This window comes from Bombina bombina, chromosome 3 (genome assembly GCF_027579735.1).
Source record: "Bombina bombina isolate aBomBom1 chromosome 3, aBomBom1.pri, whole genome shotgun sequence".
Lineage (NCBI taxonomy): Eukaryota > Metazoa > Chordata > Amphibia > Anura > Bombinatoridae > Bombina > Bombina bombina.
In genome coordinates, this window is record NC_069501.1 from 1,244,061,319 (window position 1) to 1,244,133,407 (window position 72,089).

A 72,089-nucleotide genomic window follows, 5' to 3' on the forward strand; every position below is an offset into this window, starting at 1 on the left:
TAAATCTTGTTTTATTTGTGTTGTCAATGTTCCCCCTCCTTTGGGTATGCCTGAGTCCTCCCGAAAAACCTCTGTGGATGTTTTATCTTTTGGTTTTGCTCCTTGTTCAGTGATACAAAGTGTTGTGCCCCCTGCTTGAATGTTTTCATTTAAATTAGTATTAATATCAGTTGTTACTTCTAAATTAGAGCTCAACTCAAATGGTGTATTATCCCAATCGGATGCTGAACTACCCTCTGAATTTGAAAAGTCTGTCCCTGAGGCAGAGCCCTCTTCATCAGTGAAATTACAATTATCTGTGTTGAATCTTACTCTTTTCTTCCAATGCCTATTTTTTTTGTGTGTAAGTGTGCCCTCACTAGCTATATCCTCCTTTATGTGACTCATACTCTTGTCTTGTGTCTGTATGGAGTTTTTTAGGTTAGTTTGTATAGCCCTTCTAAACTTCCTTCGCCACACATAGACTGTTTTGTTGGCGTAATCCTTACTATCTCTCTGATATTTTATATATTTGGTGTTCATTATATTGCGTTTGGTAGCTTCGATTGTCTCTTGTAGTATGGTATCAAACTTTACATATTTATCATCATGTTTAAATTTACTGAGCTCCTTTTGTAATACACAAATTTCTTCTTTGTATTTAGATATCAAAGCAGTCTTATGTTTAATTAAAAGTCCCATCAATCTAATGGAGCACTCCGTTAGAATGTCATTCCACTCTGATATAAAGTCCTGGTCATCTGTCTCGAATGTAGGAAACTTTTGTAATCTTAACCCACGGGGTATCATTCCTTTAGCAATATATTTAGTAAATGTCCAATTATCCATGCGGAGTCTAAGTTCTTTTAATTTATAATCCTCAAGCATAGAAAACAAATCACCCAGTCCAGCATTTTTAATGCAAACTTTAGATAAATCATCCAATTCTATGTCATCCAGATCCCAGTCATCATCAGTGCATAAAGAGTAATATTGTTTATCAGCAGCTAACTCCATTTTAAAGCCAGTATGGGTTTTGTATAAAGGCTGTTAAGTAGAAAGTATATATGTATATGATGTAACTTTCTTTTGTCTTTAACTTTATCTACAATCGGCTGAGCATATATTTTATCAGAAAAAGTGCACATACATTGTAAATTACTGATGTGTGGCCTAAAAGTAACATCCACACTGAGCGTTAAATGAGGAGAAATTCAAAATATAAAACAAAGTTAGTATAACGCTGCCAAGTGGGTAAAATACTTTTTAAGCATCAAAATAGTGTATTTCCGGATACTTATTCAGAACCCAGGTGAGATTAGTGCAGTATAGTAATATAGCAAACACTTGACACGGCGGTCTCGTCAAACACTTCACCCGCACACCCGCATTTACCTTAGCCCTTCTTTACCTTTCCATGAAGGCGGAAGTCTCCTGCTTCTTTCGGGTAGGTTCACCTCTGTGTGGACGAGGGGGTAGCCACGCTAAAAAGCGCGACCGTCACTCTCTCTCTCCAGCTCCGGTTCAACTGCAATCCTATCAAAGGATACTCAGGTATTATAACCTGAGCTTCGGGGTTGGTGCTGTGTATTACAGAGAATACATTTACTGGACTAGAGGAGAGTGAACACTCACCTCAGTAAGAATACACAAATAGCACTCCTGAGTTCTATCACATAAATGTTACCCAAAGGTATAATTAATCACATTAATTCCCTTGGTGAGGGGCCCAGTGAGCTCCTGTGTTTTAGGAAGCGCTTAGAGGGGAACGACCAGCGTGTCCCAGCAGTTAATACTCCGCATAGCACCGTTACATTTTCAACAGTTTGACTATATCAGTGAACTTATAACTTAGTTATCTAGCGTGCAGCACACTTATACATATCGTGTCACATTGAGGTAACGATAATATACAGCACCTTCACTATAGATATTACAGATAAAGCCAGTTTACATTACTGTTTTTGATCCATAGTATTCTTTGAATCATTAACCCCCATGATGCATTAAGCAGCGTGCTGACTGCAGACACTGTGAGCAAATTCAGTTCACTTGTGATGTGATAATCTTTACCGGTATTTAAATCGTAAAACCTTATTAACTCAGCAATGGTGCTACCTTTCATTTAGTATGTTAATTAAATACCAGTATACACATACAGTGTTTATGTACAACCACTAATAACGGTGATAACAATTTAGCTACAAAGTGAACCAGAGACACACAGTTGCAGCGTACATATGTGAATTACAAACATAATAAAGGATCTATCCTAACCACTTCCACTAAGCTAGCATTCAAATTAATCATACGGTTATTACAAATGGTAAGCTAGCATTCCCATTACCCCACTCAAAGCAATCATAAGCTACTTTAATTGTACGGAGGCTTTTACATTGTGCAGCAGGCTGACTGCAGAATCTGCACTAAGAACCGGCTTCAATCACAATTTGTGACTATTGCAGACTATGCAGCACACTGACTGCAAATACTATTAGTAGACTGAGTACACAAATTGTAGGTGTGATATTTGCTGATATTAGAACCATTAACCTCCAATATTTAACCTATGTGGCTGCTATTGATTTAGTGGGATAAAGTACACATATTCACATATAGTGATTATTGGCAACTAAATTTAAGCTGGTAACAATTGTGGCTATATAACCTATTATAGACACTGAGTGGCAAGGTATGAATGTGAATTGCTAATACTAAAGGGCTTGAACAGACCATTCTTATCCAACTGATATTTGGTGTACAATCAATCATAGACACCGAGTGGCAGTGTATGAATGTGAATTACCAATATTAAAGGGCTTGAACAGACCACTCTTATCCAACTGATATTTGGTGTAACTTTAATAATAGTCTGTGCAGTCAGACATTATACCCGCCGAATCTAGTACTACCATACAACCGCTTATAAATAATGTAATTAACATAATTACTCATCCTATTCTATCGCAAGGATAGTTTGTATTAGTACTAGTTTGTCCCGATGCAATAATCATTTGTACACCAATATCTGTATATTTTGGTGACTAGCTGGAATCAGTTACCAATTCTATTTACTTATATATATCCTCCAACCCTTATATATTTAGTAATACTAAATCATTAATCTTGTGCTCACCAATGTCCTAATTTCACTCTGAGCTGTTGAATCACACTGATATTTATTTAGGAGTAATAACTGTTTAGCAGCATATATAGCAGCATCCTTAAGGAATATCTCGGATAAGATCTGGATATTTAGCTTGCTATATTACCTGTACTATGTACTTTTACTACTATTAGTTATCTAGCTGACACGCTGATCTATATCCCCCCTACTCATAGTTTTAAGTGTGTGTTTTGTATATGTTTATGTACATTTTAATGCAGTATGAATAAAAGTTAAATTTTAATGTACATTTTTCCACTTCTATCTTGACCCATTTGCTAGTAAAAGCTACCTCAGTGGACAGTAGTTTAATGTGATTAATTATACCTTTGGGTAACATTTATGTGATAGAACTCAGGAGTGCTATTTGTGTATTCTTACTGAGGTGGATGTTCACTCTCCTCTAGTCCAGTAAATTAATTGTATCTTAGGTTAGGATTTATTTTACAGGTAATTTTGTAATTATTTTAACTAGGTAGCTATTAAATAGTTATTAACTATTTAATAGCTATTGTACCTAGTTTAAAATAAATACAAAGTTGCCTGTAAAATAAATATAAATCCTAAAATAGCTACAATATAATTATTAGTTATATTGTAGCTATATTAGGGTTTATTTCACAGGTAAGTATTTAGTTTTAAATAGGAATAATTTATTTAATAAGAGTTCATTTATTTCGTAAGATAACATTTTTATTTAATTTAGGGGGGTGTTAGTGTTAGGGTTAGACTTAGCTTTAGGGGTTAATACATTTATTATAGTGGTGGCGAGGTCCGGTCGGCAGATTAGGGGTTAATAAGTGTAGGTAAGGTAGCAGCGACATTGGGGGGGGCAGATTAGGGGTTAATAAATATTATGCAGGTGTCGGCGATGTTAGGGGCAGCAGATTAGGGGTACATAGGGATAATGTAGGTGGAAGCAGTGTGCGGTCAGCAGGTTAGGGGTTAAAAAAATTTATTAGAGTGGCGGCAATGTGGAGGGACCTCGGTTTAGAGGTACATAGGTAGTTTATGGGTGTTAGTGTACTTTAGAGCACAGTAGTTAAGAGCTTTATGAACCAGCGTTAGCCCAGAAAGCTCTTAACTCCTGACTTTTTTCTGCGGCTGGAGTTTTGTCGTTAGAGTTCTAACGCTCACATCAGCCAAGACTCTAAATACTGGCGTTAGGAAGATCCCATTGAAAAGATAGGATACGCAATTGGCGTAAGGGGATCTGCGGTATGGAAAAGTCACAGCTGGAAAGTGAGCGTTAGACCCTTTCCTGACTGACTCTAAATACCAGCGGGCGGCCAAAAGCAGCGTTAGGAGCCCTTAACGCTGGTTTTGATGGCTAACGCAGAACTCTAAATCTAGGCATATGTTTCCTCAGTATTTCGAAGTCTCTCAAAGAAATTGCTCTATAAAAAATAAAAAATAAGATTTTGTGTGATTTATTTCCAGCGAGTTTTTGATCACTGAGCCCTTGGAGTCTGAAAATATCAAAAAGGGAAAGTCAGTTAAAGTGGAGAATAACAATGATGACGTATACCTATCAGCTGAGAGCAGTGTGTGGTCAGCTAGCTCCCACCACGCAATGCAAGCGTTTTATTGAAATGTCCAGTGTTGATAGTGGAAAGTGACCAGGTCCTATGAGTTTTCCCTACCTCAAGTTAGGACCGGTAAGGATCATATGCCACCGCTATATGCACACGTATAAGGTTATAGGTGCAAACACCTTAGATAACTAATACATATATTTAAAGATGCCAACAGTCCACACTCCATACCTGTGTACTACTGGAACCTGAGCGACAGCCCGTTTCGGCAATGTATCCGGTTTCTTTGCTGTGTATGGACTGTCTCATTCACTTGGTATCCAGCTCCTGTGTGAGCTCCGGTGGCTGCAGTGGATGACTCCTCCTTTCGTTAACGTCCCAGGTGTTGGGCATATAGATGCGGTCAGGACAATGGTGCAATACTTGGCTGCTGTGCTACACTAAAGGCCAGGCTAGTGCAAACAAAATAGAAAAAAGGAGCACGAGCAGCAAATCTATGCACAAAGAATTTATTTACTTGCAAACAGTAAACATAGCGCACATTGGCGCTCTGAGTGAAGAAAAACAAACACGTTTGTCAAACAATATACAAAACGGTGAGAGGGGAGAAACAACCCCCCGGGGTAAATACTGACAAAACAAGGAGACTAGCTAGTAGGAAAACAGGTATACGCGTTTCAGCTTACAGCCTTACTCATTCAATGAATGAGTAAGGCTGTAAGCTGAAACGCGTATACCTGTTTTCCTACTAGCTAGTCTCCTTGTTTTGTCAGTATTTACCCCGGGGGGTTGTTTCTCCCCTCTCACCGTTTTGTATATTGTTTGACAAACGTGTTTGTTTTTCTTCACTCAGAGCGCCAATGTGCGCTATGTTTACTGTTTGCAAGTAAATAAATTCTTTGTGCATAGATTTGCTGCTCGTGCTCCTTTTTTCTATTTTGTTTGCCCTTGGAGTCTGCTACATATAATACTTTGTCCCATTGGGGAAATAATAGTTGACAATTTTGTAAAACTACTCCTATTGGAATTATATTTTTCCCACATAGAAAATTGTACGTACAATTGTGATTCCTCACAATGTATTATATCTGGATGTCTCTCTTAAACTAAATACCTTTTTATAAATTTAAACTAAAAACATACCTGAGAAAATTGTGGATTCCAATGAATGGCACTTTCATTAATAAAAAAGCGAGTACCGCTGGCATCTTGGTTAAAGTTTCCAACTAAAAGTTTTCTCATAGTTTTATTTGGCAACCAAAAAAGATTTATAACATCAAATCTTCCTGGAGCGTTTCCCTTGTCATCAAAGAACATCTCCTCTCCACCGGGAATTTTAAAATGCACTTTCTTTAAATATTTGTTGAGCTAGAAAACAAAGAAAATATTTTTAAAACCTATTTTCTGGTGTTTAATCTGATTATCTGACCATAGAGGGCAATATTATCTCTGATTCAAAAGACACAACTGTTGGAGGTTTACAGCAATGCTAAATGCTCGAATCATTAATGTTATCTAAGCAGATTCCTAAAGTATGACAATCCATTAACGTCGCAAAGCGGTATCAATGATTTGAAGCTTTTTTTGGTGATCCACAATATTACAAGCTGGGGATTATTGCTGGCCTAGTAGACACTACTACTAAGGATTCAGTGGCAGTGGCAGTGTGTTCATATAGGGCAGATTCACAGTACCTGCAAGCAAGCTGGATGTGGGGAGGTTATTTGAACCTCTCAATCTCATTTTCCATAGCAGTTATAGACACTAAAGACTCCTTATTTGAAAACTACCTGCTCTTTCAAATGATGGTCTTGAAAGGCACCAAGCCCCACCCCACCCCCACTTTTTATTTTTTTTTAATACACAAAATTGGAATTTTACTGGGAAGTGGATATTTAAGGATGCAAAATATATACGTAAAATGTGTAGACCCCCAATATAGTTTATTTTATAGCATACAAGTGCCTTTAAAAAAAATACATATATATATATGTTAATTTTATCTGAACAGCTAGGCAATCACTCTGTAGTGACAGTAAATACCTAGCAGAAACAAATGACACAAAGGGAACCCATACATTTTTATTATAAGCCCTAAAAGCTTATATGGGCTGCTCTGTCAAATGCATATATTCTTCTTGATAAGAGTTTAGTACCTTGATCAATTCACAGTAGCAACAGTTTTCACTTAGCTATGTTCAATGTTTTTCACTGTTTTAACAAATATATATAATAACACAGTCTGTAGGATTTGCACTCTCACCTTTCACAGCATGAGCCAGGGTGTCAGGAACTAATAATAAATCCCAAATCTGCACTCACTGGACTTATAAGTGAAAACAAATCTTTATTCAGGTGATGTTTCAGAGCTCACTAGCCCCTTCCTCAGACCAACAGCAAACAAGTGGGTGAGCAAACAATATATAGCAGTAACCCCACCCCCACCATTCAAAACATGTGCCAAAATTAGTAGTCAAGGTGATTTTAAAAACAAATGTTGTGTTGCTCTCGAAATAGCTGCAGTAAGAGATCCATTATAGTATTACTAATAATATAGTGCATTCATATGATCAACGCTTAATTGTGTATATAAATCATACTCATAACCCTATTAGACGCATAACAAATGTAATCCCATAACATATAGGTGCCGCCCGAATGGCCCTTGTTCCCTTTGTTTCCTCTGAGGCTGCGGACATCAATCCGCCTGATACTATAAGATCGGGCTGATTGACACCCCTTCTAGTCGCTGGTTTGGTGCAAATCTGCAGGGGGCGGCATTGCACAAGCAGTTCTGGTGAACTGCTTGTACAATGATAAATGCCGACAGTGTATGCTGTCGGCATTCAGCGATGTCTGTCGGACATGATATGCTACAGCGTATCATGTCGGACAGACATTGGTAAATCTACCCCATAGAGTCTAGTACGTATTCATAATCAGTTTGAGCTAGCAGTCCATATATCTTATTCCTATAAAAAGACATACTATATCTGTAATTCTAATTAACAAGTGCTAACTGTTATATACACATCAGGGATGATGTCAGAATCCACCCCCCGAAAAAAACAGAAATTATCATATCGCTCTTTTTAGGTCTGGATTTATGTTGCTGGAACATACTCTGCATAAGAAATGATCAATATATCCCCTTATCATATGGTACACCAGTGTGAAAATGCTGAAATAAGTAACAATCTATACTATCCTGTGTGATCCCATTTGTGTATCAAAGATAATCACTAGGAATGGTCACCCATCAAATCAACAGTGTGCAATCCATAAGCGAGCCATCTCAGTAACGTGATGATGTCGGCAAACGGCTACACATTGATCGTTGCTAGGCAATCAGTGTACACAACACATGCTAGTATGATAACACATAGAAAATGCTAATTAAACAATTGTCATGAGCACAATCACATGTCGATACCAGGTGATGTGTAGGGAAAAACTACAGTGAAGAGACACTGAACAAGCACTATTTGGTTAGCGTATACCCCATGTCAGTCTGCCCTACTCTGAAACAAATCTAAGCCTAACTATATACATTGCAGGGACTACTATAATAGGAGTGCTAATGAAGATAACATAGTCTAAGGAATACTATCCCCATCAGGGGATGTGTGCTACTAGCTATATCAATAAAAATAGACAAATACATCACTTCTATAGGGTGAAACATATATAGGCGCTCCTTATGAACGTCCCTACAAACACAGATAGAGTTACAAAAAGGCAGCAGGTAGCGTGGAGAAGCTCAAAACTATCAAACAATCTATGGCATTGACTCAGAGAAAGAATATATGTCTATCCAAGTTAGAAGGTGCTAACAACTTCAATGACAATGATCACCCTTATCCCTGTATGTGTTCTAGAGGGTGGGCTCTGGGATCTAGCGCTATTGAGGCTATCAAAATACTGACCAAATCAGAACCCCTAAAGATTCAAACCCATAGCTCTATACTCTATGGTGAGCCTCCTCCTAATCGCAATGGGCTAGAGTATAATCACTCAATTACATCTTCATCCGGCATCTTGGAGATTAAGCATACATAACCCACAGTCCAAACAGCAGAATATCAGGTTATGACGCATAACTTTCTTCAAATTTTATTAGAGGAAACAATACCAATCAATGCTAATGTTTAAACCATTAGGACATTCATCCCAGGACATACTTGAAAATGAGAGAAATCTCAATGTATCCTTCCTGGTAAAATATTTTATAAATAAAATAAATAAATAAATTAGGATACACAGTATTCAGCTGATAAATCCATCGGGCCTCACATTGTAGTAATTGCCTTGCTCTGTCACCACCACGGAAGGGTTGAGTACAAGATGCTTATAGGCTGGTGTGGTGTGATGTTCTGCCACTCACAGGTCCACTCAATTGCAGCGGTAGAGACTGCCTTCCACATCCACAAGATATGAGCGACGAGCAACCCTATGAACACAGGTACCCAGTCTCCAGCGACCAGTCCTGTCACCAGGGAGCGGCTTCATATGGATTGTCTCTCCAATGCTTAGTTTAGTTAAGTCTTTGGCAGACACATTGTATGTCAGTTTGGAGATCTGTTTCCTCTGTCACAGTTTCTCCAGTACACTTGTTACCACACAAGGATTTAAGTAATTTATTTGCCACTGTCAATGAAGTCTTCAGTCTCCTTGACATCAAGCACTGTGCAGTACCACTGTCCATGCCTTCGTTTGGGGTGTTCCTCCATTGTAGAATTGCTTTCCACAGGTCATTACCTTCATACGTGTCCTTCTTGCAAACATTCTTCAGTATCTATACAGCTGATTCCGCTTTACTATTAGCTTGGGGTGCCATGGGGAAGAGGTAAGATGCTCAAACCCCCAATCTGTTGAGAACCATCTAAATTTCTCACATGCAAATTAAGGTCCATTATTCGAGATCACCCTGTCAAGCTGTCCATGACGTGTGAACTGTGCTTTACAGCGCTTGATTGTAGTTTCAGCAGACAGGTCGCGAAGGAGCTCAATCTCCAAAAGATCAGAATAGTGATCAATGATTAGTAGAAAATCTTACCCAGCATAATTAATTAAATCCATGCTTACAATTTGCCAAGGCCAGGTGGACAGCACATGCAACATCATGGGTTCTTTCTGTTGTGCCTGTGCATATGCATTGAATGCTGAACAACGGCTAACAAAGTCTCTAATCTCATTCTGCATGTTGGGCCAACATAGGGTATCTCGTGCTTGCCTATAGCATGCCTCTCCACCAATGTGACTGGCATAAATGCATGTCAGCATCTTCGATCTTAATGATTTAGGAATGATGACCCTTGGCCTCTTGTACAGTACTCCATCCTGAATGTTGATTTCGTCTTGGAAAGTCCAGTATTCTCTCACAATTAATGATACCTCTGCCTTTGTATCTGAACACTACAAAGGATTGGAGGTGGTGCCTATGGTGATCTGGTTAATGTCATATAAAACAAATATAAAGATATATATCTGATAAAAACACTTCCAAATAAGTACCTTAAAATATAAAATTGCATTTAAGATCTATTGACAGTCTAAAACAAACAGTCATATGACACCGGTGTCAGTCACATATCATAAAATATCTTCAAATATCTGCAAATATCTTAAAAATAAAAAATACATTTGAAGTTTTTTAAAGATATTTGCAGATATTTGACGATTTTTTATGATGTGTGACTGACACCGGTGTCATGAACCGTCAATAGATATAAAATGCAATTTTATATTTCAAGGTACTTATTTGGAAGTGTTTTTGTCAGATATATATATATATATATATATATATATTTATATTTGTTTTGTCTGACATTAACCAAATCACCAAAGGCGCCAGCTCCAATCTTTTGTACTTTGCTATTTCAATTAGCTGCATAAGAGTGAGAAGTGCAGCAAGTAAGGTTAGCAGTTATCTGGGAATAAGCCCTTGATTCAATAGAACTTTTATATTTAACTTTGAATCAGGACAACCTTTCAGAACAACAGACTTTAGTGCTTGCAAACTCTCGATTTCTGTGTGCTGTTTTGTCTGAAGCAGTCGTTGGTCTGTGATGTTTAAATAGTCTGGATGGTTAATCTGCGACAGCACATCCAGGTCCTGTTGAACATTGCAAACTGTGTGTTGTGCACACTTGCTGCGGTAGCTCTGCTAAGAGTGTCACTAATGTACATTTCAGGTCCAGGTTTATAGACAACATTTAGGCAATAATTTTTTAACCTGAACAACATGCTCTGTAGGCGTTTGGTGCACAAAAAAAAGTGTTTTTTTTTTTTTTTAAATAGATAACAGAGGCTTATGTAGGGTTGCCACCCGTCCCTTAAATTACAGAACACTTATAATTTACACCTGCTGCAGGGTGTGCAGGGAGGAATATAATGGCTGAGGTGGCAACCCTAGGCTTATGGTCAGTTTTTGAGGTGATCTTGTAGAGGTAGTGATGAAAGTGCTGGCAGGCAAACACAATACTCAGGCATTCCTTTTCAATTTGTGCTTAGTTTTGCTCAGTAAGTGTCAGTGCCCTTGAAGTAAAAGTGATAAGCTTGTCAGCTTGCAATAGGCAATACCTGAGTCCACTTTTGCTTGCATCACAGGTTTTGTAACCTCATAGTACTTCAGGACAGGTGTATCAGTGACCAAACGTTTGATGTCCTGCACCGCATTATCATGCTTAGTAAGCCAATGCCAAACTGCATCCTTGTCCAGAAGCCTTCTCAACAGATCTCAAACCTCTGAGAGGTGCAGTAGGAATTTTGCTAGGTAGGTAACACATCCTATGAAGTGCTGCAGGGATTTCACATTCTCCGGCTGTGGCATATACAGCATGGCTCTGATTTTTTCTGGGTCAGCCTTCAAACCCTCAAAGGATAGTATGTGTCCATGGAAGCGGACCTCTTTAACATTGAATTGCAGTTTTTCATGCCAAGGGGAATAAATATCAAGCCATCAACCGCAAATACGCCGGAATTCCGCAGTGTCCTAGTTATCCAATCAGCCAATAGGACTAGAGCTCAATCCTATTGGCTGATTGGAACAGCCAATAGGATGAGAACTGCTCAAATCCTATTGGCTGATTGGAACAGCCAATAGGATTTTAGCAGCTCTAATCCTATTGGCTGATTGGAAACTTTCAGCCAATTGGAATGCAAGGGACGCCATCTTGGATGACATCACTTGCACTGAAGTTGAAGACCGTATGAAGAGGAGCTCCGTGCCGTATGTCTTTAGGATGGACATGCTCCATGCTGGATGGGTGAAGATAGAAGATGCCGTCTGGATGAAGACTTCTTGCCGCCTGGATGAGGACTTTGCCGGCTGGATGAAGATGGAAGAAGTAGCCAGATGAAGACTTCTTGCCGGCTGGATGGATCCTTCAAGCGGGACTTCAATAACTGTAAGTGGATCGTCGGGGGTTAGTGTTAGGTTTATTTAAGGGTTTTTTGGGTGGGTTTTATTTTTAGATTAGGGTCTAGGCAGGTAAAAGAGCTAAATGCCCTAAATGGCAATGCCTATACAAATGCCCTTTTAAGGGCAATGGGGAGCTTAGGTTATTTTAAATAGACTTTTTATTTGGGGGGTTGGTTTTTTGGGTGGTGGGTTTTACTGTTGGAGGGTGTTTTTATTTATTTTTTTACAGGTAAAAGAGCTGATTTCTTTGGGTCAATGTCCCACAAAAGGCCATTTTAAGGGCCATTGGTACTTTATTGTAGGCTAGGGTTTTTATGCTGGAGGGGCTTTTTTATTTTGATAGGGCTATTAGATTAGGTGTAATTATTTTTTATTTTTGATAATGTGGTTTGTTTTTTGTAATTTAGTGTTTTTTATATTTTGTAAATTAGCGTTTATTTTTTTGGTAATTTAGTAATTTTTAAATAATGTTTAATAGTAGATTTAGATCATTTGAGTAGGGTTAGGATTTTTTAATATGTAATTTAGTTAATTTAATTGGTAGTTTAATTTAATTGTAGTATAATAGTTAGGGTAGGTTAATTAATAGTTTAAAAATAGTTTATTTTAATTCTACAGGTAAATTTAAATTTATTTTAAGATAGGGATGTTGTAATTTTAATTTAAATTTAGCGGCTTGTTATGTTTAGGGGTTAATAGCTTAATTTAGTTTATGTCGATGTGAGGGGCTGGCAGTTTAGGGGTTATTAGGTTTAGTTAGTGGTAGTGATGTGGGAGGCCAGAGGTTTAGGGGTTAAAACATTTAGGTTGCGTCAGAGTCCGGGAGTGGCGGGATAGGGGTTAATAACTTTATATAGGTTGTGGCGGGGTCCTGGAGCAGCAGGATAGGGGTTAATTACTTTATTTAGGTTGCGGCGGGGTCTGGGAGTGGCAGGAGAGGGGTTAATCATTTTATTTAGGTTGCGGCGGGGGCCGGGAGCAGCAGGATAGGGGTTAAACATTTTAGTATAGTGGCGGCGTTTAGTGACAGGGTATAAATAAAGTTGGTAAAAAGCTGAATAGACGTGAGATTGATGACTGCTAGTTAACAACAGTCCGATGCTCATCACCCCGTACTTGGTGCGCATCTTTTTGCTTGCTTTTTTTATAAATATGGAGATCATATTCAGGTCCACGGCTGCAATGTTAGGCAAGTGTATTGGTGCCGGCGAATGCAGCATAGTTGAGGCTTTGATAAATATCTCCCCAAGTCTTAGTTTCACCTGCCTACAAGGATTCATCAGTTCCAGCAGTTTGCCATCATGATCTTGCTCTGCTTCCTTATCTGTATCCCCACAGCCAACCACAAGGATGCCATCAGCTATTGGTTAAATACCACTGAGTCCAGCCAATAGTTCATGTTGTTTATGTTGATACACCTCTGGTGCAACTGATACTCCAAAAGGCAACTTGAGCCGCTTTTTCTGCCCCAGGACGTCCTGAAGGTTGTCATGTAGCTACTTGCATTATCGAACTTACATTGCATCCCGGGCATCAACAAGCATGAACAGACGTGCCTTAGGCAGCTTGTAAAAAACATCCTTGAGAGTTGTCATGATATAGTGAGATCTCCTCAGTGCCCCTATGCATATTCTTAGCTTGCCATGCTTCTTTACAGTCACCATGTTTCTTATCCAAATTAGTTGGTTCAGTCCCTGGTGCTAAATGTCCATCGGCCTCATACTGGTTGAGCTGCTCCTTAACTGCCTGTATTATGGCCACTGGCATATTGCGTGGTGCACATTGTACTGGAGGGATACTAACATCAGGGTCAAAATTAACTTCCCCTGGTACAGATTCTACTGGAATCAATAAAGATGCGGTTAGCTCCTCAATTAAATAAAAAGTTCAAATGTATTGACAAGTTTAAAATACAAATGGAAGCTTGCAAAACACAATTAATGGTACAGCGCAGCACTATGGCTTATGCATTTCGGCTGACAAGCCGTAATCATAACCTGATCAGGCTATGATTACGGCTTGTCAGATGAAACACGTCCATTGTCTGTATTCTGTGGAATTTGCGGGACCCCTCAGGGCCACTGAAGTCTAGGAGAACAGTACGGAACAGGAAGAAAGGCACGCAGGACGGTAAGCAAAGACCTTTGGGCCTATACTTGGCTAGAAGTTTATACAGAGCATTGGAAGAAGGGGAGTGGAGTATGTTTTGAGCATGGGGTACATTTGCTTCACACTATTGATAGTATTGACAGTTTGGGACTGACACACTCACATTTGCAACAGATTCTACTGGCCCAGTAAAAACATCACTAAATTCTTTAAATAGCAAAAGTTTTTTCAAGGCCCTTTGAATTGATTGTCCATCATGTTGCAGTGACGTGTGGTAATAGGAGGCAGGGGAGGCAGTGCCTCCCCTGTCCAAACAGAAAAAATGATTTTTTTTATTATGATAAATAAAAATTAAAAAAGTTGTGTTTTTGGTTTTAATTTGTTTGGTTTTAATTTTGGTTTAAATATTTTTTTTACCACGCCTCCCCTACAACCCCCCCATTACAACCCCCCCCCCACCACCAGATGTGAATCCCATCTTTCATCATCCATTTTGCGCAATTAAGAGGCAGTGAGCCATTCTGCTGCCCTCCATTGATTGCGCAACATGGGTGCTGATACTGTTTCCTAGCTCACTATGGGATAGCGCCACCCAGTGGTGTCTTACCGGGCCTATACCACGCTCCAATAGAGGCGGTTCTCAAAACCGCCTCTATGATGGAGCTCTAAATTCCAAGTCAATCAGCATCAACGCTGCTGGAGAGGCGTGCCTGTGTCATTGACGGGAGCCGGGAACACAGTAGAAGCCGGAGGGAGCTGCTGCAACGTCAAGTGCCTGCCGATGTAAGTCCCACATGTGTTTATGTTAGTCAGTAGCAGTGTCTGTAGTAGGAAGTAGCTATTGACTGTTCGTCCTGTCAATGTCACCTGTCAGTGCTAATGAGTGAGGGAGAGGAACCGGTGCTAGTCAGAGTCAGACAGTTGCTGCCAGACTGGTGAGCCTAATTGTATATATTTATATTCCCTCTGTTTGAAGTTGTCACTAACACTCCAATCACCATCTGCAGCACAGTCAGGTAGGTTTGTATTTCATTTTGCCTCCCCCCTTGTTCCCCACCGATGACCTTGCCCCCTTAAAAACTCTGCATATGCCTTCAATCATGACGATCGTAACATTTGGCTTCACAGGCATTTGCTGTCACCATGCTACACACCTACAGTTACCTTGTGACCCCCATGCCGTACCCTCCCAAACTGTACTTGCTCAGTGTGTCTCCTCTGGGTGTCTGGTCAGCAGAGCACCATTTGTGAGCGGCAGATAGAGAGAGATAACATTGACAGCTAGAGGTGGCAGGGCCATCCTTCTTCCATCTCTTCTCTCAGTCCCCTCCCTCTCTCTACAGTCTCTCCCTGTCACTGGAGCAGTCAGCACAGACAATCCTATTTACACCTAGAATAGCCCCTTAATTAATACCCTCACTGTTGGGTTAGGTCTAATGTGGCTGTCTCTCCAAACACCCAGTGACCACATGAAAATTAGCACAGCCGTGTCTTTCCCTCCTGCCTGGCATCAGGTGTTTGGAGACACAGCCACATTAGACCTAAACCAACAGTGAGGGTATTAATTAAGGGGCTATTCTAGGTGTAAATAGGATTGTCTGTGCTGACTGCTCCAGTGACAGGACAAGTGATGGGGCAGTGCTGGTTAACAGCATTATCAGCAATAAGCACATTAAGCATTTGCTTATATCCCACAAAGAATACCCTGAGCAATCAGCAAGGAACATTAGCTTAATACTGTTTATAGAGATTTATTTTTTTCTTGAGGGGGTCAACATTTTACATTTTAAAATGTATTTTACACTTAAAATAAAATAATGTGTGTGTGTACATATATATATATATATATATATATATATACCAGGTATGGCTAGATATATATTATAAATCAAGAAAAAAATTGAAGATATCATTACATAACAGCTTTATATGTTTTTCTCATTTAGAGAATATAAAATAATTTGCTTTATTACTTTTTTCTGATACAAAAGCGAATTCAACTTTAGTGCTTCCCATTACACAATAGGATAGAAATTATTATAGAAAGGTGTTCAGGGCTCTACAAAGTTAAAGCAAACTAATGGAACAGTACTGGTATAATGAGATAAATATTCACAGTGTGAATACAACTATTTAAGACAAGTGGGACCAGTTTTTGCATAATGAAGAGTTATGCTAAGTAAGAAAAGTGTTTTGGGTCAGGATGTAAGTTTTGTAAGCAAATGTGACAGTAATGCCACAGAAGGGAAAATTGTATCCACTAATTCTAACTAGTTCAGAAATGTGTCATGTACAGAGCACATGGGACAAGTATAAAGTGCTGTATATGGTTTTATTATTTTCTTTCTAGGTTTGTTTGTAGATGCAGTTTTTGGATGTCCAGTATAACATCATTATATTACACATCATGTATTTTAAAGAGGTGGGATGGGGTGGATACCAAAATGTATCATTAGCTGTAAAGCCCTGTGTATAACCCTTACATTTCCCAACTTTGGTGCATTTCAAACATAGGTTCACAAATATCAATAATGATGCCATACACTGCACTTCTTTTGGACACAATTTCAACCAGAATGTCTGTTTTTGCACTGTGTAAAATAGTGTGTCTACTGCCTATATGAGCAATACATGTTATAGCTCATATAGGCAGTAGGCATCCAGTACCCATAGCCTGAAACGCTTTGTTAATAATACTGATTGCATTGCAATCATTGCTAGGTTTCCTTTGTTGTTGTCTAGGCCTAGGGTCTAAGTTAATTATTGGTGTTTTTTTTACACTACACCACCAGGGTTGGGCTATGTGGGGCAGCTGGCAGTGCAAAATCTGCAAATACTGTACATGCTGCTCTGTGCAAACGGCAAGACTTAAGTTAACCCAGCATCTGCATTCTGCTACTGAGAAAAGAAAGGCCAGAGCAATGTGTGCACGCCTGCCAACCTGTGCAAATATATATATATAGTCTCCAAATAAGTGCACTCTCACTGGCCAACCCAAACACAGACCAGAGTGCTTAACAAAATATTCAATCTTTGCAAGGATAAGCACTCGCTGGATTTCAACACAACAAATTATTTATTCGGCAGTGACGTTTCGGGGCATTCACCCCTTCCTCAGACAACCCAAAATGTGATACAAACAATGTTAAATAATAAATCAAACCCCTCCCCCATCAAATTACAGCCAATCATCATACATCAAATCAAACCAAACCAATAGGAGATGTATGTTAACAAACACTTCTTCATCTGTATCATATCAGCAAAATATACAGTATTAGTAAACAACAATAGTGTACTATCTATTGTGAGATCTGTGAATAAGTGACAATAAATATATTATAAAGTGGATATAGAGCATGATAAAAATAAGCATGTAATTAGATCTGCCCTTTGCAGCAAACAATGTTATCACCCTAATAGGCAAAGTATTAACATAATAGAATAGGGAGATTCAACTTACTTATTTACCAAAGGAAATCTTTGCAAATCATCACGCAGACTAAAACATCCGCCATTCACTACCACGCTAAACACAGCGTGGTCTAAGGGGGCGTGGTTACATCCGGGGTATCATCAAACCTATTCACTGTGCGTGGTGTCCCAGTCAAAGTTATACGTTGCCATGGCAACATGCCATGACGTAACGGCAACCACCAAAACGAGGTTATCATGTGCAAACCAGCACCATGTCGCCATGGCAACCCTATAAGCAATCTCACGGAGTAATATACAGAAATCAAATGGGACAGCTTAGCGGGAGATATAATCTAAATAAAGCTCTGATGATAGCTAAGCATATTGCGTACATTCTGAGTAAATAACTATCTACAAGCTAACACAATTGCCAGATGCCAAGTGGCGGTGAATATATAGAGTAAAGCTGAGTGGTCAATAATATAGCACGCAGGGAACCTCAAGGACCATAATAAATACATGTAATAGAATCTGTTGGGGATCTGTATAAAAACACACATAATGTTAGCTGCATGTAATCAAATCGCGGTCTAACAAGAAATCATGTTATAATAAGATGTCAATTCCTGGTATCCCACACATTAAGATTATCTAATTACTAGGTCAAATACATTGTACTACTGACATCAATAGATAATTCCTTAGTACTTCTCAACTATCAGTGGGACACCACAGAATACTATGGAGATGATTGTGGCTAAATAATAGCTAAGAGGAATCTCAACAAGTACATTAAATGAGATGTCGGGATTAAGGTAATACTGGCCAACTTTGTCATATATACAAGATCTCATCACTGATAAACTACGGCTCTAAGACCCTACCAATTATTGGTTACTCAGTTAAAGAGTTAGGCTTTTTGTCACCTAAAGTATGGTTTAACATGATAGATGGAATATACATGGACTCTCACTCTGTCCATAGGGGTATCATAGAATGTATATGGACTCTCATTAATGATGCGTATATTTGAAGCCATCATAGTAATTCTATCCTAGGGGAGGGTACTATAAGAAACAATGCCAGTCCACATTTGCATTCAGTCCACCAGCTTGCATCATTCCCAATCTGTGGATCCACTTGGCTTCAATTTGTAGGAGTTTCTTCTTTCTGTTACCTCCTCTTGTCAATATTGGCACATGATCAATGAGTATGAAACGTAAGTGGTTGTTCCGATGTACCATCCTTGAGTGCAGTCCTAATGGCACTTAGATGGTTAGCCATGCTTTTTTTGATGTCGTCATCCGTCTTACCGACATAATATTTCCCACATGTGCAGTTCAGAAGGTAGACCACAAATGGAGTGGAGCAAGTCAGATGGTGTTGGATCTTAAAACTTTTGCTGGTATGTGGGTGGTGGAAGGTTTTGCTCTGTATCATTGAATTGCACGTTGTGCATCCAAGGCACTTAAAGTATCCCTGTTTCTTAGATTTTAACCATGTGTCCTTAATGTAGGCATGTTTTGGGTCAGTGATCATCAACATGTCTTGGAAATTGCATCCTCTCTTATATCCCATCCTTGGTGGGGAAAATTCTTTAAATGGTAATTGTTGGTCTGTGGTCAGTAGATCCCAGTGGACCCTCACCAATCTTGCTATAATACCAATATTGGGTGAATATGTCATAGTGCAAGTCATCCGTTTTTCAACAGGTTTTTCCCCTCTTGTTTTGAGTAGGATACATCTTTCGGTAGCCTTAGCTATCCTATGGGCTTTTTGGATAGTTGCATAGGAATAACCCCTCTGTAGAAATTTGGTGGACATCTCTTCTAGTTGTATCTCAGTGTTTTTTTGTATAGAGTTATTTCTCACTACTCTGTAGAGTTGTGCCATTGGAATGGCTCTAATGAGAGATCTCGGATGACTACTGCTTGCCAACAGAAGTGAGTTCCTGTCTGTGGGTTTTTGGTACATGGTGGTTTCTAATTGTCCATTCTCCTTCAGTATTCTCAAATCCAGAAAGTCAATGGATTCTTTACTGGCAACCATCTTAAATTTCACCGGATGTGGTAGATCATTTAGGTCTTGTATCCACTTATAAAGATGTTCTTCTGTACCCCTCCATACCAACAGAACATCATCAATGTATCTCATGTACTTGATGATTTCAGGGACCTCATAGACCTTCATTATGTTTGATTCGTACTCCTCCATAAATAAGTTTGCATAAGACGGGGCCATATTTGACCCCATGGCGGTCCCCGTGATTTGCTGATAGTATTTCAGTTCAAATCGGAAAAAATTGAGTGTCAAACATAATTCAAGGATCTTAACGATGTAGGTACTGCTAGGCCCGACATAAGGGTATCTGGAGAGAGCATGTGTAACTGCCAATATCCCATCCTGGTGTGGGATGATGGTATATAAGCTTGTAACGTCCATGGATACTAAGTAATCATCTGCAGAAAGGTCTTGGACCTGTGACAGATGGCCCAATACATCAGTGGAATCCCTCACGTACGATTTCATGTGTCTCACCAACGGTTGGAGAAATTAATCAATCCACTTTGCCAAGGGACTCAATAGGGATCCTCTCGCTGACACAATCGGGCATCCAGGGGGTTTCTCCAAGCCCTTGTGCACCTTAGGCAAGGTGTATAGAATAGGGCAAATCGGGTATGTCACCCGCAGCCAATCATATGTATCCTTGTTGACCCAACCTTCCACTACGCCTTCAAGCAGTAAATTATCAATGCGCTCCTGAAATTGGTTAGTAGGATCCTTCATGAGAGGTAGGTATACCCGGTCATCATTCAATTGTGAGAGTATCTCATCTTTGTAGTCCTTATAGTTCAGGACCACAATGGCCCCACCTTTGCCCGCCTTGCGGATCACTATATTGGGGTCACGGGCCAGACTCTCAATCGCCACATGTTCCTCTTTGGAGATGTTATGTCTGAATATCTCTTTCGGCATAGTTACGGCATCTTGTAAGACCAGTCTGGTGTAAGTTTGTATGCTGGCAGCTGTGTGTTGGAGGTCAAACGTGCCTTTATTTCTAAAGGTGGTTCCCATTTCTTGCTGTTCCATCATTTTAAAATGATCTTTAAGCTTAAGATTTCTTTTAAACTTTTGGATGTCTAACCAAGTGTCAAAGTCATCTGGTCTTTGGGTGGGAACAAATGTTAACGCTCTGTTCAGGAGTGTCCGTTCCGCTTCAGTAAGCATGCGATCAGAAAAATTCAGCACTATATTCTCCTGATTCGTCCACGTCGTGGAGGTCTTAAAGTGAGTCCCACTCCTTCTTGGATGTGGTCTTCTTCCTTTTTTCGGTGGCTTGATCTTGTAGTCACCCCTAAAAAATGCGACTGTGAAGTTGAGGGGCTTGCATATTCATGTGCTCCTGGAATGTCTGTGTCAGAGCCTGAGCTTGTATCCACAGTGTTAAGTTGTCTCCTGGTGTACACCCTCTGGCGGCGTGGTCGCCTAGGCCTATAATTTTGCCTCTCTTGAGGGCTTAGGAGCCATTTATAAACCTGTCTCTCCCTGTAGTCCTCAATCACTTGTTGTAGTTTCTTATTTTTGAAAGCTATCAGGGAGTCCTTATACTCCTTAACTTGTTGTGTAAGTTTATTCAGCCAATTTTCACATTGATCATGTAGTACAGTGGGAACCTTCGTGGTATCAAATATCACTATTTCTTCCTTGGCTTTATTCAGTAGGGCTCTAACTTCTTCAACCACCAACAGTAGTAGATCCAGAGAACACTTATTTAACACTGCACACCATTTTTTACAGAATTCACTGTTGTTCCTCCCAATTGTGGGTACACTATGTATCCGAAAGCCTTTAGGGATCATTTTCTTCTTATAATATTCTGATAAGTAGACCCCATGTAGATGTAAATCCACTTCTCTTTTCTTTAATTTTAATAAATTCAAATAAAGGGTTTGAATGGATTCAGTATCTGTTGTAATTTCCTCATGTTCAAATAGAATTCTTGCTGCGTCCACCTCAGTCAGGGAGAGTGTATCTGCTCCCTATACGTTTGATGGTGCTGTTACAGGCAGGCCTTGTGAGGCACTAATCACTGCAGGTGTATCCATAATCCACCTAAAAGTGCAGGTGTCACCCAAGTGAATCCCAATGTGATGATGGCTGAAGATAGGGAGGGTAGCAAGGCAGTGGGTGCTACGCAGTATAACACAGTCTCCAAATAAGTGCACTCTCACTGGCCAACCCAAACACAGACCAGGGTGCTTAACAAAATATTCAATCTTTGCAAGAATAAGCACCCGCTGGATTTCAACACAACAAATTATTTATTCAGCAGTGACGTTTCGGGGCATTCACCCCTTCCTCAGACAACCCAAAATGTGATACAAACAATGTTAAATAATAAATCAAACCCCTCCCCCATCAAATTACAGCCAATCATCATACATAAAATCAAACCAATAGGAGATGTATGTTAGCAAACACTTCTTCATCTGTATCATATCAGCAAAATATACAGTATTAGTAAACAACAATAGTGTACTATCTATTGTGAGATCTGTGAATAAGTGACAATAAATATATTATAAAGTGGATATAGAGCATGATAAAAATAAGCATGTAATTAGATCTGCCCTTTGCAGCACACAATGTTATCACCCTAATAGGCAAAGTATTAACATAATAGAATAGGGAGATTCAACTTACTTATTTACCAAAGGAAATCTTTGCAAATCATCACGCAGACTAAAACATCCGCCATTCACTACCACGCTAAACACAGCGTGGTCTAAGGGGGCGTGGTTACATTTGGGTATCATCAAACCTATTCACTGAGCGTGATGTCCCAGTCAAAGTTATACGTTGCCATGGCAAGATGCCATGACGTAACTGCAACCACCAAAACGAGGTTATCATGTGCAAACCAGCACCATGTCGCCATGGCAACCCTATAAGCAATCTCACGGAGTAATATACAGAAATCAAATGGGACAGCTTAGCGGGAGATATAATCTAAATAAAGCTCTGATGATAGCTAAGCATATTGCGTACATTCTGAGCAAATAACTATCTACAAGCTAACACAATTGCCAGATGCCAAGTGGCGGTGAATATATAGAGTAAAGCTGAGTGGTCAATAATATAGCACGCAGGGAACCTCAAGGACCATAATAAATACATGTAATAGAATCTGTTGGGGATCTGTATAAAAACACACATAATGTTAGCTGCATGTAATCAAATCACGGTCTAACAAGAAATCATGTTATAATAAGATGTCAATTCCTGGTATCCCACACATTAAGATTATCTAATTACTAGGTCAAATACATTGTACTACTGACATCAATAGATAATTCCCTAGCACTTCTCAACAATCAGTGGGACACCACAGAATACTATGGAGATGATTGTGGCTAAATAATAGCTAAGAGGAATCTCAACAAGTACATTAAATGAGATGTCGGGATTAAGGCAATACTGGCCAACTTTGTCATATATACAAGATCCCATCACTGATGAACTACGGCTCTAAGACCCTACCAATTATTGGTTACTCAGTTAAAGAGTTAGGCTTTTTGTCACCTAAAGTATGGTTTAACATGATAGATGGCATATACATGGACTCTCACTCTGTCCATTGGGGTATCATAGAATGTATATGGACTCTCATTAATGATGCGTATATTTGAAGCCATCATAGTAATTCTATCCTAGGGGAGGGTACTATATGAAACAATGCCAGTCCACATTTGCATTCAGTCCACCAGGTTGCATCGTTCCCAATCTGTGGATCCACTTGGCTTCAATTTGTAGGAGTTTCTTCTTTCTGTTACCTCCTCTTGTCAATATTGGCACATGATCAATGAGTATGAAATGTAAGTCCTTGACAGTGTGATTCATCTGTAAAAATTGGCGTGCCACCGGTTGTTCCGATGTACCATCCTTGAGTGCAGTCCTAATGGCACTCCGATGGTTAGCCATCCTCTTTTTGATGTCGTCATCCGTCTTACCGACATAATATTTCCCACATGTGCAGTTCAGAAGGTAGACCACAAATGGAGTGGAGTAAGTCAGATGCTGTTGGATCTTAAAACTTTTGGTGGTATGTGGGTGGTGGAAGGTTTTGCTCTGTATCATTGAATTGCACGTTGTGCATCCAAGGCACTTAAAGCATCCCTGTTTCTTAGATTTTAACCATGTGTCCTTAATGTAGGCATGTTTTGGGTCAGTGATCATCAACATGTCTTGGAGGTTGCATCCTCCCTTATATCCCATCCTTGGTGGGGAAAATTCTTTAAATGGTAATTGTTGGTCTGTGGTCAGTAGATCCCAGTGGTCCCTCACCGATCTTGCTATAATACCAATATTGGGTGAATATGTCATAGTGCAAGTCATCCGTTTTTCAACAGGTTTTTCCCCTCTTGTTTTGAGTAGGGTACATCTTTCGGTAGCCTTAGCTATCCTATGGGCTTTTTGGATAGTTGCATAGGAATAACCCCTCTGTAGAAATTTGGTGGATATCTCTTCTAGTTGTATCTCAGTGTTTTTTCGTATAGAGTTATTTCTCACTACTCTGTAGAGTTGTGCCATTGGAATGGCTCTAATGAGAGATCTCGGATGACTACTGCTTGCCAACAGAAGTGAGTTCCTGTCTGTGGGTTTTTTGTACATGGTGGTTTCTAATTGTCCATTCTCCTTCAGTATTCTCAAATCCAGAAAGTCAATGGATTCTTTACTGGCAACCATCTTAAATTTCACCGGATGTGGTAGATCATTTAGGTCTTGTATCCACTTATAAAGATGTTCTTCTGTACCCCTCCATAACAACAGAACATCATCAATGTATCTCATGTACTTGATGATTTCAGGGACCTCATAGACCTTCATTATGTTTGATTCGTACTCCTCCATAAATAAGTTTGCATAAGACGGGGCCATACTATCAGCAAATCACGGGGACCCCCATGTTGTCAAATATGGCCCCGTCTTATGCGAACTTATTTATGGAGGAGTATGAATCAAACATAATGAAGGTCCACACAACAAATTGAAGCCAAGTGGATCCACAGATTAGGAACGATGCAACCTGGTGGACTGAATGCAAATGTGGACTGGCATTGTTTCATATAGTACCCTCCCCTAGGATAGAATTACTATGATGGCTTCAAATATACGCATCATTAATGAGAGTCCATATACATTCTATGATACCCCTATGGACAGAGTGAGAGTCCATGTATATTCCATCTATCATGTTAAACCATACTTTAGGTGACATTAGGTTGCATTTTATTTGCACCTGACACAATCTTTTTGTACACTATTATATATTTGATTTTTCACAGGTTGGCAGGCATGCACACTTTGCTCTGGCCTTTATTTTCTCAGTAGCAGATGGGTTAACTTAAGCTTTGCAGTTAGCACAGTGCAGTGCAAGATCCTTTATTTAGTGAGTAATATAATGCAGGAGGTTAATATATTTGAGCTGGTATTGGAGCTGAATTTGAGATATATTTATTCATTTACTACAAGGTTTTATCTGTTGGTATTGAAGCTGAATTTTAGATATATGCATTACTTTTACTTCATGCTATTATCTGTTGGTATTGGGTTAGGCACCTTTTAAACTTTATATAGCAATCCCTTGTTAGGCTAAAAGTTAGGCAAGGGCAGTTTGTGTATGTCCATTGAATAGGGCTGCATGCAATGTCTTTTTCAGCTTCTTACACTCATAATAGGAAACTAGGAGTGGATTTGTGGCATATTTTTCTTTTTACAACACAGTAGTGAGTATAGAAGAGATTGTGTATCATTCTAATTGCTTAGTAACTTGCACCATGCCACAGAGTGTGTGTGTCAGTGAGTAGAGTATGTGTACTTTATTCTCCAGGTAATCAACACATTTCAGATGAGCTGGTGCTTGCTCTCATCCATCAGCTGATTATTTCACCTGTGCACTGGTTTAGCTACAATTAAAACCTGCCCTGTTGGGGGTACTTGTGGCCTGTGGTATATGTGTTTCTCCAGCGTATCATATCTAGTGCCTCACCAGACCGATCATACTCGATCGGGTTGATTTCTGGCGATGTCTGTCCGCCTGCTCAGAGCAAGCGGACAGGTTATGGAGCAGCTGTCTTTGTGACCGCTGCTTCATAACTGCTGTTTCTGGCGAGCCTGCAGGCTCGCCAGAAACACAGGGCATCAAACTTCATTCGGAGCTTGATAAATATGCCCCAGTGTCTCTAACTTATATATCCAGAGCATCTCTCTAGTTTTTAACAGGTGTTCTCTGTTGCCCCCTCTCCTGGGTCTATCAACCTGTTCTATGATTTGAAACCTAAGTTGGCTGATATTGTGACCCATAGAGAGGAAGTGAGAGGATACTGGAGCTTCTTTATTTTTACATCTGATGTTTGATTTATGTTCAATTATCCTCTCCCTTACCTCTCTACAGGTCTTGCCGATATAAATTAGGCCACCCAGTTATTTGATAAGATAAACACAGTGAGTTGCCCTGCAGGTTAAATATTTATTTATTTTTAAAATGTTCCCATTGATAGGATGGTACAAAATCTCAGCTTTTATCATAGAGCTACAGTTGCTGCACCCCAGACAGGGATAGCACTCACTTTTTTTCGGACCTATAGTCCTCTGATGGTTTTGTTTGCTGCCACCTATGTCGGAGTGGACCAAAATATCTTTGATGCTCTGATTCCATTTATAAGCTACCATGGGATTTATTTTAAATTCAGGAACCTCAGGATTGCACTCCTTCAAAATATACCAATATTTCTTTAAGATGCCAGTAATTTTAGTACTGAGTCCATTAAATTGTGATACAAAAATCATACGGTTTGTCTCTTGTTCTTAGTTTTTTCTAGTTACTATTGTATCATTCATGATTACATTAAATTGTTCAGCAATGGGGGCGGAGCCAACTACGGAGCTAGCGAGTCGCACAGAGCTGGAGCTCTCCTTCTATCCAAGCCAAAACTAAATTTAAAAGTATTCAAAAGAACCCCTAAAAAAACCCTGATTGATGGCAATATCCCCTGCACTCCCCATTCTCTGTTATCCTGCCGTTTATCTTGTTTTTAGCTAGTATGGTTCCATTTATTTTTCTTCCCTTCCCCTCTCCTGCTGCATCATCATCCTGCACTGCCTGTAATACCACCACGGAATATAAGAGATCAAACCCGCTCCCATCCTCACTTACCGTTAACCTCCACGTCCTACCGAGACCCTCCAGTGACAAATTGGTCACTCTAGAGGTACCGGCACCGCTATCTTTCCACACAGCGGAGATCCTGAAAAGCCTGCGAACGGTGGCCATCTTGGTTCTGCATCTCAGGCTAAGGAGCGTTATACAAGTCCCCTGTGACACGTCTACTTGGTGTCAAGCAGCTTGCTCCCTCCGGCAGCAAAAGTCAGAACCACTGCAGCGGTCTGATCCGCACCTGCTCCTATCCATCCAGGAACCACTCCGGACACGATCCCCAGCTACTCCCTCCACACAGGGCGCCCACAACATGGACTCTCAGAGGGCCCTCCAGGCAACGTTACCCCTCCTACCCTGAGTGAGTACAATAGCATAAATCACCAGTAAGAGACTTGGAAATAAGGCTGTCGATCTTGCCCCATGTAACCTGTGCCTTATATCCCATACCCACAGCCTGCTCTTGAACGCTTAGAAGGGGAAACAGTTGCAGGCCTGAAGCATCCCTATATATATCTAATACCATAGGGCATAGCTTCAGTAACCAGATCCCTCTATAACAAACGCATTTCTCATAAACCTACCTCTGGGCCTAACTCAGTAGGATAACACAGTGTAAGTCACATCCAAAGCTCAAAGATAACATTTGACACTACCTGTGCCCTATTGAACATTAACTAGCAACTCCAGTACTCTGACCTCTACTCTAGCCCTAGAAACAATTCAAAAATCTAGCACTTCAATCCTTGATAGGGTGCATACTACAATAGGATTACTGCAAAAATCCTCAAAGTAATATAGAACAGAAGTAGCAGACGCACCACAGAGTCCTTATTCAGAGGTTCTTTTTATTGCCACATACTTGGAGCCAGTAAAACAGAACAACGTTTTGGGCTATAAACCCTTATTCATGTTCATGAATAAAGGTTTATAGCCCGAAATGTTGTTCTGTTTTCCTGGCTCCCAGTATGTGGCAATAAAAAGAACCTCTGAATAAGGACTCTGTGGTGCGTCTGCTACTTCTGTTTTACTCTACTCTAGCCCTGTTAGGATTCAACTGATGAAATACAGTTGTTTGGATCAGCAACTGCGAAACTGTTATAAAATTTCTCAATGGAGCTGAGATTTATCTTATCAGGAAGACAACCAGCTAGCTCACAGTGAATTTTTGGTAAGATACAGTTGAGGTATATTCAGGTATGAACCTGGTTATGATCTCATAAATAAATTAGAAGAATGCCTCTCTCTATGAGGAAGAGCTATATATATAATTAAGCAGGCAGTCCTGATTAACTGAACAGTGTCTCTTGTTATCATATACCAGGTGAGTAACGAATTGCAGTGATGAGAAACTTCACATATATACATATATACAAATTAGAACATGTTCATGCTTATCACAACCTCAGGTCACTTTGCTTGTAGTTATTTTCAGTGAGAGGAGAGTTTCTGATCTGCAGCTGACAGGCAACAGTGAAGCAATGCAATCAGGTAAGAGACAGAGTGGTTGTATGGAAACTGGAACTCAATTAAAGGTTGTTATTCCTTAGAGCCTTTAATGTAATTAGTCAGCGGCAGACTTAGTTAAAGTGACTGTGACAAACAAAAGTGCAGAGGTTTGGTATTGTAGCACAACTGTTTCCTTTAAAAGGAGATGATTGCTGCAGCTTGTGGGAGTCAGCATGAAATGGGAATCAGTCTCCCAGTTTGTAAAGATCCTGTGCTGCAGGCAGTTTAATGATCGGAAAGTTTCCTATTATTTAGGATGCCTGAAATATCTCAGTAGATAAAGGAGATTAGAACAATAATTTGTAATTCAAAATAGCTTAGGATAAAGCAGAGAGAGCAACTATGTTACTCCTATAACACTCAATGACTAAGCACTTGTCTAAGGTTAGAAGACAGGTGATATAGAGTAGGTAGGTTGGTCTAATGAATAAAGGTGGTATTGGAAGTTATTCACACAAGTCAGTTTAAGGTGGAATACCTGACAGAATCCCCCCTTCAAGCAAACCACACCACGGTTTGTGGCCGAGGTCTATGAGGATTGCGTCTATGGAATTGAGCAACAAGCCTAGGGGCGGTTATATGAGACTCCGGTTCCCAAGTGTCCTCATCGGGGCAGTAGCCCTTCCAACGAACCAAGTATTGTAGTTCACCATTATGAATCCTGGAGTCAGTGATCTCCTTCACTTCATATTCCTCAGAGTCCAATAGTGGTGTTGTTGGTGGCATCACCTGAGTCTTGATGATTTTAGCTGGTTTCAACAGGGAGATGTGGAAGGTCGGATGGATGGTTAAGGTAGAGGGCAACTGAAGGGTGACTGCATTCTCGTTGATTACACGAATGATCTGAAATGGTCCTATGAATAGACTGGCTAATTTTTTACTGGGAACTTGAAGTCGTAGATTTTTTGTTAACAACCATACCCAATCCCCTGTAGTATATGTCGGTGGTGTTCTTCGCCTTAGATCGTAATATTTTTTCTGCACTACCTGTGCAGTCTCCATATTTTTGCGAAGTAGTTGGAAATTCTCAGTTATTTTATCAGCCAATTCTTCAATGGAAGGATTCGATGTGACTTGTTTTGAATTTACGGAGATATTGGGATGGTATGCAAAATTAGCAAAAAATGGGGATAACTTAGTAGAGGAATTGGTAGAGTTATTGTACGAAAATTCAGCTAAAGATAAGTATATTTTCCATTCATCTTGATGATATGCACAATAACATCGTAGGTAGGATTCAAGCCACTGATTAAGGCGTTCAGCCTGTCCGTTGGTCTGCGGATGATATGCAATGGTGTATCTGTGTTTAATTTGGAGTTTCTGGCAGAAGTTTCTCCAGAAGCGAGAGGTAAACTGAGTCCCTCTGTCCGTGGTTAGTATAGATGGTAAGCCATGTAATCTAACAACGTTATCGATGAAGAGCTGAGCGGTTTCAGAGGAACTGGGAAGTTTGTGAAATGGTATGAAATGAGCTTGTTTCGTAAACAGATCTATAACGACTAAAATGGTATTCATACCTGATGATACTGGTAGTTCAATGATAAAATCCATGCCCAAATGGGACCATGGTCTATCTGGTATCTGAATTGGCATGAGTAAGCCATAAGGAGCTTTATTTTCAGACTTAGAAGATGTGCAGACGATGCAGTTATGCACATATTCCGTTATGTCTTGTATCATCTTAGGCCACCAGTAACTCCTAGAGATTATTTAATTTGTTCTTGTAATGCCTGGATAACCACAGAGAGGAGGATCGTGGTGGTCCTTAATTAACCCATTGCATAGGGAGATAGGAATGTATAATTTATCCTTTTTGTACCATAAACCATCTGAGGCTTTCTGTAGATCGTCTGGAATATGGGTTTCCAAATGAAGAGCCTTGTGGTACTTAGTCTTGTCACAGTAAGTTAAGCCAATGAATTTCTCATGAGAGATGATTTCTGTTGGATTGTCATTATTTACAGGTATAGGATCTCTTCTGGATAGAGCATCTGCCTTGCCATTTTTTGAGGCAGGTCTGTAGACTATCTGGAAATTAATTCTACTAAAAAAAAGACTCCAGCGTACCTGACGTGCTGAAAGTGTCTTATTCCGCTGTAAGTACTCCAAGTTCTTGTGATCGGTATACACCAAGATGGGAAGTAATGTGCCCTCTAGGAGATGTCTCCAGTACTCAAACGATCTCTTGATGGAAAGCAACTCTTTTTCCCTTATAGGGTAATTCCTTTCAGGAGGAGATAACAACTTCAAATAAAAAACTATGGGATGTAAAGGGTGTGTGATATCTTGTCTTTGTGAAAGTACTGCTCCAAGAGCATACTCCAAGGAATCAACCTCTAAAACAAACTGTAATTCAGGGTTTGGATGACATAAAATTGGAGCAGAAGTAAAAGAGGTTTTTAGGAATGTAAATGCTTCTTCAGCCTTTGGGTTCCATTGAAATACGGTTGATGATCCAGTTAAAGCTGTCAGAGGTTTAGCTATTGTGGAATAGCCCTTGATAAACTTTCGGTAGTAGTTGCTAAACCCTAAGAACCTCTGAAGTTCCTTTCGTTTTTTTGGGGTAGGCCACTTTTCAACAGCTTCCACTTTGTTCAGTTGCATTTCAATTCCTTCTGGGGATATAGAGTATCCCAGAAAGGAGATCCTGGTGGTATGGAAAGGCATTTTCCTGCTTTGGCATACAAACTGTGAACTTGTAACCGGGATAAAACCCATCTCACATGCTTAATGTGATCCTCTAAAGTTTGTGAATATATTAAAATGTAATCTAAATAGACTACAACACAAATATCCAACAGGTCCCTAAACACATCATTGATGTAATGTTGAAAAGTGGCAGGGGCATTACATAGGCCGAACGGCATTACCAGATACTCATAGAGCCCATATCTGGTACGAAATGCCGTCAGCCACTCATCTCCTTCTCGTATGCGAATGAGATTGTACGCGCCCCTTAAATCGAGTTTAGTAAATATGGTCGCCTCATGCAACCGTTCAATCAGTTCGGGGATTAGAGGGAGAGGATATCTGTTTTTTACTGTGATCTTATTTAGTTCCCTGTAGTCTATGATGGGACGTAATGACTGATCTTTGTTCTTGACAAAGAACATTCCCGCACCAGCAGGAGAGACAGAAGGTCTTATAAATCCCTTCTTCAAGTTATTGTCTAGATAAGACTTGAGGTGTACCAATTCAGGTTGGCTTAAGGGATATAGATGGCCATAGGGTATAGCTGAGCCCAGCTTCAAATCTATGGGGCAATCATAACTACGGTGAGGAGGTAGTGTTTCAGCCTCAGTTTTACTAAACACTTCAGAGAAATCTGCATAATCGGGAGGTATTTGTAAACATTCCTCAGATATATTTATAGAATGAGGAGTTTTTAAACAGACTTTTTGACAGTGAGAGGAATCTAAAGAAACCTGTAGAGTTTTCCAATTTATTACAGGTTCATGTAGTCTGAGCCATTGCATGCCCAATACAATAGGGAAATGGGGGGAAGGGAGGACATCAAAGCGCAAAAATTCATGGTGGTTAGAGTGAGTACTTACTAATATGGGTACAGTATGGTGAGTTACTGGGCCACTAGAAATATATGTACCATCAACAACACGAATAGACACAGGCTGTTGTTTTTGCTCAAGTGGTATTTTATTAATTCTAACAAACTCCAAATCAATATAAGTCCCATGTGCACCCGTGTCAACTATGGCTTCTGCTGGGTAGCGCTGCCACTGCAAGAAGAGAGCGACGGTACAGTAGTTAGATTTAACCTGAGGAGAATCAACAGTATTACTCAAAACCCACTTACACTTCTTGTTTTACTGTAATAAGGGGCATTCTCTCACAGTATGTGCTAGATTGGCACAATATAAACATAATGCTTTAGACCTCCTTCTTTGTTTTTCCTCCTGGGATAACGGACCTCTCAATAGACCTATGTCCATAGGTTCCTGTACGACAGCAGTCGCGCTGGGATGGTAGGTAGATGGAGATGGCCTTTTATAAGTTTGATCTGAACCATGGCGTTCATTCTTTCTTTCTTTCAGCCGTCTATCAATTTGTACTGAGAGTCTCATTAAACCTTCTAAGGAATCAGGAAGTTCTACTCGGGCAAGTTCATCCTTTATTGCATCGGACAGTCCTAAACGGAACTGATTTCTTAGTGCTATATGGTTCCATTGAGAGTCTGTTGAAAACTGTTTGAATTCAGTGATGTATACTTCAGCAGAGTGGGAACCTTGTTTTAGTGCCATCATTTTAGTTTCAGCTGTTAATTGTGTGTTGGTGTCAGAGTATAATTCATTCATTGCAGCCAAAAAGCTAGGGAGAGACGAGATAATGGGGTTGTTGGTCTCAAAGAAAGAGTCTGCCAAGATTCTTGGATCACCCCTTAAATAGGTGATCATTGTCAATACCTTCACCCTATCAGTGGGAAAGGTTTTTGGTTTTAACGTAAAGGTAAGGAGACAGGCATTCCTAAATTGTCTTTACAGCCGTCTATCCCCTGAGAAAACATCTGGAGGAGAGATGTGTGGTTCAGGGAGGCTCTCAGATGTGGTTGCCTTCGGTGTTATAGCATCCTTTATGATCTTCCTTAAGGTTTCGTTTTCAAACTGTAGGTTGGTGAGGGCTTGACACATTTGATCCACTTTCTGAGATAAAGCATACACTATCTGTGGCAGTTCCGCTGGATCCATTTTATTGGCTTAGTTATTATGTTAGGATTCAACTGATGAAAGACAGTTGTTTGGATCAGCAACTGCGAAACTGTTATAAAATTTCTCAATGGAGCTGAGATTTATCTTATCAGGAAGACAACCAGCTAGCTCACAGTGAATTTTTGGTAAGATACAGTTGAGGTATATTCAGGTATGAACCTGGTTATGATCTCAGAAATAAATCAGAAGAATGCCTCTCTCTATGAGGAAGAGCTATATATATAATTAAGCAGGCAGTCCTGATTAACTGAACAGTGTCTCTTGTTATCATATACCAGGTGAGTAACGAATTGCAGTGATGAGAAACTTCACATATATACATATATACAAATTAGAACAAGTTCATGCTTACCACAACCTCAGGTCACTTTGCTTGTAGTTATTTTCAGTGAGAGGAGAGTTTCTGATCTGCAGCTGACAGGCAACAGTGAAGCAATGCAATCAGGTAAGAGACAGAGCGGCTGTATGGAAACTGAAACTCAATTACAGGTTGTTATTCCTTAGAGCCTTTAATGTAATTAGTCAGCGGCAGACTTAGTTACAGTGACTGTGACAAACAAAAGTGCAGAGGTTTGGTATTGTAGCACAACTCTTTCCTTTGAGAGGAGATGATTGCTGCAGCTTGTGGGATTCAGCATGAAATGGGAATCAGTCTCCCAATTTGTAAAGATTCTGTGCTGCAGGCAGTTTAATTATTGGAAAGTTTCCTATTGTTTAGGATGCTTGAAATATCTCAGTAGATAAAGGAGATTAGAACAATAATTTGTAATCCAAAATAGCTTAGGATAAAGCAGAGAGAGCAACTATGTTACTCCTATAACACTCAATAACTAAGCACTTGTCTAAGGTTAGAAGACAGGTGATATAGAGTAGGTAGGTTAGTCTAATGAATAAAGGTGGTATTGGAATTTATTCACACAAGTCAGTTTAAGGTGGAATACCTGACAAGCCCACAGAAGCTATATAACTTCAAAACCTACATCGCATACAGGCAGAGAGACCATCATTGCACTATTATCCTGCAGAAGCATTACACAGGCCCCACTAAGGCTATACTAGCCATTCTCCAGGATCTCCCCGCTCCTCCATTTCCCGCACACACTTGGGGGTGCGGGTCATATCCAAATCCCTTTTTCCGGACTCACCCAGAGGTGGTATAATCCCCAGAGAGGGGACACTATTATCCTGCATCTGACCTAGTGGCAGAATCCCTGATTCTCCTGTTTTAAGTTTAAAAGGAGAGATGGAGGGCTAGGGCATCATGCTCTAGAGGTGCGGGGCTGTCACCTACCCCCAGTTGTCAATTGTCCCAGGACAGCAACTCACTCTAATATCTGTGGTAGCCCTGAGACTGTTCTTTCTTATCATGGCGCAATCAATCAAGAGAAAGCCAAAACATCAGGACAACCCTAAGAGGACCCTGACTGACCATTTTCACAGAAAAAATTTCTCAGACCCAGATCTCTCAGGAGAAGATTCCAAAGACTCAGCAGCCCCCGTAGCTAAACACACTAAGCTAGATACATCATGTAGAGATAAAACAACACTCTCCCAATCTACCTTCCTGGAATCCATCAAAATATTAACTGACAAGATGAACACACACTACTCATCGCTGAGACAAGAACTTCGCCAATCGGTAGGCAAACTGAAACGAGAGATCTCCTCCCTTGGGGAGAGAGCAGAGATATTGGAGAGAAAACACGAATATCTAGCAACTGACCACTCCAATCTCCTGGCCTACTCCCAGTCTCTGGCGGAGCAGATTTCAGATCTGGAGTCTAAATTGGCAGACATAGAGGATAGATCCCGCCGCAACAATCTCAGGATCCGCGGCATCCTGGAAGACATCTCCTCATCTGAGCTCCAGAAATATCTGATCACCCTATTTAAGGATCTCCTAAACACCACAACATACCAAGATCTTCTGATAGACAGAGCACACAGGACTACACGCCCTCGCAATTCCAATCCTGACACTCCTAGGGATGTCATCCTACGTTTGCACTACTATACCACCAAAGAGAAAATTATGCGTGCCTCTTTTACCAATAGACCTCTCAAGGAGCCTTATCAAAAGCTACAAATCTTTCCTGACTTGTCTCCACACACGCTAGCTAAAAGGAGAACTTTTCACCAGTTTACGTTGGCGCTGAGACAACATAAGATCAAATATAGATGGGGATTCCCCGTGAAGCATTATTTGCAACACCAAGACTGCTCCTACACAGTTTCATCCATATATCAGGGCATGAAACTACTAAACACCTTGGGACTGGCTGGGACCTCTGACCCCCTTCTCAGGAAAAAAGGAAAAATAGGTGACCTCAGCGCCTCAGCCCCAGAGTGGCACTCCCGAAACTCCATCCCTGCACACCAAGAGACAGAACTTCCTTTATGTAACTCTTTATACCTCTGGTTTTTGCCACAGCCTACCTACCTTCTCATTTGGAGAGCTCCCTTATTTGGGAGACAATTGAGATCTGTATAAAAGTTCATACCGAGGATTGGAGTGCACTAACGGGTACACATCTTACTCTTTTTCCACTCCTTAATCCTCAGCTTTCTCAAGCAAGACCTCCTCATTGGACGACTCCCTGACAGGTAATAATTACAAAATTACCAGTAAAATAAATCCTAACCTAAGTTACAATTAAACCTAACAAAAATTACAAAAACCCCCCCCCACTAAATAAAAAAAAAAAAAAACACTAAATTATAAAAAATAAAAAAAGATTACAAGAATTTTAAACTAATTACACCTACTCTAAGCCCCCTAAAAAAATAACAAAGCCCCCCAAAATAAAAAAAATGCCCTACCCTATTCTAAAATAAAAAGTTTACAGCTCTTTTACCTTACCAGCCCTTAAAAGGGCCTTTTGCGGGGCATGCCCCAAAGAAAACAGCTCTTTTGCATTTAAATAAACATACAATACCCCTCCAACATTAAAACCCACCACCCACATACCCCTAATCTAACCCAAACCCCCCTTAAAAAACCTAACACTAAGCTCCTGAAGATCTCCCTACCTTATCTTCACCACGCCGGGTATCACCGATCCATCCAGAAGAGGCTCCAAAGTCTTCATCCTATCTGGCAAGAAGAGGTCCAGAAGAGCGTCCGAAGTCTTCATCCTATCCGGCAAGAAGAGGACATCTGGACCGGCAAACATCTTCATCCAAGCGGCATCTTCTATCTTCATCCATCCAACGAGGAGCGGCTCCATCTTCAAGACCTCCGGCACGGAACATCCTCTACTCCCGACGACTAGACGACGAATGAAGGTTCCTTTAAGGGACGGCATCCAAGATGGCATCCCTCGAATTCCGATTGGCTGATAGGATTCAAGTTCAATCCGATTGGCTGATTGGATCAGCCAATCAGATTGAGCTCGCATTCTATTGGCTGATCGGAACAGCCAATAGAATACAAGCTCAATCTGATTGGCTGATTGGATCAGCCAATATGATTGAACTTGAATCTGATTGGCTGATTCAATCAGCCAATCAGATTTTTCCTACCTTAATTTAATTGTAGATAATTGTAGATAATTGTAGGTAGTTTATTTAATTAATTAATTTATTGATAGTGTAGTGTTAGGTTTAATTGTAATTTAGGTTAGGATTTATTTTACTCGTAATTTTGTAATTATTTTAACTAGGTAGCTATTAAATAGTTATTAACTATTTAATAGCTATTGTACCTCGTTAAAATAAATACAAAGTTACCTGTAAAATAAATATTAATCCTAAAATAGCTACAAAGTAATTATTTGTTATATTGTAGCTATATTAGGGTTTATTTTACAGGTAAGTATTTAGCTTTAAATAGGAATAATTTATTTAATAATATTTATTTTATTTCGTTAGATTTAAATTATATTTAACTTAAGGGGGTGTTAGGGTTAGGGTTAGACTTAGCTTTAGGGGTTAATACATTTATTATAGTAGCGGTGAGGTCCACTCGACAGATTAGGGGTTAATACTTGAAGTTAAGTGTCAGCGATGTTAGGGAGGGCAGATTAGGGGTTAATACTATTTATTATAGGGTTTTTGAGGTGGGAGTGAAGCGGTTTAGGGGTTAATACATTTATTATAGAAGCGGCGAGGTCCGGTCGGCAGATTAGGGGTTAATAATTGTAGGTAGGTAGCGGCGATGTTGGGGGGGCAGATTAGGGGTTAATAAATATAATATTGGTGTCGGCGATGTTAGGGGCAGCAGATTAGGGGTACATAGCTATAATGTAGGTTGCAGTGGTGTCCGGAGCGGAAGATTAGGGGTTAAAAGTGTAATGCAGGGGGGCGGAGTCTGGAGCGCCCGAGAATGGCCGCATAATTTCACTGCTCCAGTCCTGGTTATGCCATAAACAGCTTTATTCCTGTTACACTTAAGAAATAAAACCTAAGAAACCTCTCAAGCATACCCTGAACTCTTGGCTACTAGCGGGCGAAAGCCGAATTTAACCCTTGGTGTTATTCCCTGGACCCAGGACTGGAGCTGCACCTTGAGCACACAGAAGCGGAGGCCATTTTTTTTTTTCTTACATCCTCGTGGCTGCAGAATTTTTGTATTCTAGCCGGGCTCCAATTCTACACTGAAGTTTGTCTTCATCTCTTCTGACCCCTCGGCGGGTACCCTTGGTGTTATTCCCTGGACCCAGGACTGGAGCTGCACCTTGAGCACACAGAAGCCGAGGCCATTTTTTTTTTTCTTACATCCTCATGGCTGCAGAATTTTTGTAATCTAGCCGGGCTCCAATTCTACACTGAAGTTTGTCTTCATCTCTTCTGACCCCTCGGCGGGTACCCCTTGTGGGCCTGTCATTAGGCAACAGTGCTACCTACCAGGCACTGTTATAATTCAATCAGCGGGGCCGCACCTACTATCGCACTGGATGGAGTCTGGGGGAGCAAATCTGCTTGCTCTAATCGCAGAGATCCTGGATGGCCACTTTGCGAGGCTTGAGAGAGCAGTCGATGCGGCTTGGAGAAGAGACAGAGACCTAATCCAACTGAGCAGTACTGAAGATGCGAGTGCAGTGTCGCCTAATCTGGAGCCTACTATGGACAGGTGCCTCTTACCAACAACACAATTTGACTTACCTCCCATGCCCACTGCTGCAAAGAGGAAAAAGATGATGCCGTTTGATGCTGGGAACCCTGACAAGCCAGATGAGACGGATCTCGCTGCTCCTGCCCAATCTGCTATTGCCCCCCGTGGTGTTTGCGAGGCACCACAGAATAGATTGGCCTGCATGAAGCTAAGGCCCTTTTACATTGTCCCACCGGCAGTTCTTCAAGATGCACAAAGCACGCAGCTGGCGCTGCAAAGGTATGGGATATGCCCGATACGGCTCACTCTCTAGTTAGGGCTCTACATAGTTTAACAGATAGCCTGCCTCAGAGTCGCAGGCAACATTCTAGCAGTGTGTGCATTAAAATAGGGGTAGGCTAGACATTAACAAATGCATTGGCAGAGATGTTGAGCATTCGCCTTATACCTCCATCATCTACCAAATTGACTCATGTAATCTAACATGGACTCCTTCAAGAAACATTGCTCAAGGTATCAGTACTCAAAACTGCAAAGTCTTGTTTATTTTGGTTTACTGCCCTTACTAGGCACATTTTTCTAACCATGGTCTATATGTTATTACTATTTTTGCTACTGTTTCAGCTAATTATAACTCTTCCAATACTGTCTATCTTACCACAGATATTTTCTAGGTGGGCCTATACATCATTAGTTGCTGGGTTAGTATATAAATGCAGGGCAAGCAAATATACCTATACTGTTTTTGCTATTTGGCTATTAGCCACATATTCCACGGTTTACGGTCTATAATTCCTACAGTGATTGTGAACCTATCAGGCTGTGAGGTTATCAAACCCCAGGAACATCATATTGAGGACATTTATCTCTCACTATCCAGCAGGTTGATGCAATAGGGGCTGAATTTTTACCTACCAGGTTTATTACAGGCCATGTATTGTAAAAGTGCTGCTGCTGTGACTCTAAATTACCTTGTCCACACAACTAATGTTGATGTTTAACCCGTTTCCCATGTATATTTGCAGGTCAAATATATTTAATCTCCTTCACCTAGTGGCAACATATTGATCAATGTTATCTTATACTCTGGTCCTCTGAGACACATATAAGTATTCTAGTTTCCATTTCCTATTGGCACGCACTGGGTCGCGTTGTCTGTGGCCGGGATGGCGGGATCCTGTGTGTGTCTAGGGGTGCGCAGTTGTCTCATGACCCATATATAGGCACTAATGGCCTTAATAATAACACCTCTTAAGAAATTTCACCTTTCTCTTACAAATAGGTTCACTTATAGTATACAATAACTCACATTTTTGTCTCCACCAGGCATTCCATTGTTCTCTCTTTATTAGCTATAGCGTTAGTTTTGTATATGTATAGAACAATGCATATGTGTGCATGCCATCCATGCTTCCCTGCCTAATACCTATTACCCTTGGAACAGTAACCTATATTCCTTGTTCCCCTTGCTCTCCCCCACAACTCTATGTAGCTCCTATGTTGATAAACTGACCCCTATGGTGTATTCCCGGCTGGGATTGTTCACCCTAGGCTCCTCTGGTAAACACACTGGATTGTAAAGTAATCTTATTTTCCCGATACTTAACAAACACACCAGGAAATATAATAAAATTCTGAGGTTTCAAGGCTGAAGCCCATGAGAGGCCTCTGAGCTTGGGGGTAACCTTCAGTTAAAAATGCTCATTACTATTTGTGATGGGGTCCAAGAGTGACCTCTTAGATTGGTAAGAAGGTTTAATGTTGATATTGGCATTTCCTTGTATTATTGTTCCTTTTTTTTCTATCTCTGCAGCAAGTGCTTTGTTTTTTGCTTTGCTTAGTATAACTGAGACTGCAGGAACTGTCTATCACTGTGTAACCCATATAAGGCATTGTGTCATAAGCATATTCAGTTTCATGTTATATACCGCTGCAATTTTTTATATGTATGCCAATTTATTACCTCAATAAAAATAAAATAAAAAAAAATAAAAAAAGTGTAATGTAGAGGTCAGCGATAGCGGGGGTGGCAGATTAGGGGTTAATAAGTGTAAGGTTAGGGGTGTTTAGACTCGGGTTTCAATTTAGGGTGTTAGGTGCAGACTTAGGAAGTGTTTCCCCATAGGAAACAATTGGGCTGCGTTAGGAGCTGAACGCTGCTTTTTTTTTCAGCTCAAACTGCCCAATTGTTTACTATGGGGGAATCGTGCACGAGCACGTTTTTGAAGCTGGCTGCGTCCGTAAGCAACACTGGTATTGAGGGTTGAAGTGGCGGTAAATATGCCTGTACGCTCCCTTTTTGGAGCCTAATGCAGCCCTTCAGAGAACTCTCAATACCAGCGTTGTTTAAACGGTGCGGGGGGGGGGGGAAACCAACGGTGGCTAACGCACCCCTTCTAAAGCAAAACTCTAAATCTAGGTGTATGTTATCCTAGAGAACGGTTTTAGTCCTTCGGACTTATTATTTTGGACTTTCAGTAATATTTGAAGGAACCAAATTGTCAATCCCCCTAGACCTGCTCTTATCCCTAAGTGTATACCCATGCACCTTAAAATGTTTACCCTAATTGAATGGTATCTATTATTCAGTTTTGACCTGTTTATATAACATTATTGCTCTATGTTCTCTCTTACCTTGTTTATTCCAAAGAGACATATTAACCCTCCTAATATGTCAGAGGAGCTGCATGCTCGGCTGGACTTTGTTTCTATTATGATTGCACTTCACTGACAACCCTTCTAGATCTGTCTCTCTTTTCAGGTTTTACACTCATACATCCTTAAATGTCATGTCTCAACTCCCAAATATATAGTTCCCTGTTGGAAATATTTTTTCACAAATACACTTACATCCTCCTCTATCCTTCACTTCTTTGAATCTTATCCTCTACTCCTTCCACAACTACTTAAGCCCTCGTCCTTCCCCTCAAAATAACCACCCAAAAGGCTACCCACCTACTTCACCCATAGTGTCATACACACTCCCATATTCTGCTGCTCCTGCCCAATTAATCTATCAATTAAAACTGGGGGGGGGGGGGTGTTGTGCCCAGTGCCTCCCTACTTCTCCATAACGACAACATCTTCACCGCTCCAGCTTCTATTCACATACTACCACCGCCTACTACTTCCCTGGCCTATTCAAGGTCTTCCACTTTCTTTTTTCCTTCTCTCCCCTATCCCTCCTTGCTCTGTTTCATCCTAGTACTCTCTCTCTTTCTATTACCGACCAGCTTTAACATTTACCTATATATTAACCTTCCTCAGATTGAACACCCCAGGCTCCGCCCCCCCTTCCTTATTCCCTCTTCCCTTACCCCTACATATACTGTTTCACATGACATTATTTTCCTATGCCATTTTACTTTCCATACCCCCCCATCCTTAACCCTTCACTCTTTTTACCCAAAGCGGCTTTGAACTGCTGTCTTCCTCCCCCAGAAAAATAATTCAGAAAGCGAAGTACATACCAATCTGCTGTGTCTGAATGTAATTAGTACCTTCACCATACTAGCACCAGTTTACTCAAAATATTCTTAGATAATCGACGGAACACACACTAATACTTCACCGCTCCCTTCCCTATCCCCCCTTTCCCCCCCCCCATCTCTAGCATCTAACCCCGCACCACCATGGAGGGACTACACCTACTCACTCTTAATGTCCAAGGGTACAATTCTCCCACCAAACGCAGTTTGTTATTTACTTTTCTACGCAAAAGACACATTGACATCGCCTTTATCCAGGAGATCCACTGGACCCCTGTACCTGAGATCACCGCACATCCAAACATTTTCCCATACTCCTAGAGGCCACATTCCCCTCCAAATCCAGAGGAGTAGCTATCTACAAAGGCAAAAATGTCCATTACGACCCGATCTATATTGAAACCGATTCCCAGGCAAGATTCATTATCGCCATATGTAAACTAAACACCCATTTAGTCACCCTTCTTAACGTTTATGCCCTGAACATTAAACAAGTAAAATGTCTTAGAACCCTCCTCAAGTCAGTAGCAATAATAAAACAAGGAGACCTTATACTGGGGGGGGGGGATTGTAACTTAATTTGGGACGTAAAGGTAGACAGAATGGGACCCCCACTCTCTAGGAATGACAGGGCAATTCACTCTCTATCCTTAGCCTTCCAATCACTAATAGCACAGCATGAATTATATGACATATGGCGTGCCCTGCATCCGCAAGATAAGGAATTTACCTTCTATTCCTCCCCACATAAGTCACACACACGAATAGACTACTTTTTTTCTAACGCAAAATTTCTAGACACTATTCATTCCGTATCTATCATCCCAGTTTCTTAGTCCGATCATGACTCACTTCACTTAAACTTAGGTCCACATGTTAGACCACCCCCCCTTACATGGCGCATGCAGGACTGGACTGTCACAGACCCTCTCCTCAAAACAACCCTTCAGAACAAAATTCTAAACTATATTGCCCTTAACGACAATAACCAGACCACAGTTCAAAATCTTTGGGCCGCACTGAAGGCAGTAGTGAGGGGCCACCTTATGCAGTTCAAATTTGAAGCCCGCTCGAAAAGTAAAGCTACCTTATCCTCCTTGAATATCCAGCTCCGCTACCTAAAAGTGGATCTCTCTCATGCCTATTCTCACATCATAAATGAAGAAATAGCCAAAACATTGAAACAAATCCAAACCCTAGAACTCAAAAAAACCCAAATCATGTTAGAGAAATTTAAAAAGATCTATTATCATTTAGGTAATAAAGCCTCCACTCTTTTAGCTACCAAACTCAAGAACTGAATAGCCCGGGGGGCGGAGCCAGCGCTCATCCGAGATGGCTGCACTATAGTGAGCTCCGTGTCCTAAAGTGGGCCAAGCAGATAATATAGGGGCATGCTGATCATATTTACACCAGAAAATTACTTATGATCGATACTGAATTGCACTTTACTAGATGATGTGGAGTTCAGCGAGTCTGAGAGAGAACAAGAGGTGAAATAGAGGAGACTCGGATCCTTAACGCACACGCCTTTTGAGGCCTAACAGCGTCATAGACGTTCACCGGAGCTATGGCTCTTTAAATGACGAGGTGAAGCAGACCTAAACGGAGGTAGTATAATGTGAGCAGCAAACCGCCAAACAGGCGATCTGGGAGGTGAGAATAATTTATCGGTGCGGTTAAACCTGGACAGTCATGGCGATATAGCATAATTGCATAATACACCTACACAGACTTTAGGCAATCTCCAAACTTTTGAGGGAAGAATTGGAACTGTGTGCAAGTACCATGAAGCTAACTTAAACAAGTGAAATATAGTTTAAAAGCATGAACTGAGGTGGATGTAATATATTAACATTGCTTTGATAAATAGATAGTGCGTCACTCAGGAAGTGCAGCACGGAGTTACGGAGGCCTACTATGAGACCCATACAACCTTACAGACTACGTTTGTTTTAAGATTCTGTCAGGATGCCTGCCATAATATAGAAAGAAGGAAGTTAATCACAAGAGAACACAACGAAGTTGTTAATATACTGACTTTCCTATATACTATCTATTTGGAGACCCTCAAACTACATCTTTAAAAACGATTCAGAATTACTTGCTCCCAGCCACTTGGGATTTATTTGAACTCAACCTGGTTTGCTGCTAAATATTACTGACACTATTACATGAACCTTTCGGTTTTAAGTGCTTACAGAGTGCACTGTTGTTCTTTAAAGCCATAAGCCGATTCATAAAACTCTGAGCAAATAAGAGGTTTATTGAGGCTGCATACACAGTAGGATAAAGAATATTACCCCCGTAATTATATATACGAAGAAATCCTATTACCATGTCCCCCAAAAAAGGCTCCAAAGGAGATAAGTCTATGAAGAAAAAATCTAATGTCCTTCCATCAGTGAATAAGTTTTTCAAAAGCATTGATCCTCCACAAAGTCAGAATACTCTTGATATAGAGCCTAGCCTGGGGAATGATTCCACGTCTTCAGAGTCTGACACAGAAAGTATTGGTCAACCAGTCACAATACCAAAAGCATTACTGGACTCGCTACCTTCTAAAAAAGATTTTACATCTTTAGTGCAACAGGTGAAGCAGTGTATCCGAGAGGAAATAGCAGATATAAAGAAAGATCTTGCGGAAATTGGCCAGAGAGTGGAAAAGCTGGAAGGTGACTCAGATATACAGGGAAAATCTTTACACACATTCTCTGAAAAGATGTCACAACAAGATTTAATTATTCTACAACTTGAAAACAAAGTTGATGATTTAGAGAATAGGAGCCGCCGCCAAAACATCAGGATTAGGGGCATACCAGAAGAGGTGGCCCCCCAAGAATTGGAGACCTATGTTCAAGAGTTATTTGCCTTTCTGACGGAGGAGGGGGATGATTCTACATTCGCTTTAGATAGAATTCATAGAGCTTTGCGCTCTAAACCACCAGAGGGACAACCCCCAAGAGATGTCATCACCAAAATATCCAGCTATCCTATAAAGGAAATGTTAATGAAAAAGGCAAGGCAGAAGCACCCAGTAAAATTTAGAGATAGTAACCTCCAGTTGTTCGAAGATCTATCAGCAAGGACCCTGCAGAAAAGAAGAGAACTGTGGCCACTCACAACCAAGCTTCGCCAGCAAAACATACCTTATAGGTGGGGTCACCCGTTTAGTCTGCAGATCCAGTGGAAAGGAAAAAGAGTTTTTTGCCAATCACCAGAAGAGATTACATCAGTTTGCAAAGAATTGAGGCTTGACCCGATCAAGATGTCCGAGGGCCCGAGGAGTTCTCCAGGGAAGCTAATCAACAAGGAGACTCCTCTCCCCCAAAGAACGGAATGGCAGAAGATATCACATCGGAAGGGTAACGTGAACACTCCCTCAAACAACAATACTAGTGCACCAAGGCAAGAAGTTACATAAAGCATGAATGGACATTATTGGCAACTAGAGAGACTAACACTGGGAGTCTGCGATCCATTCCGTAATTTTCTGAGAATATACTTCTTAGATGGTAAGAATTAATATAGAAATTATCATGTTTAGCAAGATAATAGCAGTCTTCATAATGCTCACTGTCCATTAGGCTCTAGAAATAGTCAAGATATGTACTTATTTATGTATACCTCTTAGATATAGGGATGATGAATAACTTTATCTCTGATCTGAAGTTTGAAAGTTTGAATGTTTAATTAGTATACACCGCAATTCGGTATACCCCCAAAATACTAATGACTATACAAGTGCTTGGCCTGACATGGCACCTTTCCCCCCTTTTTCCTTAATTTTCTTTGATTTTGATCGTATTTGTTTGATAAGCTAATGCGGTAAGAGTTAAATGAGTTTTAAACAAAATTGTTCTAATGTTATCTTTTTTCTGTTTGTTTTCTTGATGCTGTGCCTGGGGTCTGCTCGTGAGGCTCTTGTAATTATACAAACATATCTGTTAACAGCTGAAGTGCCGTTTGACTCAATTTGATGGCTACACAAGGTAAAGCTCAATTATTGCATATTCTCACCCAAAATGTTAAGGGATTCAACATTCCTAATAAAAGAACTATGGCTCTGCTAGATTTACACAAAAGGGGAGGTAAGATTCTTTTCTTGCAGGAAACCCATTTTAAACAAAATAACACGCCGAGATATTTTTCTGCTCAGTTTCCCCAACATTATCATAGTGTACACCAACATAAAAAAATAAATGGGGTTAGTATTCTTATTCATAGCTCCATCCCATTTAAGGTGCTCCACACTGATAGAGACACTGAGGGTAGATTTTTATGTATAGTTGGATTGCTTTATGGCAAGCCAATAACCCTAGTTAATTTATATGTCCCTAACCTACGTCAAGACGTCTTTATTAAACAAATTACGCAGAAAATTATGGCTATCTCTAAAGGCCCATTGATAATAGGAGGGGATTTGAACATCCCACTGCATCCAGCGGTAGATAGCTCAAGTGATACTTGCTCTATACCACAAAAGGTCTCTAGATCTATCTGGCAATCTCTTAAGTCACTAATGCTACACGATACATGGCGATATCTACATCCAAATAAAAGGGATTACACATTTTTTTCATTTCCACATAAGAGCTACTCCCGTCTAGACTACATTTTCACTGATCATTTGGCCCTCTCATATATAAAACACTGTGAAATAAAACATACTACATGGTCAGATCATTCTTTAGTGGAATGCTCCTTACAGTGGCCGTCTGCTCCCTTACGCCCATTTGGCTGGAGACTGGACGACTCATTGTTGTTAGATCCACAAACAGTAGAAAACCTCACTAAGCAGATGAATACCTATTTTTCAATTAATACCACCCCAGATACTAAATTAAATATCATATGGGAAGCGCATAAGGCGTACATGAGAGGGGAACTTATTAAAATCAAAGCAGGTAAGAATAGGGCAAATAGAGAAATATACCTATCATTAGCAAGTGAGATTGCAGAATTAGATTATTTAGCGAAACTAAATCCCAAAGATGAGGGAGTAATACAGTCACTCAGTCAGAAAAGAGAGATATTGAATGAGCATCTACAAATTGAAACTCAAAGGAAGATGTTATTCTTACAACAGAGGTTTTATGGGGAGAGCAATAAGACAGGTAAATATTTAGCCAGAGCCCTTAAAAAACAACAACATAAGTCTTATATATACTCCCTGTTAGCAAAGTCGGGATCTCACATAAAGGATACTTTATCTATAGCTAGGAATTTTCAGGAATACTACCATAAACTCTATAACATTCATACAGATAGACCTTCATTGTCCCATAACGAGAAGTGCACGCAATATCTGGAAGATATAGTCCTTCCAAAATTATCAGAAGAGGACGCACAATCATTAGAATTGCCTATTAGTGTAGAGGAGATTCAAAAGGCAATAATGGATTTGAAGCCTAATAAGGCCCCGGGGCCAGATGGCTTTACTGATCGATATTATAAAACTTTTAGGTCCCAATTGAGTCCACATTTGGAGCGTTTATTCAACTCTATCTCTGACCAAAACTGTTTTCCAGATACTATGCTCCAAGCCCATATAACAGTTATTCCTAAGCCTGGGAAACCGTCCACAACACCAGCTAATTTTAGACCTATTTCGTTATTGAATGTGGATTTGAAAATATATGCCAAGATTTTGGCGACTAGAATGAACGATTTATTACCTAAATTATTGGACGAGGACCAGGTAGGATTCGTAAAAGGCAGAGAAGCTAGGGATAATGTTGGCAAAGTAGTTACCCTAATGGACCATGTTAAAACTACTAAAACCCCAACTGTCCTCCTCTCCACAGATGCAGAGAAGGCGTTCGACAGGCTGGACTGGACCTTTTTACACTCCACTCTAATTAAATTTGGCTTCCCCTCAAAATTTATTTCCCAAATTCTAGCCCTGTATTCTGGCCCATCAGCACAGGTAAGGGTCAATGGTCAGCTGTCGGACGCCTTTGAAATCCGTAATGGGACAAGACAGGGGTGTCCACTGTCCCCCCTGCTTTTTGTGCTATCACTGGAACCCCTAGCGAGTCGTATTCGTAATAATCCAGATATTGTAGGCATAAAAATCAATAACACATCTTATAAACTGGCTATGTTTGCGGACGATGTGCTAATGACCTTGTCCAATCCAAAAGCTTCTTTAAAAGAAGCCCAAGAGGAACTGTTAAAATATAGGGAAGTATCCAATTTTTTAATTAATTCAGCGAAATCTGAAGTGTACCCGATTAATATTTCAGAGGATTTGCTGAGAGACATAAAACTAAGCTGCCCATTTAAAATTAATCCCGCATCATTAAAATATCTGGGTATCTATTTAACTTCAGATGAAAGTCAATTGCGTAAGTTAAATTATGGGAGACTCATAACGGAGTTTCAATCTCTGACCTCTAGATGGTTACCAAAGCAAAATATATCGTGTCTGGGAAGAATCTCGGCAGCTAAAATGATTTTATTACCAAAAGCTTTATATCTTCTTCAGGCACTGCCTATAGGGAATGTAACTAAAGATATATATACCTTACAGAAAATATTAAACTCGTATATCTGGCAGAGAAGACCACCTAGACTTCCACAGAGCACCATCTATACCCCCAGAGAGGGAGGCGGCCTAGGAGTCCCTAATTTACACTGGTATAAAGTAGCCATCTCCCTGGGTAGAGTAGTGGACTGGTGTAGACATAATAAGTTCTCCCACAAAAAACTGGTCCAGTTAGAGAGCCAAGTGTTAAATATACCACATATGAGTGGAATATGCTGGGCGCCATCAATCTCAGCAACTTTGCTGCATATAAGCAAACCTTATAACATTTGTAATGAGACCTGGTCCACTTGGCTATACTATAGAAATAGATTCGCTAAGATATCCACACCTTACGCACCATTGACTACATTGCTATGTAATAGAGAATTAGAAGAAAGCAGACCTGGGGGTAGATGGACTTATAGTGAAACGAGTAATTTGGAGAATTTAATTCCGATATCTAGTCTAGTAAAAGATGGAAAATTACTCAGCAGACAGGTTCTACTGGAGCAAGGTTATAATTATTTCCAGTCGTGGTATACTTATCACCAGATTAGATATTACATATCAACACATAAAAACAGGACAGACTTACTGCGGGCTCCAACTGCATTTGAGTCACTATGTTTGGGTACGTCTCCAGTGTTGACAGGAATAGTTTCCACCATTTACAAACATATCAGAGACATACACCTCCCGACTAGACCCACTTACACACAGAGATGGGAAAAAGAGATGAATACGCAAATTTCCACCCAGCAATGGAAACGTTGGTTTTCCTTCACGGCTAAATCTTCACACTCATCTCACTGTCTAGAAACTAACCTGAAGGTGCTGCTGAGGTGGTATCTAACACCCAACAGACTGAAACATATGTTCAGGTCTGCTAGTAATAAGTGTTGGAGGGGTTGTGAGGCAGAGGGCAATATGTATCATATCTGGTGGGATTGTATACACATACGTCAGTTCTGGAAAGATATCTATAAAGAAATGGAGAAGGCTACGGGCCTTAGACTAGAGTTCTCTCCAAATCTGGCAATTTTTAATGATCTTTCCAATGTCCCTTGTAAATTACGACGTATTCTAATTCAGATTATGATTAATGCAGCCAAAAGATTGATTCCAAGACTATGGAAATCCCCGCAAATCCCCTCTCTTGATAATTGGAAAAAACAAGTGGAATTTATAATTAAAATGGAACGGTTCTTTTATTTCTCTCATAATAGATTAAATATATATCATGATGTTGTTTTCTTATGGGAACAATACAAATTTGCTGAAATACCTTAACAAGCAGCAGATAGTACATGTGATCATTGGGTGATTAATAACTAGCGGTTAGCTGTACAAGCTATTAATCTAAATAGAGAAGAGTCATAAGACATGAGCCTCCGAGCTGCCCTGGGCATAGTTGAAACATATATTAGAAAGTATTGTAATTGTTGATCATACGAGTTAATGGTCTATGTTATTTGTTGATTTTTTGTATTTGCTTCTTGTTTTTCTTTTTTTTTTTTTTTCTTTTCCTTTATATTTAAATATTCTTGTCACGATAGAGACTTAGCATAACTGCTAATTAGATTTGATAAGTACATGGAAATTATACATAGATATATTCAAACTTTGATTTCGAGGGCAGATAGCAAGGACGCTGATGCAAAACTGAACTATTTCTAAACTATATGCCCGAATTAAGAGAAAATGTTTGTATGTTTTGTTCAAATTGTTTAGACATACCCGAATCAGCTACAGAGACTTTTGAAAGATGGACTTTTAGATATAAAAGAGATATTTTTCATGTATATGTCTATACCTGATGAGATGTTGGGTTCTTGATGTATATGCAACTTTTCAAATAAAAACCTTTAAAAATTTAAAAAAGAAAAAAAAAAAAAAAAAAGAACTGAATAGCCCAAGCGAGAATAATGACCATACAATCCCCATCAGGAGTACACATTTCTGCTCCGGCTGACATTGGAAATTCCTTTAGACAATACTACTTAAACCTATACAATATAGAGGCCAACATAGAATCTCTGGTTTGCCCCATAGGAGATATCTCTGAGTACCTTGCTGCGGTTAAGATGTCCCTCCTCACCAAGATCACATACCTCCTACGATCCATTCCATATAATATCCCTAGAGCACTCTTTAATAGATTCCAAAGTTTGATTACCTCCTATGTGTGGAGAGACCGTAGACCAAGAATGTCGGGACGCATGCTTGAAAAGCCGATCTCACAGGGAGGCTTAGCAGTGCCGAACATGATTTCGTACTATAACACTGCTAGATTGTTGCACATCCTCTGCTGGAATGACCCTGAAAGACAACTAAACTGGTACACCTTAGAGTCCTCATTGCTACCCCCTGGTATAAACCTCACTGATCTCCTGTGGATCCCTACTCATCATAGATGAGCCGTTGATAACCTACACCCCATTTTTCAACACACACTACAATTTTGGGACCAGATTAGACATAACCCAAACATCTCCCCCCACCCTTCCCCCATGCTGATAATCTCCTCCGAGCTTTACTGCCTCCCAGACTCTCACTATGAATTATGGCCACAGTTGCAAACACTCCAGGTGTCAGACTTCTATGAATACGATATATGGCTCTCACACCCTGCAATATGCGCTAAATTTCAACTCCCACCTAGACTAAATTTTGAGGGATTCCGTCTAAGCACTCGTTTACGCACTTGGGGCTACCCCAAACAGACATTACGCCCTATGAGTGTCTGGGAGAGGGCATGGTTGGGAGCTCATAGTCTCAGGCATCTCTAATCCTTCCACTACAGTCTTCTTACCAACCCGAACCCCTTCCAAAAAATATCACAACACCACGCGTGGGAAAAAGAAATAGGGTTCACTGCCACTCTGGATGTTTGGCATGCCAGAATAAAGATAACCAAAAAAACTCCTTCACTGTGCCACCCTCTGGGAACTATACTATAAAGTTCTAGTTCGCTGGCACCTTGTCCCAACTACGTTACATAAAATATACCAATCACAATCTCCCGAGTGCTGGAGAAATTGCAAAACTCACGGTACCCTGCTGCACATTTGGTGGTCTTGTCTGGTAATCCAGCCGCTATGGCAGAAAATATATACACTCCTCCACTCACTTGGCTTCACTCCCCCATGCACTCCTGAAGTAGCCCTCCTACACATGCAGATGCCCAACCTTGCCCCCTCCGGGGAGGCCCTTACAATTTATGTCCTTATGGCCACAAAACTTGCCCTAGCCAGAGTTTGGAAAAAGGAAGGACCTCCAACTCTCTCCCAAATAATCTCCACTGTACACTATATCGGTCCAATGGAACAGTACTCGTACAAAGTACTTGACAAGACTGATTCCTTTCACGAAATCTGGTTCCCATGGATTGCAAAATACCCAAATTAGACCACAAACCTTTAGACCCCGCTTCAGAGCGCTCCCTCCCCACTCTCCCTCCCCTTCCTTTCTCTTTTTTTTTTCTTCTCTCTTCCTTCCCCCACCCTCTTGCCTTCCCCTCCCCCCCATCATGACCACCTTTCATAAATTCCATTTTTACATACCTTAAAAACATATGAACACAAACACTATTATACTGTTAACAACAGACACAGTAGTCAAATGCATATCCATTACAGATCACTTTCAGAAAAGAGACCCTATCTATGCCTTTTTATGTTTTTCATTACCTATATATATATATGCATAAAAAAATATGTCTGTATAACGCTCCTATATGTATTCCATCTATACCTGTAGATGGCTTCAATTTGTTTTATTCTAAGGCACTGTTGTTATATATAAATCTGTCTCAATAAAAAAATGTGTTTAAAAAAAAAAAAAAAAATTGTTCATCAATTAGTGTAGTAGGATATTTTCTATTGACAAAATTTTTTGCCATTTGTTCCAATCTGCTAATAATGTGCAAAATACCTCTGTTTTTAATGTATATATGGGTTGTATGTTTTATATTGTTTTTTTATATATATGTAACAATCATCTTCTTGTGATAAAGAAAAAAAAATTACTTTGTGATGCACTATGTTTTGCATCCACAAGATGTCACTATCCTGTAATTAGTCTTTTTCACAGGAAGATGAATAATAGGTGAGGGTATATAAATTTACCTGTGTATCTCCAATTATAGATGACTAAGAGCTTATAGCAGGCTTGAAACGTTGTATGTTTTTCTTCTGAGGACCACATGTAAGAAAAATAAAGGTTCTTTTTAAATTTTCTGGAGGCTGGAATACCTTTTGTTGTTTGGGATAAAGAAATGCATCAGCCCTAGACGCTCACAGGTTAAGCGTGGCTTTTGGCAGGCTTCCACAATTTCGAACTTTAGCTTGTGTATTCTTCCATTTATGACACATTCTGTCCTGAAGAGTCCTAGAGATTTCATAAACTCACCTGCGTATAACTTTAGTCTGGTGTCACTTGGCAGTAGACATGCTTCTGGTGCTAACATCAAGCACATTACATCACATGTTGCTCATGAATCCAGCTGGAAGGATTGGGACTTATTTTTTAAATTTAAAGTAACACACCATTTCTTTCCTCTGGCTTGCACAGTGCCGATCAATTGCTCACTTCAGTGGTGTGTGACTCTTCCTTTTATGTAGATGTGTTCTCCATGGTGTGTAAATTTCCTATTGATGGCTTTCTTTTACTTGACAAACAAACGTTAGCAAAATGATTCATTCTTCTACAAGACCTACAAGACTTCCGTTAATCTGGACATTGCTCTTTAATTATTTGATGCACAGTCCCACAATATTTGCACACTGTAGGGTTTGCATAATTTGTGCTAAACATGCAGCATTTTTGCTGCAGTTTTCTTATGTGTTGTAGCTGCATTGCAATGTTTATGCTGTCAGTCTGTTGTCTGTCTTGTTCCATAACTTTTAAATGTCTGTCAGTAAGCTCTGCTGTACGGCACATTTCAATAGCTGCGTTTAAAGTTAAGTCATGTTCTATTAGTAGACGCCTGTGTGTGCTCTCACCAGCTATACTGAGAACAATTGTGTCCCTTATTAATTTATCCCTTAGAGTACCATGTTCACAAGTTGCTGCCTTTTCTCTCAAGCGTGTAACAACTTTATCATGAGATTTCTTAATCAACCCTGTAGACAGGGAATAATCTTAAAATTCAGCTCTGAAAGTTTCCCAATTGCTGCTCCAATCCCCACTGATTCTCATCCCCTGTGGGGGGGGGTATGCAATTCCTGGCAGTCATATTGTCTTTAAGCCTCTGAGCTCTCAAATATCAGTTTTAAGCTGTAACTCACAAACCTGTGCTGTATCCCAAAGCTGCTGTGCTCCAAACAAGAGGCTCAGTCCTGATTCTAGTCACTTCTGACACCATGTTTCATGTATAGAAATAGAGACACTACAAGCTATTAGTGTGAGGATTCATGATGAACTACAGAACTGCATCCAGGTCAGAGGTAGAAACAGGAAACAGTAAGTATAAGGCAATGCAATATTACCATAGACAATAGACATAGACATAGAGTCACAATATTTGCATAATAACTCCATAACAGCATCCTTGGTGTAAGATCGCATGTGTTGAACGAATGGTTGTAATGTGGCATCAATGAATGTTGCTATTGGTTGTAATAGTGAGCCTCTCGCGGACACAACAGGTTTTCCAGGTGGTTTCTTTATATCTTGTGTATTTTCGGAATGGTGTATATTATGGTACATACCCATTGCTTTGTGCACAAAAACTCAAAGGTCTCATGGTCGATCCACCCATTGTAAAGTCCACTTAAGAGTACTCCATCGATCTTTTCTTTGAATGTTCTACCTGGGTTTCCACCAAGCTTTTGATACGTCAGTGTGTCAGCCAATTGGCTATAGATCTTGTCACTGTATTGCACATAGTCCATCACTACAATTGCACCCCCTTTGTTGACTTGATGGATGACAATGTTGGAATCTCTGCATAGCCTTCTAACAGCTTCCCTCTCTGCTCTTGTGAGATTGTGCTGTATCAGGGTGGTATGCATTGTGTCCATGTCTTGCAGTAGTATCCTGATCCTGGTGAATCACTTTAAACTGGGGTTAGTGTTCACAGGTTTATTAGATTTTTGGTTTAAAGCTGTTGATCATTCTACTGGTTCCCATATCCCTGAAGTGATCCTTCTGTTTAAGATGTCTCTGGAATGTCATGATGTCCACATACATGTCAAAACGGTAAGTCCCTTATTCAGTACATTCTTTTAATCCTGTGTAAGTATTTGAGTACTGATGTTGACCACTATGTTTTCAGTCAATATTTAGGTGGAAGGGTGTTTGCCTTTTTGATACACCTGAGAAGGTTTTAACCCTCCTGAAAGACATGTTCAGTGGTAGATACTTGTGTGCCCAGAGTCTGTTGGTTATTTTCATTACCAGATCCAGAACTGCTGTCCATGGTGTTGAGAACCTTCCTTGTGTGAAACCTTCTCCTGCGGGGTCTTAGACGTCTTCGAATCTGGGTTCCAGATAACAATAGATATACCAATTTATCATTGTAGTATTTTTGAACACTAGCAGATCATTTTTGTAAGTTTCCATCTGTGTTTGTAATTGGTAATCCAGTCCTCTTTCTTATCACTGAGGAGGGTAGATTCTTGTTTCTCTTTAAACATATGAAAAAAATGAGAGAAAATGTGCAAAAGCATTGTTGTTTCTCTTTAAACATACTTAAGTCTGCACTGACCCTCACAGTGAGATTTCTTACTTTCTCTATCACCAATTAAATTAGATCCATGTAGCATTTATTTAGGATCTGACACCACTTAATACAAAAGGCTTGGTTATTCAGCCCAATAGTGGGCACATTCTTGATCCTGGAGCCTCTAGGGATCATACAGTTCTGATAGTATTTGGATAAATATTTAGCATGCAGTTGTAAGTCAAACTCCATTTTCTTGAGTTTAATTAGAGTATGATAGATTTGTACTAGATTGTTCTTCATTTCCCATTTCTTCCACAACCATAAGAAGTTGGGCAGCATCTTCTGTTGTGAATGCAACATGCCCACCCCTGCAGATGTATTGTCAGCTTGTGGAGACTCATTTTGTTCACAGGGATCCATTGTACAAGTGTTGATAATACCCAGTGCAATGGTGAAATAGTGTAGTGAAGGTTACGTCTTGGACTAAAGTCAGTGGATGCAAAATCAAAACATTTGCAATTACAAAGTTTGTAAGATTTACACTTTCACTCCACAGCATCAGCCAGGGTGTTATGAAACAATAATAAATTCCAAACTGTATTCAAATCCACACTCACTAGACTTATAAGTGAAAAAAATATTTATTCAGGTGATGTTTCATAGCTCACTAGCCCCTTCCTCAGTCCAACAGCAAACAAGTGTGTGAACAAACAATATATAGCAGTAACCACACCTCCACTATTCAAAAATTGTGCCAAAATTAGTAGTCATGGTGATGTACTCTGTAAACAAATATGAAGTGTTGCTATGGAAATAGTTAAGTGATCCATTATATCTATGGGTTTGAATCTTTAGGGGTTCTAATTTGGTCAGTATTTTGATAGCCTCAATAGCACTAGATCCCAGAGCCCACCCTCTGGAACACATACAGCGATAAGGGTGATCATTGTCATTTAAGTTGTTAGCATAATCTAGCTTGGATAGACATATATGCTTTCTGTTTGTAGGGACGTTCATAAGGAGCACCTATATATGTTTCACCCTATACTCTTTATCTATTTTTATTGATATAGCTAGTAGCACACATCCCCTGATGGATAGTATTTTTTAGACTATCTTATCTTCATTGGCACTCCTATTATAGTAGTCCCAGAAATGTATATAGTTAGGCTTAGATTTTTTCAGATTTTTTTCAGAGTAGGACAGACTGACATAAGGGTGTACGCTAATTAAATAGTGCTTGTTCAGTGTCTCTTCACTCTCATTTGTCCCTACGCATCACCTTGTATCGTTATGTGATTGTGCTCATGACGATTGTTTAATTAGCATTTTTTATGCGGTAACATACTAGCATGTCTTGTGTACACTGATTGCCTAGCAACGGTCACTGTGTAGCTCTGTGCCGACACCATCACGTTACTGAGACGGCTCCTCCTTTGGATTTCACACTGCTGGCTTGATCAGTGTTCGTTCCTAGTGATTTTCTTTGATACACAAATGGGATCACACAGGTTAGTATAGATTGTTACTTATTTGAGTGTTTTCAAATAAGGTTTGGTGCGCAATAGGATAAGGGGCTACATCGACCATTTATTATGCAGAGTATGATCCAGCAATATAAATCCAGTCCAGGTAAAAGGCATGTATGCTAAGTCTCCCTGAACAAGGTGAGCATATGCAAATACAAGGTAAGTTTGCTTGGTCTCTGGAACAAGGTGAGGATACACAGGTATCAGGTAAGTGTGCTTTGATTTACAGGATCTAGGAAAATGGTAGGAAAGGCAATAACTTAGCCCAGAGTGAAGGGCAAAGTGAGTTTTTATAGGAATTCCCACACCTGAGTCTTCCAGAGAGGAGTTCCAGGAACTAGGACATGGCCCATTTAAATCCTGGCATGGTTCGTTTGTGCACACCTAGGGAAAGCTGCAGCAGGAGCAGGAGGTGTTGAGTCTCAGCTTCCCTCCAAATGGGACACTGAGTTTGAAGCAACCACTCTCAGCATTTGCCAGGACCAGAGAGGTGCTACCGGGAGTAGAGCTCCCCGGGTAAGCTCCTTACAGAAGGTCCTTTAGCACAGACTCTGGAATATATAACTCTAATCTTCCTATTAGCAGGGCCCTGGACTCTCTAAAGAAGAAGCAGATTCCCCAGTGCGATATAGTAAGTATTACATCTAATTTAGGGCCAGATTATGAGTTGAGCACAAAATATCACTTTCTGCTAAAGTGATATTTGCACTCAAATTAGTAATTAGTGTGCACTGGTATTACAAGTGAGGTGCAATGCGAATGCTAGGAAGCATTGCACTCACAAGAGTGCTGTTTTCAGTGCCTTTTTATTCTAACACTCCACAGCCACCAACTTTACCCCTGCAGGCTCACCAGAAACAGTAGTTATGAAGCAGCGGTCACAAAGACCGATGCTCCATAACCTGTCCGCCTGCTCTGAGCAGACGGACACACATCGCCGGAAATCAACCTGATCGAGTACGCGAGTCAGCAGGGGGCAGCGTTGCACCAGCAGCTCTTGTAAACTGCTGGTGCAATGCTGAATACGGCAAGCGTATTGCTAACATTATTCAGCGAGGTCTGGCGGACCTGATCCACAGTGTCGGATCAGGTCCGCCAGATCTTGATAACTTGGGGCCCTGATCTTTTGTTAATTTTATAAACTAGTAATGGCTGGTAATTTATTGAAATCCTGCAAACAGGCAAAATTGCCCATTTGCGAGTGCGCAATAAATTTATGATCCACTTGTAATCTAGCCTAAAATATTTGCCTCCACAATTTTCCTATATTGGACCAGATTACAAGTGGAGCATTATTTATAGCTCCTGCTCGCGTGCTACCTCTGCTAGAAGTTAGGGTTTTGCGTGCATTGGTTAGTTGAAAGTAAAAAGATTTCAGTCCAAAACTTGATACGCCCAAACAGGCAAACTTTGAATATCACAATTACGTTAACGTCTTCCCCAATAGTAGTCAATGGAGCCAAAAAGTGGAAAAATCCCTACTCGCACAGAAACCTCATTGCATATTCTCAAGTGCGCTAACACGACATAAAAATATCGATATTTCACATTCTAATGCTCTTCGCGTAGCAGAATATGTAATATTTATTCATAAATACATATTTCTACATGTATTTGGAGGTATTTTGGTACAATATATATCTATACCTATATAAATATAGATGATTATATAGATATACACAGGAATATAGGAATATCTATTTAAAAATAAATATAACATATTGTGCTATGTGAAGAACATTGTAATGTAAAATATTTATAGTAAATAAATAGCATAACACTTTATTAAATATGAATATTGCATAAATATGATTTTACATGTTTTCAGCTTCTTAACTGCAAAGGGCTCAGATGCACTTATATATATATATATGTTTATATGTGTGTACATATGTATTTATGTGTTTAGATGTGTATATATGTCTGTAAATACATATACACACATAAAAATACATAAATACAGTCATTTGATAATTCAGTACACTCTATATTAAAAGCACATTATTATTACATTATTTGATGTTTTACTTTGTGAATTTAATTTATTTTTGAAAATATACAAATCTGATGACTGCAACACGTTCCCAAAAAGTTGGGAATTTAGGACTAATAGCGATGTGACAAGTTGACATAAGAAGGTGATAGGAAACAGGTGAAGCAACAGTGTAATCATATTATATAAGGAGCCTTGAAAAAAAACGCCTAGTCCTTCAAGAGCAAGGATGAGTCGAAGCTCACACCCTAAAAACAACATTCCCCAAAGCCAAATCGGCTTAATTTTGGGCATTTTCACTTTCTACAGTGCACAATCACCTAGATTACGAGTTTTGCGGTACGGCTATACCGCTGAAAATTTGTCCATTGTGTTTGGAATGGCCGGTAATTCATTTTACGATTCGCTGCGGTATAGGCTGTAACGCAAGCATTGTAGCCTGGTGATGGTGACCGTATGAAGAGGATCCTCCACGCTGGATGTCCGGGCCTCCGGTAAAGAAGCTCTGTGCCTCCACAGCTCCATGCCTCCACAGCTCCGTGACACCGGGATAAAGAAAGAAGATGGCCCCAAGATGGATATAGATGTCGCCGTCTGGATGAAGACTATATAGATGTCCGGACTTCAGGAACCGTGAGTAGATTTTATGGGGTTTAGTTATGTTTTTAGTTTTTTGGGTGTTTTTTTTTTTTTTTTTAGATTAGGGATGGGCACTGTAAAAGAGCTGATTGACCTTTTAAGGGCAAAGTCCATATAAATGCCCCTTTAGGGGCAATGGGTAGCTTAGGTTTTATTAAGACTTAGGTTTTTTATTTTGGGGGGTTGGTTGGGTGGGGGGTTTTACTGTTGGGGGAACTTTGTAATTATTGTTGGTAAAAGGGTTTAAGGCAATGCCCTACAAAAGGTACCTTTAAGGGCTATTGATAGTTAATTGTAGGTTAGGTGGTATTTTTATTTTGTGGGGGCTTTTTTATTTTTATAGGGCTATTAGATTAGGTGTAATTGTTTTAATTTTGGTAATTTCGTTTATTATTTTTTGTAATCTTAGAGTTTTTTATTTTTCGCAATTTTAGTGTTTTTTTTTTTTCAAGGTTTTTTTAAATTAGTAATTTAGGTTTTTTAATTGGGCGTTTTTTAAAAATTTATTAAAATAGTAACGTTAGGTTAATTTATAGTTTAATGTTATTTTTTTTTTATTTCACAGGTAAGTTTTTATTTATTTAGAGATTGTTATATTGTAACTTTTAATTTAAAATTAGGGGGTGTTAGGTTTAGTGGTTCATAGGTTTAGTTTATTAGTTATGATGTGGGGGGCTGGTGGTTTAGGGGTTACTAGGTTTATTTATTAGTTGTGATGTGGGGGTCTGGCGGTTTAGGGGTTAATAGGTTTATTTATTAGTTTCGATGTGGGGGCAGCGGTTTAGGGGTTAATAACTTTATTTTGCATCAGCGATGTCTGCAAGCGGCGGATTAGCGGTTAATAACTTTATTTAGTGTCGGCGATGTCGGGGAGCAGCAGATTAGGGGTTAATTACTTTATTTAGTGTCGTTGATGTCGGGGAAAGGTGGACTAGGGGTGTTTACACTAGAGGTTTATATAAGGGTGTAAGGTTTAAATGTATCTTTGTTTTCCCCATAGAGATCAATGGGGATTGCGTTACAGTGATTTGCCATTCCGCAATCGCATTGATGTCTATGGGGGAAAGCGTGCACAAGCACGTAAACTCAGCCCTTGGCTTTTGTGCGGTATGGAGCTTAACGCACCATATCGCACAACACAAGAAGCTTTTTGTGTAACTCGTAATGGCAGCAATATGGAAAGTGTGGTACCACTAATTTTATTGCGTTACTTTATTGCGTAGTGCAAAACTAGTAATCTAGCCGAGTATAATTAAAAGATTCAAGGAACCCAGTCAAATATCGATGCGTAAAGGGCAAGGCAGAAAACCACTTCTGAATGTGCGTGATCTCCGATCCCTCAGACGTAACTGACTCAAAAACCCTCATGAGTCTGTAATAGATAGCCTGACATGAGTTTGGGAATACTTTGGTAAACCTTTGTCAGTCAACACCATTCGCCGCTTTATCCACAGATGCAAGTTAAGGCTTTACTATGCAAAGCAGAAGCCATACATCAACACTGTCCAGAAGTGTCATCGACTTCTCTGGGTTTGGCCAAAGAGATAAAGGACCATCCAAGATGTTATCAGCGTCAGGTCCAAATGCCAGCGTCTGTCATGGTATTGGGGTGTGCCAGTGCACATGGCATGGGTAACTTGTGCAAAAGATATGTATACATTTTGGAGCAACATATGCTGCCATCTAGATGTTGTTTTTTCCAGGGACATCCCTGCATTTTCAGAGAGTGTGTGGCACATTATGAAGTGCAAAATAAGCCAACGAAGGCCTGTACAGTTTCACAGCAAGAAATGCATAATGGATAAATGAGGGGAAATTCTGCTTGCTAAACTTAACCAATTGGTGTCTACAGTGCCCAAACTGTGTTATTAACCCCTTAAGGACCAACAACATACAGGGTACTTTGTACAAAAACTGGTCATTAAAGACCAACGACGTACCCTGTATGTCGTCACGGGTTTCAATGGTGGAAGTGATCCTGATTGCTTCCAGACGCTTTCATGTTATTGCAGTGATGCCTCAATATTGAGGCATCCTGCAATAAAAAAAAATTAGGCACTCTGTGGCCCTCTCTGCATCAGCAAGTGAAGGTGCCGATCGTTGGTGGGTTAGAGCAGCAGCAGGGAGGCGGGTGGGCGGGTATCACTGGTAGGTATCTGGCAGAGGGGGCGGGATCACGTGCGGGGGCACCGAGCAAACAATTAAGCACACGCATGGGAGTGGGAGCAGGTGGGAACCCTACACTATGGAACTAAGGAGGGAGAGAGGAGGGGAGGAAATTGGATCTATGTGATCTGGGAGAGGGTGGGGGTAGGTCATTGAGGAGGGACAGCTACACTACAGAAAAATGTAGTTGTTTTGCTAAAATACATAAAAAAACTAATTAACTGCTGTGAGAGAGAGACGTGTTTAGTCTGAGCTCCGTATATTTTACTTTTTAAAACCACTATAGGTGACCGAATAAGGCAGTTTAAGTCACAATAACTCCTATCCTAAGACTGCTAACACCCTAGGTGAGCTTCTTTAGAGGCTGAGGACACTTATACAAGTTGCAAGCCTCACTTAGCCCTAAGCGCTAGCCGCGCAACGGAGGCCTGAACAACGGGACTTTGCAACCGGAGGGTCGGGGCCCCGCTCCAGCAGCTGCGAGGAGAATCAGCAGAGATCTGACCATCAAGCCCAAATAGCACCGAGATCACTGACCAGTAAGACCTAAGGGGGAATTCAATAGAGGAGTAACCGGACACACATTGAGACTTACCACAGGCACAAATAGAGTTGTGCACTCCTATGCCATGCAGCAGGGAAGATCATCGGTGCCATAAAGGGTTCCGATCACCAAGTCTGAGCAGCATCGCGATCGCTGATCAGTCAGACCCACAGGAATACAACAGAAGTGAGACCGGGCGCATACTGAGGCCTACTACAGGCGCGAATAAAGTCAGGCACTTCACCACTGAACTGCGACTACTCAGCAGTGGTAACATACATTGGTAATGCCCCTGCCCAATACATAAAGCACCTCATGCAAAAATATATATATATCCCGCAACTGCAATAAATAAAGAAGCTAGCAGGGGATGAAATTCAGTTGGCGGGAAAAGACGCCATTTATCAGACACTGTAACAGGGAAACATAAGATCTCTATTGACACTCCCCTCCTTGCTCTAATGTGAGCACCAGTTTGGCCATCTATGAACAGTCTCCTTACAAGACTCCATTATACCAAATTCTCGGCCTGGGTTGTGGAGCTTTACAGCAACAACCTGGGAAAACCAGTTGATAATTAGCAGGAGCCTGCAAGTCACCAGACAAGAGAGACTTCTCAATTATACTATTTCACCACCCTAAACACATAAGGTGATATTAATAAGAGCTCCAATAATCACATTTCCTGATAAATAATCTATATGCACCAAACAAGTGTTGGGCTATCACAAGCATGAACAAACATCCCTAACTAATACCCAAAGATCCTGAGAATAAATAAGCACAGAGAATAACGCAAGCCAGGGCCTATCACAACATAAAATCTCATATAGGGCTGCCAATCTATCATCTATTTCAACATGAAGAATAAGTCACAAACAGTGAAAGAATGTCTATCAAGGTCTCAATCAAAACAAAAAGGACTGGATAAAAGTAACTCTCCTGGGGCGGCTAACTCAATGACACAGAACCCCGAGACACCTGGAGGTTCCAGAACAGAGGAGACAAACAAAGAGCTCCTAGCCCAAATTAAATCACTGTTCCAGGAAGAATTCAAAATGGCTCTATCTGAGATAAGGCAAGATCTTAAAGAGATAGGAGGGAGAACAGCGGAACTGGAAGAAAAACTGGACAATGTGACAGAGGAAATCCCTATATTCAGAAACTCCATACAAGACAACTCTACATACATCTGCAGACTCGAAGAACAGATTGAAGACCTGGAAAACAGATCTCGCAGATCTAACTTGAGAATTCGAAATCTCCCAGAGACTTTTAAAAATCTAGAAGAAACCGTTACTGATCTATTTACACAACTAATCCCAGACATTGAACCGAATATGTTATTGATGAATAGGGTCCATAGGGCTCTCACAAGACCACAACCAAATTCTACTAGAGACATTATTATAAAACTACATTACTACCATGTTAAAGAAAGAATACTGAAAACAGCCAGAGACAAAAAATGCATAGAATAGGAAGGACATAATCTGCAAATCTACTCAGATCTTGCTCCAATAACACTCCAGAAAAGGAGGGATATGAAACCCATTACCACAGCTCTAACAAAGGAGTATATAAAATACAGATGGAACTTCCCCTTCAAACTGGCCTTCACATATCAGAATGGGAATCACACCTGTGCTACCTTGGAAGAAGGAAAGGCTCTACTAGATTGTCTACAAATCCAAATGGACACTCCTATAACTCCTACAAGCTCATCACCTCCTAGGAAAACTTTTCAGAAAGAATGGATCCTGATCGGGAGAAATGGAAAGGCAAAGAAACAGAGGACCAACCCCAGCAAGGGTACTGATGGAGAAGATTCTGATGACACAGTTGATCCCCCACCCTGAGAACAAGGCTAATTTAGAAGCTTCGACTACTCCAGGACTAATTCAAAAGTTGGGAGGACTGACCCAACTTGATGGGACAAAGCCTGTATAGTGACATTCTATTGTTTGAGGTTCATTTTTAATGTCTTCTTGTTTTATGGTTATTTTTAGGTTGCAATGTTTACAAGTTAAAGCCCTTAGGCATTGCTCACTTTTGAGAGGTATAGTTCCCACTTAGACAACATGTCACCTTCAGCTGAGTAATAGCCTATGTTGGCTCTTCAACTAACAGATAGAATAAGAGATATTATTGGCCCCTATTGCCTCTATGTACTTAACTACCCCATTTAAGTCTTTGGGGACACATATTCTACAATTTTCATTAAAAATTATAGTTAAAATGTTTGTTAGTAGTTTATAAAAGAGTAATAAATATTCCCAGGATCTACCCTACCCCTTCCCCTCCCTACCCTCCCATTTTTTCCTCCCCTCCCCCTCTATCTCTAACCCATGTTCATGCTAAATTTCTGATCAGGTAAATGTGAAAACTATGTTCCACATCACACATTTGCTATCATTTCTATAATGTATTTGTATTTCATTTTTGCTTAACTTTTGGTCACTAATTTTTAGGTCATTCCACACATTCACTGTGACAGTTCATATGGTTATCATTGTTTATGTACTGTCTATTGTAATATTGTATGTTGTGCTAATCCTTTTCTCCATTCATTATGAAGGCTTGATCATAACTTTCCTACAGAAGCCAAGCTTGGCCTTGTCCATGGAGCCCCCCCTCCAGAACAGAGAAACCGCGATCCATTCACCAGAGGCTTTCAGGTACCTTACTATAGAAGTCCTTTCTAAAGACATATCATGACAATAAAGATAATATCACACAATGTTAGGGGTTTAAACTCTGATATCAAGCGGAAAAAGGCAATATCAGAATACAAGGCTCTAAAGGCCAAGATAGTAATGTTACAAGAAACACATTTCACATCAGCATACACACCCACATACTGGGACAAGGCGTTTCCCACACAATATCATGCTATAGGCCCGAAAAAGAAATGCGGTTTCTCAGTGCTAATCCACTCATCTCTAAATTTCCATGAGGAATCTGTTATAAGAGACAGAGAGGGTAGATATTTAATAATACAAGGTTCGATACAAAACACCCCAATCCTATTAGTCAACGTGTATGCTCCTAATGAGCTACAAGCCAATTTTATTTCTAAACTTAGTAAGCATCTAACACTGTGGAAAAGATATAAAACTATAGTAGGAGGGGACTTCAACCTCGCTATGAATGACAAAATTGACAGATCCTCACAAGCGAACTCACATGTTAATACACTCACTAAACCGAGCAGGATCTTGCTTGACTTTTCACTAGATCATAACCTGATAGACGGCTGGCGAACTCTGAACGACGATACTAGGGATTACAAATATTATTCTCCTATGCATTCATCTCAATCTAGAATAGATTATATTTTTGTGAGTCAAATCCTAGTACCTTTACTTTCCAAAGCATCAATCACAAACTGCTCCTGGTCAGACCACTCCATAGTGGAAATTACTCTGACAGGACTGATTAACCCAAACAGGACTAAATCCTGGACTCTAAATGCATCATTACTTAGGGAAGGCCCGGAACTAGCACAATTAAAACAGCAAATTACTGAATTCATTAACATCAACAATAACTCCACACAGAACCCTATCCTAGAATGGGGAGCACTAAAGGCTTACACGCGAGGTTTACTTATGGCTGAATCTGGTAGACAAAATAAACTCAGGGAAACTAAATTAATAAACCTAAAAGCAGAGACAAACAGACTTCGATCACAAATAGGGCTTAACCCTTCACGTACTTTAGCTAACCAACTCAGGGCTAAAAATGCAGAATTAGACTCACTCCTAAATAAGGAAGCAGCAAGATCAATAAAAATAGTGGACACTCAGTACTATATCTACGGCAATAAGCCCGACCGAATGCTAGCTAATAAACTGAAAGAAATAGTGAAAACCACAACAGTTCCTCAAGTACAATCCCCAAATAACAAGGTCACCAATGACCCCCAGGACATTGCCAACCTATTTGCAGACTACTATGATAAACTGTACAATATACCATCAGCAAATAAAGGCAGAGACAAAGCCCCAGATCTATCATCCTTTCTTGGAGAGAGTACGATGCCAACTATAACAACAGAAGAACTAGAATCCCTAAATAGTCCCATAACCCAAGAGGAAATAAAATTGAATATAAAAAATCATAAACGATCTAAAGCCCCAGGACCTGATGGCCATCTTCTATAAAATATTACATCATATTCTGATACCTCAATTAGTCAAAGTATTTAACGCCATGATGCAGGGTAAAGACGTACCTAGAGAAATGTTGATGGCCAGAATTACAGTGATCCCAAAACCAGGAAAAAATAAACAACATTGCCATAACTATCGACCCATTTCCTTAATCAATCAGGACATTAAATTATTTACTAAAATTTTAGCGAAACGCCTAAACCCACTCCTTATTAAACTAATTCATCCAGACCAAGTAGGATTTATATCACAAAGAGAAGCCCCAGACAACACGAGAAAAATTATTGATCTGATTAATGTAGCCCCGGTGGGAAGAATGCCTTCTCTGTTCCTTTCTCTGGACGCAGAGAAGGCAGTCGATAGAACTAACTGGGACTTTATGTTTGCGGTTCTGGAGAAGGTGGGTATTTCAGGGTCATTTTATGATGCCATCAAATCACTATATTCATTCCCAACAGCTTTTGTTAAATTGGCAGGTTACCAGTCTAAAACCATACATGTCAACAATGGAACTAGACAGGGATGCCCACTCTCCCTGCTTCTATTTGCTTTAACCATTGAACCGTTGGCTATTAAAATTAGAGAAAATCGAGACATCTCTGGAATTCAGGTAGGCCAAACAGAACATAAGATCTCCCTGTTCGCCGACGATGTGATCTTGACATTAACTAAACCCTTACTATCCCTCCCTCCGGTATACAAACTAATACAACATTTTGGGTTCCTATCGGGTTATAAAATAAATGAGGAGAAATGTGAAGCCCTGGGAATCGGGATGCCAAATCATACTAAATCTAATGGAACTTAATTTCGCATTTAAATGGCCAAAGAAGTCTATTAAATATCTAGGAATTAATCTATCTAATAATATACACTCCCTATATCAATTAAACTTCCTTCCCATGTTTAAAAATATTATGGCCTTAATAACAAAATGGACGAAACTCAAAATCTCTCTATATGGACGAATTATCTCTACCAAGATGTCCCTGTTGCCCAAGTTGCTATATTTATTTCGCTCCCTGCCTATATCTCTTCCCCTATCAGACCTGCATAAACTCCAAAAAGATATCTCAAAGTTTGTATGGCAGGGAAAAAGAGCAAGAATCAATAAAAATGTCATGTGTACTTCAAAGAGAGAGGGGGGGGGTCTTCCAAACCTTATCCCATATTATTACTCAGCCCGCATGGCCCAGACCTTACATTGGTTCAAACCTCATGATAATTCGCAATGGGTAAAAATTGAATCTAACATTATGAACACCTCACCATTATCTAATCTCTTATGGACCCCCAACACCGCTATCACTCACAAAAAATGCGAATTTATTGCAATTCAGCACACCCTACACATCTGGAAAACTCTGAACTCCAAATTTCCCCTACTCAATAGGAGGTCGATGATCACACCCTTGATAACCAATAACACCCCACTTGATAAAATCACACAACAGAAATGGCACAATAAAGGGCTTTATAGAATAGCAGACATATACAAAGAAGGCAAGATGATTTCATATGAACAGTATCAAGCCTTAGATAGCGACGACAGAAATATTTGGTATCATTACCTTCAATTAAAATCCAGAGCACAACAAATTATGGGGGGGGAGAGGGTTCCTATAAGTACCACACTAGAAAGGCTTTGCCTATCTGCTCAGCATACTAGATGTGGAATTTCTACCTTATATGCATTATTCAACAGTACTCCTCAAGATAGCAAACCACCCATAATGCTAAAATGGGAAAATGACACAGGGAAAACCTGGTCTATAGAGACGTGGAGGGAGACTTTAGCCAGCGGGTTATCTTTCTCACAAAATGAGGCTCTTAAGGAAAATTTCATTAAGGTAGCCTTCAGATGGTATTTATTCCCAACTAGATCGGGAGGTGGGGGAGACCCACTTACCAAACTTTGCTATAGAGGGTGTGGTGAACCTGGGACATACTCACACATGTGGTGGGATTGTAGATTCGTTAAGGAAATTTGGAATCATGCCTCCTCCCTTGTGGGTGAGGTTTTCCAAAAAACAATAACGTTGACAATGGAGCAGGCTCTCCTACACTTCCCGATCCCAGGAATCTCTAAACACAATAATAAATTAGCTAGATGCATTTGCACTATTGTCAGATTGAGCATAGCCCAATTTTGGAAGGGAACCCCCCCTAGTTTTGATATGATAAAACAAAAGATGATATATCATTTTGATATGGCAAGCGCCACAGCAGAATATTTAGATGATAAAAAGACATTTCTTCAACAGTGGGAACCCTTTATACATTACTATGAAGCCTCGAGGAGGAGTGGGGGGGCGGGAATGGACTAGGCCAAGCAAAACCTATATAGAATAGCATCACGAAACATCTTAGAAGAGTGGAGACACATATGAATCCGTATGTCAAATTGTATTTCTTTGTAGTGAATTTGCTTTGTACCGAGTGACCTGCGAATGTTGGAACTTATGATCATTGTTTATTGTATTTGTAAAAACTTATGAATAAAAAACATTTTCACCATAAAAAAACTAATTAGATGGCTAAATGGGTACCGGCAGACAGCTGCCAGTACCCAAGATGGCAGACAATAAGGTAGAGAATGGAAGGTTAGAGAGATGTTTGGGGGTATCAGGGAGGTTGGGGGCTATGGTGGATCCTACACAGCAGAATATATCTTTTTTTTAAAAAAAAAGTCTTTAATTTTAGTACTGGCAGACTTTCTGCCAGTACTTAAGATGGTGGCGACAATTGTGGGGTGGGGGAGGGAAGAGAGCTGTTTGGGAGGGATCAGGGGGTGGGATGTGTCAGGTGGGAGGCTGATCTCTACACTAAAGCTAAAATTAACCCTACAAGCTCCCTACAAGCTACCTAATTAAACCCCCTTCACTGCTGGGTATAATACAAGTGTGGTGCGCAGCGGCATTTAGCGGTTTTCTAATTACCAAAAAGCAACGCCAAAGCCATAAATGTCTGCTATTTCTGAACAAAGGGGATCCCAGAGAAGCATTTACAACCATTTGTGCCATAATTGCACAAGCTGTTTGTTAATAATTTCAGTGAGAAACCTAAAGTTTGTGAAAAAGTTACTAAAAAATATAACAATTTTTTTTATTTGATCGCTTTTGGCTGTAAAATGGTGGCGTGAAATATACCAAAATGGGCCTAAATCAATACTTTGAGTTGACTAAAAAAAGATATATACATGTCAAGGGATATCCAGGGATTTCTGACAGATATCAGGGTTCCAAAGTAACTGTCGCTAATTTTGAAAAAAAAAAAATGGTTTGGAAATAGCAAAGTGCTTCTTGTATTTATTTCCCTATAACCTGCAAAAAAAGCAAAGAACATGTAAACATTGGGTATTTCTAAACTCAGGACAAAATTTAGAAACTGTTTAGCATGGGTGTTTTTGGTGGTTGTAGATGTGTAACAGATTTTGAGGGTCAAAGTTAGGAAAAGTGTGTTTTTTTTTCCATTTTCTCATCATATTTTCTAATTTTTTTATAGTAATTTATAAGATATGATGAAAATAATGGTATCTTTAGAAAGTCCATTTAATGGCAAAAAAAACTGTATATAATATGTGTGGGTACAGTAAATGAGTAAGAGGAAAATTACAGCTAAACACAAACACCGCAGACATTTAAAAATAAGTAAAGTAAGTAAAACAACACTAAGGGGCCGAATTATCAAGCTTGATGCTCCTGATTCCGTACGAGCCTTCAGGTCTAAAGACCGCTGCTCCATAACTTGTCCGTCTGCTCTGATGAGCAATAGATAGATTCTTATTACTATGATAACAATCAAATGTGATAAAACTCCTTAAAGGGACATAATACTCATATGCTAAATCACTTGAAACTGATGCAGTATAACTGTAAAAAGCTGACAGGAAAATATCACCTGAGCATCTCTGTGTACAAAAGGAAGACATTTTACCTCACAATCTCCTCAACTCAGCAGAGTAAGTTCTGTGTAAAAAGTTATACTTCACCTGCTCCCAGCTGCAGGTAAAAATAAAAAAAATGAAGAAATGAACAGCAGCCAATCAGCATCAGCAGTGCTGAGGTCATGAACTCTTACTGTGATCTCATGAGATTTGACTTAACGCTCATGAGATTTCATAGTAAGCTTCCTTTACCTGATTGGTGAAATAATATGAGAGTTCACGATGCTCATCCTTTCAGCTGTCCCAGGACAGACACACTAAAATGCTGCTTAGAAATCCTTTACAATGGGAGGTGGCTACTGAGGAACTTTGAGGTAAAATACCTTTCTTTTTTACATAGAGATGTTCAGGAGATATTTTCTAGTCAGCTTTTTACAGCTATGCTGCATCACTTTCAAGTGTTTAAACATTTGGGTATTATGGCCCTTTAACTGAATGGGAATACATCACTCTTTCATATGAGGGGACTCATGATGTATTTCTATGAGGGATATATTTTCATAAAAAGATTTTGAGAGTATAGATACATATTTCTTGGTAGCTTTCAGTAGAATGAAACACATACGATTGTGCTTAAGCATATGTATTTTATCTTCTAATCATTAGTTTCAGCGACAGCAAATCCTTACCTCCCATGGCTGCCAGTTCATTTTTCCAGCTGTTTTCTCTGTAGCCCCCTTATACATAGCATTTAATGCATATGCCACAGAGTATACTGCTGTATACAAGCTGAAAGTAAAGCGGAAATTGTTTAAGTTAAGAATTGAAGGATCAATGGCCTGAAGAGATTGATCACATTTTGTAGAATTGTCAAAGGAGCATGAAAAGTATTCATCCCATATTTTTCTAAAAAATATGTTGTCTTTGTATTTCCAAGGGTTTGCAAGCAGAATAAAATCCTTAAGACCTGGAATTTCCCCCTTGTGCACTTGGAATATTAAAGAGCCATTCATGTTTTGTAGTACTCCCATATCTGTAATGATCTGAAAGGAAGATAGTGCAATCCACACTTTTTTGGGCTCATTGAAAACATTTAAAATATGCTGTATTATTGATGTATCACAAATAATGATGATAACATTGCAGCGGGATTTTAATATAGCATTGTAGGCATTAAAATCCTGTTCCTTAAAGCCATTGTCTGAGACAGAGACAGAAAACTCTAAGCAAATCCCACTCTGTGTTATCTCTGATTCCAGCTCAATGCTAATCCGCTGACTACTTCCATCGTCTGCCGCTATAATCCCAACCCAAGTCCATCCAAAATGATTCAATAACTGTACAATGCCTTTGTACTGAGTTCTCATATCAGGAACTGTACGGTAAAATGATGGAAACTGAATCTTATCATTAAATATTGGGTCCATGGCACCGTAGCTAATCTAAACAAAAAAAATACGGAAATCAGTTATTTTGATAAAGTTAAAGGTAAATTGTTCACAGAATTTGACACTTTTAGAGCTAGATTACAAGTGCTGACTGTGTCCAAAGTAAAAAAAATAGTGCTATTGGGTTAGAGGTGGTATTCCGATTGGAAAGTAGATAGTTAGAACATGAACAAAAGACTCAGGAGTGCTTACATCAGGATTTTAGATATTGTGACAATGCTAACTCTCTCTCCCTATAGACTTCTATGGGGCATGATAAACAAAGCCTTGCTAACCCAAAATAGCGCTAGATCGACTGTGTTAAAGCTGAAGGTGCATTCAGATTACTTTCACTTAGAAGAAAATGTCCTTTTTATTTTGAAAAGTATTTTTTCTCTCTATACCTATATATGTTACTCCACGCTGCTCCTTTCTTCCCTTGCACTGCTCTGTTGCTATGGCTGTTGCCATAGACGCGGCGGTTGCTGTTGCAGCACGTCAATTCCCCTCTCATGCCAGTTGGATCCTCAGAGTCTCCTTGGCGCGAATCGGCGGCTATGTAAATCCCTGCATACCTTATACACACTGCCCAAGTATAGAACTTACTCTATGTGCTCCTGGTGCTATTTTCTACTGTTGCTTGATTACCTTATTGTTGCTGAACTTTGCCTGTCTGACCACTCTGCTGTTTAACCCCTGACCTGCTGGATTGCCTTATTGTTGCCAAACCTTGCCTGTCTCTGACCTCTCTGCTGTTTTTTCCTGTACAGATGATATTAAGGACTGCCCTGTTTTCCGTGAGTACTACTTACCTCATTTCATACCTCTCATTTTGTTCTGGGATATTTCCTTATCCTTCCACTTGACGCTGGGACAAGAAGACTACTGGCCAAGTTTAGTTTGATAGGGAA